We start from the raw sequence: 60421 nt of genomic DNA on the forward strand, positions 1-60421 counted from the left end.
TGCATGACTCATTACCCTTGATTGTATTGCCTTTTGGTCTCATTCAATTGTCTTCTCCTCCATGAAATCGTACCAGAATACAGTGGTTTTTGCTACCAAGGGTAGTTTTTTTATTAGTATGGGATGATTTTAAGATAGTATTTATTCATAATATTTTTAGTTATTGACAATGTATATACACCTTACAGACATAGTTATTCGAACCTGAGACCTCTAGTTAGAATAACAATCCCTTTTACTACTGATTTATCACATAGCGGTACTACCTAGGGTAGTAAGTTTACAAGTGCTCTTTTTACAGCTCTGCTTTTGGGGATTGGGGTTATGATCTTGAGCCTGATTTGATTCAATTTTCCACCACCAAGTCTCTAATAATGGAGGCTGTTGAGTGGTGATGCTTGGGGTGCTTTTTTTTCCCTTCACAGTGAGGTCTTCTAGTGTTGAAAACAGCAGCAGGCAGCACTCAATAATTGCAACAAAACAATTGATGCCGGCATGACTTCTTGAAGTGTCCTGCAGGTGTCAACACACACCGAACATCGCTGCTCCTGGATCAGAAGTATCAGAAGGGGGACATAATTGATTAAAAATATCATAGATTCTTTTCCATCATCATATTGATATTATCTTAACTTTCTGACCTTAGATCATAGAGTCAACTCATGTTGTCTTATTGTCTGCTGCACTTGACTCATGTAATTTAGCAATAACAGTGTTGAGATAAAGTGTAGATTGTTTGAGCCACCATTGTTTTGATTGTAGTTAACAGGGTCTTCTTCCCATGACAATAACATTACATTTGGGAGCTTAATTGGTGTTTCCAGCATCCTGGAACTGTCTAAAAGATCTGTAAGAGGGAAGAAAGCTGAAGCAACAAAACACAACCGGATCAACAACAACAAGAGGTCGAAAGTTTGGGTGTTTTCGTTATGCTTGAGGGATAACGTCGATGTTGAGAGTGACAACACGGTCGATGTACCGTCGTCGCTCGGTCACTTCCTCGCGGCGGAAAGAAGAGCTGCTAGTGGATGTAGGAGGAACCACAGTCCTAATCATGTCCAAAACCTTAGATCATCTGTGTGAACAAAATGGTACCAAGTATGGCCTTACAACAAAGTTTTTGGTCTCATATTTTCTGATTAAGTCCCTAATGTTTTAGCAAATGGAAGAATCTCTTTTCCTCTGTGATTCCTCGGTGGTTTCACTTGTTTTGTTTTCTTCACTTTTTCTATTGTTGTGTTGTTTGAATCTTTAGCAATTGTAGTTGATATTTGATAATGGTTCGTTTAAGAAGGCCAACAACATTCTCTGCTTAGGCCAAGCCTGCCCAGAATAAAAATGTGTTTTTTTTATTAATCTTGGATGATTAAAAAATAGTACTTATTCCAAAATCCTTTTTAGTTATTGATAATGTATGCACACTTTAAAAATATAGTTGTTCGAATTTAATACTTCTATAAAGATTTTATCACTAAAGAGAATATAAATATATGTTCAACATGATATTTCTTTTAATAGTTTGAAATGATTATAAGAAAGTATATGTTGAAAAATTTTGTTAAATATTGACAATGCACACATGTTATAAACGTGACTGTTTAACATAATAGGAGGATACTCTCTTTGACAATTGAAGGTAGGAACGAACGCAAGATATTATATTAAGGTGTGAACTTGAACTTATAAAAATTCATGAGGAACGAATTTGAACTTATAAAATTCTAAGATCGAAAATAAATTTTAAATAAAAAATACATATATAAAATTTAAAATATATAATAATTTTAAACTTTTAAGAGAAATTTCCACCTTTACCCGCTCCAGCATAATTCCATCCGTGATAGAAGTTCGAAGGGACTTAATGGTTTCATGTTCAAGCAAATATTATAAATTATAGTATTTACTACCTTTCAACATTTTTATATTTAAAATATGAAAGTCTAGAAATTTTCAAAAAAAATGACAAACATTACTTTTTATTAATAGAGAAAATAATTTCGGTGACCGAAAATACCTTATAATATACGATTTTAACCAATTGTTTTTGGATTTACGAAAATGACCAACAAATTCGTAACGCGAACTCCAATTTCGCAACACAGTTTCCATATTCGCAACGTGAATTTGTAATTCGTAACACAGAAGTCAAATTCGCAAAGCGAGTTTATTTTCGCAACGCGAATTTTATTTTCGAATTCGAAACACAATATTAATTTCGCAACACAAATGTAAACAGTATAATCGCAACTCATAACCTAAAACTCAAAATCACAACTCAGTCACATCTTCGTCTCTCACTCTCTACGGCGACATCCGTCCTCATCTCCGCCGAAATCCGTCTATCTCCATCTCTCAGAGCCACCATCACAACCATTCACGGCCACAAATGGAAAATCAACCACCGAGGGTTAGTTTTTTTAATTATTTTTATTTTGAATTTTTTGTATTATTATTAGATTTTTCATATTTAAATTGATGATAAATTTACTGGTAATTTCAATATATAGATTAACCATTTCACTTAGATTGCTTAGTAAATTCATTAGGTTGCTGCCAATACTGCTAAAATGTTTAGTCTTTAACCCTGTGAAGTTAGTATTTGTCTTTGTTTTGTCTTTTGGTTGAAATAATGCAATTCATTCGAGTTTCAATTTGCATAAGAATAGTTTTTGAAACTTAAATTCGCAACACGAAAATGAAATTCGCAACACGAAAATCGCAACGCGAAAATGAAAATCGCAACACGATTTTAGTTTCGCTTTGCGATTTTTATTTTCGCGTTGCGATTTTAAGTTTCAGAAACTACTCTTCTTCTGCAAATTGAAACTTGAATGATTTGCATTACTTCAACAAAAAAACTATGATAGAATAATGACTTGGGTGAATATCGTGCTAATTTGAAACGTATATGACGTTGTTTTCACTGTTTAATATCATGTCTGTTTATAGTGTATAATTTGTAGTTTTCGGTATATCTAACTTGATATGTTTATTGTTTTTGTTAGAAATTTTTTTCGGCTTCATTGACTCTAAGGAATAAATTAAGCCTAACCACTGCAATAGCGTCGACACTTACACATGTACAAAGAAAATTGTTTTAGGATACTTGCTTCGGGACATGGCTGAAAGTACAACATCCAGATGGAGATGCTATGTTGACCCATTTGTTTCTTCAGACCATGACTAACGATCTACCTGAGAGGATACAACGTGGTGATAAAGAGATATGGTTTCATTTTCCACCGGCGTATACTTGTTTTGGGCGGGAGGAGTTTTGCTTAATCAATGGTCTACGTTTCGGACACGATGAAGTAGGTCGGTACAGTAGTCATATCGGCCGCCCATCATGGTTATCTCGGGTTTTTCCTGAGCTGGAAAAGGCGAAGCCCAGTTTACACGTCGACGACTTGAAAAGATTACTTCTTAAAGATGGTTTTACTCGGATTGATGACTTTGATGTTATCCGAGTATGCCTTTTATTACTTTTGAATGCCGGCTTTTTAGGCAAATAGGCTAGACAACCTATTTCTGATGACCTAATATTATTGGTTGAGGACCTAAATGCATGGAACGTGTTTCCGTGGGGTTTATATCTATGGAAAGCTACCTGGAAAAAGTTGTCGTCTGCCTTTGAGGACTGTCGTAGTTTACGTGGCGATGGTTCCAAATACACTTTGGTAGGCTTTATTTGGGCCTTTAAGGTAATAATTTCTATATAATGTTTCCAAAATTATAATTAATTATTTAACAATTACTAATGTTTGTGTATTATATTGTTTGAAGATTTGGATATTTGAGGCTTTTCCCAGCATGCGGACATATGCAAGAAAAAATTCAAATGATATTCCTAGGGCTATTACCTGAAGGAGGATCCGACTGTTGGATTGGGAAGATTTACTACCATATACGACGATGAATGATGTAAGTTAACACAAACACTACCATATATAAACAAGTTATTACTAGTAGATGTTTAACTTTGTTTGAGCTTTTATATTGTTAGGAGACCAACTATCTATTACAGAGGCTGACACCCACAGAGGCTGAGCTTGACATTGATTGGTGGCAAGCTAGTAAGCGTTTTTTTGATGGGACGGATGATGAGCACCCCCACTTCGAGAGTCATCACCTGATCGAGCCGATTCTACTGCTCGACACCCAGAGCCATCACCTGATCGAGTCAATTATACACCTCCACAACAAGAGCCATCACCTATTCCATCACATCATCGAGCCTCTTCTCCACCATCACCTCATGATAGGCGACCGACAAAGATGCCACGACATTTATCTCCTTGTTCTCCACATCCACGGGATGAGTTAGTTGAGTTACGTGATGAGGTCAGTGCTTTGCGTGATGAAGTCAATACTTTACGTCACGAAAATGGTGCATGGCGTGATGAGGTACGGTCTTTACGTGGTGAGGTAGATGTTTTGCGTGATGACAATGGTGTTTTACGTGGTGAGGTATCTACTTTACGTGATGAGATAGCCGCTCAACGTGAGATTGTTTCATCGTTGTAGAATGAGGTTCATACTCTACGCAATGAGGTAAGTTTGTTTAATATTATACTAAAAATGCAAATAACCTTTTTTCGACATTATTTATTTATTTATTTATTTATTTATTTATTTATTTTTAGTGGCCCGATAAGGTAGATACTTTACGTCGGGTTTTTCTTGCACGATGGGGTTCATGCATCAGACTTTGTACACGTTCCATTACGTCTCCTTTCACCCCAATAGTGCTAAGACTCCATAAGAAGAAGCCCGATTCACCTGTCATCGTTCAAGAGGCCCCTCCTATCGTTCAAGAGGCCCCTCTCATCATTCAAGAGGCCCCTCCCACCGTTCAAGAGACCCCTGTCATCGTTCAAGAATCCCTCCCACCGTTCAAGAGTCAGATTCACATGGCATACTATGTCGACATATTGATAAACCCCCTCACGTGCCCGACATGATGGATGAGAGTTGGATTTCGTATGAGTTACCGGCCAGTACCATTCCTCAGGAGGAGAGGAAAACACTACCGAACACAATTCTGGATAATACCCTTTGGGCTAAGACCGCAGTTGATTTTTATCTACATGAGCGGAGCCAGGGGTGCTATGCTGACATATGCCTAATCGACGATATGCATTTGTTTCTTGAGCAGTCTTGGTGGGGTGTTTTATTAGGGGTTGAAGAGAATGACTATTTTGAATAGGGGGTAAGTCTTATATTCTTCTTATATTGATTTTGATTATTTGTTTTAAAATTTAGTAAATTCACTAATATATGTATTTTTTTATAAAACAACATATTGATGCATGGGTGTCACGTCTTCTGATTATAAGGAAATTGAAGAAAATAAAAAAGACACGATGGACTATTATGCCTTCGTCTTTTCACGCAACTCACTTGAAGGATCAGAGAGACTCTTCATATGTGTTGGGTAATGGAAAAGCCCGCTTTTATCCTGCGTGGTGAGAGGTCGATAAGGTTAGTATTTGATGTGCATATTTAAAGGTGTTCATAAATTTTATTTGATGTGCGCAATTGAATTATTATTTATGATTGCAGGTGTTTATCCCTATTATGGAACGTCGTCATTGGCTTCTCGTCGAGCTTCAGTTCCCATCCCTGAAGACAATAGTATATGACAGCATGTTGAATTACATATCATTGTCTAATTTAAAAGATATTATTTGTAAGGGATGGAGTGCTCATTTGGCTAAATACTTGGATGCGATTAATTATTGGACTAATTCTTGAAACAAAAAGCCAAAAAAGTTCAAAGTTACAATGATGAGAGACGAGACAGTGCCACAACAAATGGCTGGAGCCAGAGGGGATTGTGGTCCTCTTGTCTGCATGTGGTTGGAACATTTGATGACAGGAGGTAAACAGTTTCTACCTCCCACAGATAGAGATAGAGATGCAGTATGGTTGTAATTTCGTCATTTTATGGCTAGAGCGATATATTCCAGACGTTGCCTACCTGTATACGCGTGCTGAAAGTGTGCATAAACAACCATTTGTTATTGGTAAGTTTGAGCAAGTGTTGTTAACATATATACTCTTTGTTGGTTTGAAAATGTTTGGTTTAAGTACCTAGAATTCAATAATTTGTTGTTTGTTGGTTTTAGATATGTAGAAAGTGTTGTTTGAGCAAATGTTTGGTTTTTGCAGGTTAATCCTGAAGTGAGCTGTGTGAATGTATTTGCATGTAAGCTCCCTATTGTTAGGAGCATTTGGATGTACTGTATAGGGCTAATTGTATCAATGTGTTGTTGATTTGTTTTTTTTAGATGTGTAAATAAGAATTGTTTTTTCTTCTTTAATTGATTTGTAAAATTTGATTTGTTGTTTAAGTCCATCTCTATCTGCATTATGTTGAAGGCAAAAATACCTGTTGAAGGTACACTTTCGCAACGCGAAAGTCAAATTTGTATTGCGATTGTTGCGAAAGTAAAATTCGCAACGCGAAAATCAAATTCGTAACAATCGCAACGCGAATTTGACTTCCGTATTGCGAATTTGACTTTTGAGTTGCGAATTTGACTTTCGCAACAATCGCAACAAAAAATCGCAACATGAATTTGACTTTTGCGTTGCGAATTCAAGGAAACCACCTTAAAAAAGATAACAGACAACAATCTGATAAGTGATAACAAATGAACAGATCATAGCAATGTTCAAACTCAAGTTACTAATGCATGTCTAACTGAAAATGTATGCATTCACACATAAAATACACATAATACAACGTTTGCATTTAAAAATCACCTAAGTTAATAAGTCCCAAAAGGTGAAGCCGGTTGTGATTGGGATTTTTTTTATTGCGATTTTGATTTCCTTTTACTTGGTACCATATGAGCTTTGGATTTTGATGAGGATTCATATTTTGGTAGGGGAAAAGATGATTGTGATGGCACTGGTGATCCACAGATCAACCTTGTATGACCACTTTCCTTACACCAACTACATGTCGATATCCTCTTCTCTTCACCCTTAGACGGTATACAATCGTGATTTTTTGGTCAGCCAGGTAGCATGCTGTCTATGACTGGTGGCAAAACTGTTTGTAAGTCATCTGGTATGTCCCACTCAGAAGGATATGGAATAGGGTAGACAATCTCGGCATAAGTCTGTCGATATACTTCTGTAGTGTAGCAATCCATAGCGTATGCGCTTGAATCATCTTGGTTTAGATGAAGAGAAACTTTTATAACATGGCCACATGGATAACCAGATGTTTGTCATTTCATACAACTACACGTATTTGTATTTAGATCGACAAGCCCATTTAAGTTATTATCCAATACTTCAAAAAAGTGTTTGAACATGGTTCAACTCTCCATGACGTTGACTTCACAACATGTTTCGTTATCTTTTTTCAGTCTATGGTGTAACACGACGTTTCAATGTTCCTATAAATTTAAATAAATAATACTTAGTAAAATATATAAATATGATAAATTACGAATTTAAAGAAATAATACCTACATAGTTTCTTTTCTTGTAGTACCACTGTTGAATAGAGGCTCGAAAAAACTCCATTAACATAGTAATGGGTAATTTTCGGGAATGACAACTTAGAGCGTTGATTGATTCTGCACTATTAGACGTCATGAAACCATATCTTACTCCAAGTTGATGTACTCTTGACCATCTTTCAAACTCAACATCTTCTAGTGTTTGAGCACATTGAGGCAAAACACGTCTTAAACAATTTATATGCTTATTAAAATCCACTTCCCGATAAGCTTTTACAACCTTCCAGTATGTCCATTTGTGAGTTTTTATACCAGCAGACCTTGATTTTAGATTTCTGTACAAATAAACACCACAAAGTCCATGAAAAGCATCTGGGAAACACCTTCTAACAGCGTTGTCAATTGAGTTTTCCCTATCGGATAAGATTGACAGATTGTTAATATGACCTATGTAATCCCTAAGATGCCCCATAAACCATGTCCATGAATCAGAGGTTTCAGATTTGCCAACCCCGTAAGCTATTGGCAGTATCTCATTGTTAGCATCTCATTGTTAGCATCTCATTGTTAGCATCCATGGCTACTGCTAATAAGTTTACTACCTACTGCTAATAAGTTTAGTCCAAGGTATCGACCTTTCAAATGTGCTCCGTCAACTATAATACTGGGCGCATGCAAGTAATAAACGAACGAATCTACAAAATAATATACACAAGAAATATAATCATTTAAATGTGAAATGCATGTAACTAACAAAAATGAGTCAACAAAATTATATTGATTTACTAACCGCAGCACCAATGGCGATAAACAACAACTCAAAGCGTCCATCTCTATCTGTTTTGATATGAGTTACCGACCCAGGATTTTCAGCTTTAAATTGTGACAATAAGCCGACAGTTGGGCAAACGATGCTTCTGGGGACCCCCTCAACAATTCCAAGGAATAACATTTGGCTCTCCAAGCTTGAGAATATGAGATACTAATCTTGAACCGGGCATTCATGTCAGTCATAATTTCATGTCCCCGATATACCCTGCCATTCAAAAACATTAACTCAGCCAGAAAACCACCCAACACCTTTTTGTTTGCCTATCTATGGTGAGGAAAAACTTGGGTTCTTGAACATATATGTTTATCAATAAAAGTCCTAACTTGAAACATTTCGCAATGTTTTACCCTCTTTGTAATCATACGCCACATACAGTTTTTATCAATCATACACTTTGTTTCGAAACGATCTTTGCTTGATTTGTTAACTTTTAGTTTATAGCCATCTTCCACACATTTCGTATACAAAACTATCTTCAAGTCTTCCTTTGTATCAAAACAATCATATTTCTTGATACGAATAACTTTTGTGTAACAATCAACTGCTATCTTTACCAACTCTTCTTCTGGTATCTGAAGTAATTCTGGCATATTCCAGTTATACTCCCGTGTCATTTTCTTCTTTTTCTTTTCTTCGGGGATTTCTTCTTCTTTTTCTTCTTCAGGGTTATATGAATTACAGAATGAATGTTCAACATGTTCATTCACAGCCGTAACTTCCTCCTCATTATTATCAACAACATCTTCCTCGGCAGCGGTTATTTCATCATCAAAATTCGGGTATTGACCAATATCAAAATCATTACACGCATGGTCTGTTTCTTCTTCTGAAACATCATCAAAATCCGAGTATTGACCAAGATCAAAGTCCGGGTATTGACCAAGATCAAAGTCCGGGTATTGACCAAGATCAAATTTCGAATACTGACTAGTACTCACAATTTTTTCTGTTGGCTCATAATCGTCTAACTGATCAATAAGAAAACCAGAATTTAGTGTTGAAAGTTTATTGGGATTTGGATTAGGAAAAGGTTGTGGGTTTTGAGATTGTATTTGATATTGTGTTTGGTATTGGAAATGTGGTGAAACAAAATTTTATTGGTGATGAAATTGTGGTAGAACCATTAAATTTTGAGGTTTATAACAACGTTGTACATTGTGAGCACCATAAACTAGGGTTGAAGAACTTAGTTGATTACTACCCACTACTGACCCAACTTCACTACTTCTAGGTTCAACAACATACAATGTAACATCATCTTCTTGCGAAACACTAATGTAAGTAATGAATCGTTCAACATCTTCATTATCATTTAACAAATAAACTTTATATTTTCTTTGATAAGATAGCCTAAATCCACTTAGAGGCTCTAAATTCAATATCTTTGCAACACGTAACATTAGAGTATCATAAGTTAACTTTTTTAATGACAGTTTTAGTTGAAGATTTATGGGTAAAGGCATATATTATAAAACACCATGAACATTCTCCCATGACCCTCCAAAACACAAATATATCCAAACATGATCAACATTAGATGATTTCATTCTACAAATTGTAAATTAATTTACTAAACAAACAAGCTATAAACTACATATCATATCACTAACTTAGAGAAAAACATACCTTTATTAAGTTGATAGTTGATAATTTGGGAGAGAAATCTTTGAAAAATTATATAAAAATAAAATTATGTAAAAAAATTAGAGATGGGGAAGGATGTCGTTGGATATAGGAACGAATGTCGCCGGAGAGAGTGATAGATGGAGATGGAATGAGTTGCGATTTAGGGATTTAGGTTATGAGTTGTTGTTGCTGCGTAGTTATATACCCAAAACATTTGTGTTGCGAAAATAAAACCTGGTGCGAAAATAAAACCTGGTGCGAAATTAAAATTCGTGTTGCGAATTCGAAAATCGAGTTGCAAAAACAAAATTCGCGTTGCGAATTCAGAAATCGAGTTGCGAATTTGGAAATCGCGTTGCGAATTTGTTGGTCATTTTCGCAAATCCAAAAAAAATTGGTTAAAATTGTATATTATAAGGCATTTTCGGTCACTGAAGTTATTTTCTCTTATTAATATATGGAACACAAATTCCTCCAACCAATGACAAGCGAACGCGTCGCTTAAGTATGGAAATCCCTCTCTCTGTTTTTCTATTTATGGTGCGTTTGGTTCACGGAATGTAAGATTACTAGTGGGATTGTAAGATTACCAGATAATAGAATTACTGAGAATATTGTATTTTGTGTTTAGTTGGTTTAGCAGGAGTGTAAGATTACCGTGTTTGGTTAAAGGAATAAAAGATTATTGAAATGTATATTTAACCAAATTATCTTTATTATATATTTGTTTTTTTAACAAGTTGAAAAATATTTATATGTTTTCTTTAAAAACTTTAAATTCATAAATTTTATATAATTTTTTTTACAAAATTAAAAATATAAAAAAGATTAATGAAAAGGTAAAATTTTATTTTAACCCCTGAACTTCATATAAAATTTTAATTATAGATTTTTTTTGTAAATCTAAAATAGTTTAAGGATAAATTTGTAATTTAACCTTCATAGAATTTTTATTATTCAACGACAGAAAAATGATATTTTTGAAGAAAAAAAAATTAAGGGCATTTTAGTCCAAAACGCCGGTAATTCAACAATACCTAAGGAAAGGGAGATAATGACATTTCCGGTAATATACCGCAAAAAATTCACTATTAGTAATCTTACATTATCGGAAATGAGATTCTCGGCTAACCAAACTGGGGAATGTGGATTTCATTCCCATGAAAATCACACATTCTCCCATCCAAACGTCCCCTTAAGATAATTGTTTTTAAGACTTTATTAGTAGAATTTTATGGTACAACCACTTATTATAAGATTAATATAAAGTGCGACCTAAAATATTATAAAATAATATAATATTTTAGGTTGTATATAACTTAAAATGTTAATTTTTCTTACTTTTTTCGAATGTAAATATATTTTAGGTTGTAAATCGAAAATGTTATCATTTTCATAATATTTTAGGTTACAACCGAAAATATTAAAAATTATGATCTTTTAGATCACATATAATTAGATCACGTTTTCTTTTAACCTTATATTAAACTGTTGCACCCCATAACTCCACTATTTATTGTATAGAAAACTTTTAAATTAATTTTTTCAGTAAACTACTTAAATAGTCATTAGGGTCATAAGGTGATGTACTTTGGGTAAACTTTTAATTTCTTATTTTATTGGTCTGAATATTTTTAAATGATATTTTTTACGCGTGATTTCATGTTTTTCAGCCTCCGCTTGTTCTGTTTCCACCTTTTAATTCGTGAGTGTTTTTTTTTATTAGTATGAAATTTCTAATTTAATGTTATCAGTAAGATTGATTCAAATGATAAGTAGTTTGATATAGTTTAAGTAATATCTAATTTTTGAGTTTTTATATATTTAAAAAATCACTGCTAAGATATATTCCTAATAAAATCATATATATCACTCGTGTCGATCTACATTAATCAAGATAAAATTTTAGAATCGATGGCAAAAAAAAAATAAAATAAAATTACGTGACCGCTGCCATGTCCATGTAATTGCTTTATTAAACAGAAAAGTGTAAAAAAATCGACATGCTCATATGCAACAATATCTTTTCACAAGCTGTTGAATGAAATGGTAACAATTTCATTTCCCGTTAAAAAAAAATAAGAAACGCGTTTATGAATATAGAAAGATTTGAATAAGATACGATGTTATATCCTTAAATGATATTTAAACTTTAATACTATAAATACAAGTTAAATTTAAAAATTTATCTTATACCAAATTTTTATAATTTTAATTAGTTAAATATTAATATAATTATTAAAAAATAATATTTATGGGGAGAAAAATAAACACGATACTAATAAATAAGAAAAAGGGAGATGGTCAAGTTAAAAACATTATTTTATCAATTATACTTTATTTTTTAAATTTTTATACAAGAATTCATAAAGTTTTGGATTTGAACAATTACTTTTGCAGGATACGTGTGCATTATCAACTACTAAAAAAAATTCTAAACAAATGCTACCTTATAACTTACTTGCTTTGAACAAAGTTTCAAGGAGCAGCCATTGAAGAATGTTCAAAGCTTTTTTTCAACATTTCAGAAGAAAAATTAATTTATTTCCAAATACTATATTAACCAAATAGCCCAATACTACTTTTTCAATCTCAGGTAAACAAATATTACAACAATATGACCCCACCAATCCAACACCTGCAATTCCCTTGCTTATTTCCCCCTACAAATCTACAAATACCAAATGGACCCAACCTCCCCTTCAATATACCTTATGGGACTTCCTACTCCTGACCATAAGTTTTTCATTTTGCATTCCTCTTTTTCCATTGGGAAAAAGGGGAATAATCCCACATTCACAACATGAAACTCTTTTAACTAAGCAGAAAGCTGCCAAAGTGTCCAATTTAATTATCAAGGCTGCTTATCCATCCATTCATTTTCTGCACCAATCCTCCCCATCTTGTTAAATGAACCCACTGCAGATAAGCTCTTGAAACTGCTGCTTCCCTCGCTGAAATTCATCGACTTCCTCGGCTTTCTCAGCTTCGGGGAACTGACCTCGATCTCATGATCAGCGACGTAGCAATCTTTTATCTTAGCTACCACCAATCGGACGATGGTGCTCCGGCAAAAGGGGCATACTGGGGACGTTACGCTTGCGGTCGTGGGGTTCGGGTTGTTATGGCAGCAAAGTGCCAGTGTGCATTTTGCACACATCTGGTGACCGCAGTCTTGAACTTCAATTGTACAGATCTGCTCGAAGCATATGCAGCATACTTCGGAATCATTAACCTACATGGAAATAATTCCCCAGTGAATATATTAGTTCCATTGTTTCCAACTGCAAACTGTTGTTGTAAATAGTGAAAAGCATGGTCCACAACACTGCTAAATAGTAGGGTCAATGCAAAATTGGATATTATGGTGACTTTAGTATGCTAGAGTGAAAAAGAAAAAACTATGCTATGCATTTAAGATGTATAAAGGGAAAATCTATGCATTTAAACACAAGTTTAATGGGTGGACATCTAGAAAAGACAATGGTTTCCATTCGGTGAAGAATCGAACAAACACTTAGCTTAACTGAAAATAGAAATCGAACACATGGTGTTGTTTCCGTAGTTTTACCCCAGAAATAGTGTCCTCTAACCCGGATTCAGAATGCGAGGGTGAATGAGATGGAAGTGAATAACATATTTGTTTCAAGATGTTCTTTTCCCTTTCCCTGTTTGCTTCCATTAAGGCCTGTTCTAATAGTGATTTCGCCTCGCTGTTGAGCTCGCTTATGAACTTCAAAGGTGCTGGCCAGACAAGAGGTTCAGCTGATGAAGGATTTAGCAGGACGGCACATGCTCCATGTTTGTACTTTAGAGCAACTACATACGGTATTCTCCTGTCAGGATATAAACATAACATTAAGCCAAAAGATATATATATAAACATATATTACAGACGAAATAAGATATAATTAAACATGTATCATATAATTTCACATATGGTAAGAAAAAAATAAGAGGAAAAGCATCAAAGCCAAGGAACAGATTCCCACCACTTTACATCAGACCATGTAAGACAAAAGGATTGACTAGTATATAATGAGACTAAATCAGAAATCTCTCGAAATCATTAAACAAAAACATGAAGAACAAAAGATCTGCAATAAGAAAATAAATTAGAAATCCATATAAACAATAGTTGAATTAAACTAACCCAGATGCATCTCTTTGAAGATGATCGGCACCCCATGCTAATAACTTACGGATACAATTGAGGGAACCACCTTTAGCAGCCAAATGAAGAGGGGTGCTCCCTGGAAAACTGAAAAACAACAGATTTCCAATCATTAAATTCGTTTGTAAAAGACTAATGCACCATTGTCTAACAGGATATCGACGCATACAGGCCGTCTTTGACGGGCTGCTAAGAGCAAGGGAGTGGCTCCCCTAGCATCTCTTATATTCACAAATCGTGCATATCCCCTGACTTTGATATCCAATCCAAATATATATAAGATCAATTAAAAGAACTGAGATCAATCACCCAATTAATCAAGAATAGATTATGATAAACGAAGCCAACCATGAAACGGCAACATGGCTAGATTGAGCAGCAGAGAGGATGGCTTGAAGGCAGTCAAAGTGACCATAATAGGCTGCATAGTGCGAGCAAGTTCTTCCATGAAGGGAATCAAACATTAAGATCTGAAAAAAAAAGCATATATCAGATCATTCAAATCAAAATTATATTTTCAACATGAAAAGAAAATGGATTGAATTGCAACTCCTGGGAATTTCAAGAAGAAAATAGATTGAATTGCAGCTCCTGGGAATTTCAAAAAGAGCATACATTAGCTCCAGCTTCAATAAGCCTCTTCACACAGGAGATCTTCCCATGCATTGCAGCCAACATAAGTGGAGCCTGAAACCATTGAAAGGCAACAAATAAAATACTAAATAAAGATAATATATAAATAAAAAGAACTTAAAAGCTTCAAAAATGGGAATTACCTGCTTGTAACGATTCACCACATCTGGGTTCACGGATTTCTCCAAAAGCATATCCAAAATCTACCAACGAATGAAGAGCACACATTTTCAAATCAATGAATTGAAACCAAAAACATAATCCGAAGAAGCAATCTTCAGAAAGCTTTCAAAGGGGCTACCCAGTACCCACCTCGATCTGACCATTAGCAGCAGCTATATGAAGAGCAGAATGGCGTTCATAAACAGTTGAATGATATAAAAGACTTGGTTGTCTCTTTAACAAAGCTTCCACGGTTTCAATATCTCCTACTTTAACTGCACTGAACACTCCATTCTCTTGATTCGCCCACAGCTCAGTCCCTGACCCACCTTTCAAGAGAGAAAGAAAAACGCTTCAGAATTACTTCTGGCTTTCACCATCGGTCGTCGGCGAGGCCCTCCGGTGGCGGTTGGTGGTGGGCTGGCCTCTCGCTTAAATTTGGGAAAAGTTCACGTTTAAGTAGTAGTCTTCAAAAGATTTTGAAGGGGGAAAAATAATTAATTATTATTTATTTATTTGGTACTATTTATTTATTTTTCTTCTTCTTTTATTTATTGGAGTTTGTAGGTGCCCAAATATAGAAGTGGTAGGTGTCCGAATATAGAAGCGGGAGCTGCCCGTACCAGTTACAGGAACAAAGTTACGGGCAGTTGTCAGATACTATTTGTTTTTTAGGGAGATCTAAAAGGGAAGATCTCAACCGTTGATTACTTCGTTCAGTGAGAATTATCCGTACGATCGGGTAGTGTAAAATGAGAGGATAAATTGGGTTAATAATGGTAATAAAATGTCCAGCCAATGAAATTGCAGCGTGTTAAATGGAGTCAAGGTGGTTTTGACCCGGAGACGGCGTCGTTGTTATCATCTTTGCGTTTCTTTTTTTTCACTTTTCTTTTTACCTAATTACCTAATTTTCCTATTGAGAAATCAAATTGCTTATTTTTTTTTTAATTTTTAGGTAATGGACATGGGAAGGTTCATAGATTTAGGAAGATATAAATTATTATGATCACATATCTACCAACTTTCGAATAATTATTCTAATAATTTTATATATATAAATATATATATTTTGGTAAATTAATAATTATATATTTGATTTAACTTATGAATGAACACACACATATATAAATATATATTTGAGTAATAACAATTTAAGATCACGTTAAGAATTGTTAGGAATTTCAAAAGATGTTAATAGCTTAAAAGCTGTACTTACCAAATAACAGAAAGAAAATAATAAAGAGTGAAAGAATTAGAATCGAAAAGAGTATTCATTTTCAAAAATCATACAAAATTATAAATGAGACTTTCATCTCACACATCTTCTAAGTGATCAAAATTAAAACTTATCTTTCTCTTTTTTTATTATTTTGCTTATGAGATAATTACAAGATAATATATATTTATAATTTTTAGTCTATTGACAATACACTATGACGTAACTGTTCGAACTCATAAATTTAAAAAAAAATAACATTCTCTTTTACTACTATTGAGATCACTCGATAGATTCAAATTGCAAAATAGTTAAAACACGTAAGACAATACAAATTTGATGTCAACGACAACCCTCGTTATATCCCTAACTCGTAAATTTTCAATTTGAGAACTCTAAATCTAATTTTTCAAATATGTGTACAGTCAATTTTGTTTTCCTTTAAAAGGAAAAGGGACTTCATACACGCACATTTTACATAGTTTAAGCATTGTTTTCGGCAAATTAGTCCGAAGGGATTGTTTTATTTGTTTATTTTCCCCTTCTGAGCCACTTTTTCTGAACATTTCTTATGAAAGTGTTGTAAAGCTGTGTGAGAGTTATTTTTAGCTAAATTAACAATTAATTCTTCTAAATTCTCTATTCTCTTTTAACCAACATCTCGAACCGTGGGGTATTGTCAACTGAAGCAAAGTAGATATTATTTTACTATTTTATTTGTTAAGAGGATTACAGAAATTTTATTTTATGTAGAGGCTTCGAATATAATTTTATTAATATCTTAATTAAAACTTTAATTTCTTAAAAAAAATCAACTTGTCAACCTAACTTGAGAAATGATTTTATTTTATTATTATCGCTTGATGATTCAGAAATAATTGTATTAACAAAGGATGATATGTTCTCTATAAATAACATTATCTTTAAATATATGTGAATTTATTCAAATAAAAAAATATAGCATATATTATTATAAAATTGAAAAAAAAATGCTAAAATAGATCGACCTACACCTGTTACGGTTATTCATTAATTCTCTTTAATGTTGTAAAATGACGAGTTTAAATTTTATGAATTCAATGAGGTTTTATTTTATCAATTAAACAGATTCTGTAAAATCTTCTTTATTGTATTGAAATTGTAAATAGTATATGTTCAAAAGATTCTTAATTATTTAACGATAAAAATTTATATATAAAAAAAAATATTTTAGTAAAATATCAATGATCATGACCATCAATTCACCATACCGATTAATCATAATTAAAGTTAATTTAATAGTTTTCTTTCAAGATTTAATTCAATATTTAACATCATTATTAAAAAATATTTTTAAATAATAAAATATGTATTTCCAATATAATATTATAAATTAAATATATATATATATATATATATATATATATATATATAATTATTAATAAAAAAAACATAAAATTGTTATCCTAATTGAAGTTCCCTGGAAAGTGGGAACAAAGTAGGAATGGGTAGGGGGAATATATGTAATAGTTATACTCAATAAACTAAGTTGTGGAGCGTACAAAATGTCGGTGTTATCAATTTATAAAACATTTTAGGCTAAATTTTGCGTTTAGTATTTTGAATTATCAGATCGTTTTAGTACCTACACTTTTAATTTTTTTAAAATCATATGTAAAGTTTAGTTTTTGTTTCATTTTAGTACCCATGTTCAAAATTCAACGTTAAGTTTTGAATTTTTTTTGAAAGTTTAGGTATTAAAACGGACCAAAACTGATAGTTTAGGTACTAAACACATTAAGTTCTTAACAGTAGAGTGCTAAAATGAAATAAAAACTAAACATTAGTTATAATTTTAAAAAAATTAAAAGCTTAGATACTAAAACAGACCAAAACTAATAATTTAAATATTAAACGCGAGATTAGAAGGGAAGCACAGATTGAGATACAAAGGCAAATGCCAGGAGAGTAGGCAAAGCAAATATACTAATTTGGGATGGTTAAGTGAGTTAACCAGTGCAATCGTCCTTGAAATTTTTTAATTTTCATAGAATTAAATTTTTTTAATACTTTTATTGATAATATATTTTTATCTCTAAAATTTTATAAGTTTATTTCTATTAAAATTTAATATATTTTTACTCTAAAAATAAATTTTTTTATCCATTCTTATACTAATTCATCATTGTCATGGAGGATTTACCTTTTTTTAGGATGGACATAATATTTTATGTTAGTAGAAATAAACTTCTAAAATATTAAGAAGAGACGAGCTTATAAAATTTTAAAAGATGAAAATATATTATCAATAGAAAATATGAAAAAAATTAAAATATATGATAATTTGAAATTTTTAAGAATGATGGCCTCGGTTACTCTCTTGTGTCCATCCCCGGCCTCGTTCATTGCCATATCTACAACTTTTAAAAATTAACTTCACGAAAATATTAAATTATAGTTTATAATTTTAATATTTTAACTAAATATTTAAAATACTATTATCTTATAAAAATATAGTTAACGTACGCAAATAATTTTTTGAAATTTATATGTACTTATTAAATTAAAAAATATTAAATAATTCTCTTATATTTTAAGGACATTACTTATTTTGATATGTTAGATACGAATTTTATATAGTAGGTATACATTTATTTAAAATTTGATCAAATAATTATTTAACTCATTGAACTTTTAAAAATTATAAAATGATCAATGTAACGTTTTAATAATTTGAAAAAAAAATTAATGACCATTTTGTAATGGTTCAGTTCACAAAATTTTAGACCCTTGAATTTCTGACCTATTCAAACATATATAAACTACTTTACTTCGACTAGATTGTGGTTTGTTCAAGTTTTGGATTCGATTTATGTTCTACTTTTATAGTATTATTAGTGATGGTAATTATTTTAGATTAAATATTTATGTTGATTAACTAATAATATTATAAAAGTAGATTGTGACGAAATCCTGAATTTGAGTAAGATATAAAAACCAAAATCGTATTATTTGATTCAGATCAACAAGAAAACACGTCTTCTCAACTTTTGAAACACTAAACTCAAATTCTAATGTGGACTCAGTGATGGACAAATTTAGATAAACGTCTTCTGCATCAGCGACTTGACCGTCCACTTCCATAAACAGTAATATTGTATCATCAAAGTTCCATAAATATCTCGTTGATTATGCTATCAAAGCAACATTAACACTGGAAATAAATCCTCCTTAAAGCCGAGTCATCATCATCGACAGGGATGGATTGAAATATTCATATAATTTAAATTTTCTTTTATATTTTTTATTGATAATCTAATTTTACATTTAAAAAATTTTAAACAGCTTTCTAATATTTTCTTACATAAAATCCTATGTCCCTCTTGATTATTGAATCCATTTACTAAAGGAACATATTAACCTCATTGGTTAAAGGGAACGAAGTTCTCTCTAAAGGTCATGGGTTCAAACAGTTACGTCCATAGATGTGTGCATTATCAATGGCTAAGAAATATTACGAACAAATACTATCTTGTAATCTCCTTATATTATTGAAAAAACAGTGGGAATGATTGTTTAAGATTTGGCATACCACCTTAGAAAAGATTGGGATTATTCGTTATTATTGATAAGCTTAGAATAGAATGCATTGATGCAACTTGAAAACTTTATAAGCAAGTTGCAAAGATTGTTGGGGATCTTTAGGCTAAGATTCCACGTACCTGTTTTGTTAATGGCTAACGCTTTTCGATTTCGTTGGTGGAGACTATATACCAACATTATTAAATAGATACGTTGAATCTTTTACTAGAAATCTATGCATGGGATAAGAAGAAGATATGGCTTGCACGAAATTGGATAGGACATACTAAGGGGATCTTAGTAGTAGACATCAATAGGATTACAAGTGGTGGTGCTGGATCCTATGCTTAAGAAGTTTGTTTCGTAGCATCCTTTGGTTCACATATATTTTATTGCCTGAACAAATTTGTAGTCATTTAAGATCAAAAACAATTTTAAATTTGGAAACCCAATTTCTCATGTCGAATCATTTTTTTGATGTATGCTACATACACAGATGAATCATAAAGCTCGACTATTAGATATTATAGCCACCATTTCATAGTCACTATGGATATTTTGGGAAGGTCCAAGAAATTATGTTAGTACATCAAGACAAGGTTATTTAAACAAACATTTTTTTAACTTAAATATTATATTAGGAAGATGAAACTTTAGATATACTTGTTAGAAATTTACATAAGCAAGATGTTAGATACAAAACTAGTTTGTTCTTGCTCTGTTTCTTTGGATTCAGATTATGGAATTGTATTATCAATCTATCCCAACCATTCTAACAAACCACAATGGTCTTCGTGTCATAAAAACGATATAACCTAAGCTCAATCTTAACTCCATTCCGCATCCAAATCCCATCATTGCAAATACAATGGTATTTTAAGGGCACAAGAGAAGGACTATTAAATTTGCAATGATGGGTTATGGATGTGGAGTGGTGCTAGGACTAAATCATGGTTATATTGTTTCCATAACCGAAGACCATGGTGGTTTATTAGGATGGTGGAGAGAGATTGGCAAATACAATTTCACAAACTGAATTCAAAGAAACAGTGCAGGAACAAACTATTTCTACATCCACCTTCTTGCATAGGTAAGTTTCTATCAAGTAATATCAAATCTTTCATCTTCATAATCTAATATAGAAGTTATAACATTTTACTCAAAAAAAGGAACAAAAAGTTGAAGCATCTTGTGTTTTCTTGATCTCTCATAGTGGCATTGGAACTTCAATCAATGCTTCAATTTCCATATCATTTTATGTGATCAAAAGGGAAGCCAAGGACATAACAAAAGTTCCTTCAGTTGGATCTGTATCCCGCACATGTAATTCTCCAGTCCCTATTTTCATATAAGCGACTCAGTTAAGGTCATTACATATTGTGATTCTAATCTTAGCTATTAATGGAGGAAAGGGCTGACTAATTAGAGGAAGGATGTTCGACAGACCATAAAATCAGGTGGTCGTGTGCTAAAAAACTGGGGGCAAAGGACCACCAATAATCAGATTATCTCCTACTATGAAATTTTATATTTACTATTAACTTTCGAAATTATTTAAATGGGGATTACACTAACCTATATGAACCCCATCACCATATCTAGCCATGACAAGCAACGTCCAATGAGGCTATTGCCAAAGACAGCCACAAAGATTTGGGCCATGGTTGAGTCAGATTCGGTCAGTTCTGCCACAACAGGCTGAATATGATCAGCTCTTTGCCAAATTCGATTTTAAAAGACCATCATGGTTGTTGATGATAACCGGAAAGAGCCTAGCTATAGCAGACAAACCGTCACCCACTTCTCTCTAATGAAACAGGGAAAAATGACACAAGGGCAAACAGAAATTATAAAATCCTTATATCCCCTTTGTACTATTCTATATCATGGTGATTAACTGTAATAATTTTCTCTAAGCTAACACGATTTGTAAATTTATTTTTTTTCTCGATTGGTGGTTAAAAACTTAAAATTGCCAGTTCAACCTTTTTCCAATAAATGACCAAGAGTAGAGAATATCGCACCACAATGTACGAGACACATACCTGACATGCACCAAGTATGCCGCACACTGTAATTGACCTTCTAGAGGCATGTCCTGAGAAGCCAAAAATCAAAACTTTGTAGTTGCACCGTGTTTGAGAAGTAAAATTTGTTACCGAGCAGCTAAGCATGAGAGCGGCAAAACAACCAGGGAATGCAACAGGAGCAAGATGGGCAGTAAGACTTCCATCATTTCAATGTTAAGAACTCCTTGACATTTCGTACGATTCCTTTATTATATGGATTTTTAAACCTCATCCCATGACAGTTCTCTCCTGGATGCAGTCAATTGAATAAAAATTAGAGAGAGAGAGAACATCATAAAACATAGATACCCAGAAATAAGAATTGTTCTAATAAAAATATATCACCTGGTAAAGATGAAGCATTAAGTTGGAACTCTGGATACTTCTTCCAGTTTACCTGCATATAATTAAATGAACAGCATTTATCATTTTTCTCTTATTACGTATATTGCAGATTAAATAAACTATTTCTAACAATTAACACAAAAAATAATTTAGTGGTTAGCAAAACTCGACTTAACTCGAAAAATCGATTTTTTTTCAATTTCGGGTTATTTGAGTCAACTTGAATTATCAATTCGAATTTCAAGTTCGGGTCGAGTTGAAATTTTGAATTACTCGGAAAAAACGAAAATTTGACAGTATTTGACGGGCATACGATTAAGTCCCTGATTTCATTATTCATTCAATTTCTCATTCATTTTAAGTCTATTTTTCACCAATTTGAATCACATGCTCCTAAACCATCGTAGAATACATATGCACCTTCAATTCCTCTTTTGATAACAATTTTTTATTTTTCAATTTAGTCCCTCAAGTTTTCATAATTTCCTTATTTCTTCAATTCATGCTTTATTTTAAGTTTGTTTTTACCAAATTTGAACCACATGCTCATATTCCATAATAGAATACCTATGTAACTTCAATTCTTTTTTTTCACTAAAAATATACTCTCTTTTTTATCTAGTTCCTTAACTTTGCATTTTACTTAATTTTGTCTTTTGATTACAATAGTTTGCAAATTCTTTCTTCTCATCAATTCCTTGACTCCTTTATACTCTCATCAATATTTTACTCTCAAAATACTTTCTTTAAAATATAATATTATGAATATATTTTATAATTTTAGATTGTATTTGATATATTAAATAACATTATAATGTGAAAAGAATATAAAATATATAAACTTGAATAACTTGACTCGAATTTCTTAAACTCAACTAAAAAAATTCAAGTTAAGTTTGAGTTGTAAAATATGACTCATCAACTCGAATAACTCAAAATTTTTTTACTCGACTCGATCGAACGCTCACCTCTAACTTAAAGAAATAATAGTTTATCCTTGGTCTAGCAGGGAACTTACCCACTCTTCGGTTCTGATATTGAAACATATGCAATAGACATGCCATATCAGAAATATCCCTGCATAGATATAAAATTCTTAAGTAATATATTTTAGGGAAATAAATACCAACAGATATACCTAGAGGATCCAGAAACAAGAACAAAATTAGAAGTCAAATGGTAGAAACCTGCCACAGCACTTGTAGAACACAAAAAGCAATGTGCTTCTTGCCATTACCAAAATGGAACCAGTCTATACCCAAAGCATGCAGAAGAGGCGGAAACATCAACATGTAAGCACTGATAACTAAAGAAAATATATTAGATAAACTATTAAAGCAATGACTTACCTCCATTCTCATTTCTTTCAAAACTTGAAATTTTGAGGTAACTGCAAATAAACATGTGTTTAAAAGAAAGTAAATAATTTGAGTAAAGTAAGCAAAAGAAATTCCTAAACTTCAGAAAGCATTGCAACATAAGCTACAAATCCAAATAAATCAGTGTTCATTAAATCAAGACTAAAGCTAGTAGATTAAGAATTCAGGTATAGTCAAGCTTATACTCACACTGGGAGGAGCAGAATACATAGGAAATTTCAGTAGTGATAAATCCAACAAGAAGAACAATAAAGATTACATAATTTTTCTGGCCTGCATGATGACACAAAAAAATCAACCACCAAGGAGGATTATATTTTGATAAGAATAATCGCATTAACAAAAGATAATTTACATTAGAAGAACAGGTTAAGAAGGTATAGAGAAATCAAAGAAACTTTAAAAAAACGTACTGCCAAAAACAAATTGAATTTTAGTACCAATACAGTTTCCAAAAGCAGGGCAGTGGTGGTCAAAACCCTGTATGCATGTCTTGCAGCTCTTACAGTATCTTACTCTCATTTGCAAAAGAGAACTCTGGAAGAGAATAAACAATTATATCAACAAAATTGAAAGGAAACAATACGTGATAGAACCAATTAGAAACAATTTCGAATGAGCTTGACAGGAAACTTTCTGTCTTAAATTCACTGGTAGAACCCAATAGGAGAAGTTGCACATTTCAAACAAACTTTACTTGGTAAATACGTCTTGAAACTTTAAGAAATTAGAGAATCCTAATCAGTTACATTAAGCCTTTTTTTCACCAATGTGCATGCAGCATGTTACTACTATTATTTCTTCCAGAATCACTTCACATGAATAACAACAAAAGAAACTGGACAACCTCATCGCGGGTTTGAACACCAAAAACAGAATTTTCATCAAGTTCATCCAAACAGAAGGGCTCGTGTGCCACAAAACCAGGATCCTTTCGCATGATCCTGCCGTTGGAAATAACATAATTAGCAGGTTTTATCAATGATCAGCAAAAGTTAGTAGAACAAACTTTGTATGCCACTAAGCAAGTTATGACTGTTGCAAAAGGCTAAATGAGGCAGAGAAAAACAACCTACATAAACCAATGATGAGCATAATCATCTCTCCATTGAACACAACGTCCATAACATTTGAAATCGCTGCAAACATGGAGCAAATAATAGGTTGTTATAAGACAAAAGGATGTTAATTTCCCCATTCCCATTTTGACAATCAAATTACTGGAAAATATCAAAAAAAAAATTATTAATAACTACCAAACTTCATCCACGATTTCAAATTAATGAAAACAAATGCTAAGCAATTGAGATTACACTTATGCCGATAGATCTATAATTGTTCCCCAAAAATCTGTGATGCAACAAAAGATATCCTGCGATTATAATTAACTTGAAAAATAGAGGGCAGCAAAGGTACCTTTTCGAACAATAGTAAGATAAACACCCCAAACAAAAAATACACTGAAGAAGACAAAAGCTGGAGCAGATGCACGGAATCCAAGGACCCGTCTACACCACCCTCCAGATCCCAGAACTATAAGCAAAATTAAAGCTGCAAAGAAAAGAGAGGTGTATTATTGACCTTCAGTAAAATCTATAATTTTGAATAGATCGCCATATGTTTTCGGGAGAGAAAATACCCGAGAGTGTAAGTTGAATGAAAAGAGGAGAAGAGGAGAAGAAGAGAGGAACCAAAACGAGAGCAAACTGGGTAAGCGAAACGGAGATACATGATATTGTACAACGACCAATCGATTTCGACGAAGCTAACATCTTCCTTCGATCGTATAATTGCGGCAGCGTCTCCATCTCTGTGAAAGTTGAAACCCTAATCAAAGACCAAATTTCAGATCTGATATGAAAAAGAGACGAGGGAAGAGGACATTTATGGTGGTCATCATTTCTTCTCCCTGCAACCCTATAATCAAATGAGTGAATAGCCCATTAACCAATAAAGTGAAATTTTATGAGCCCACTAAAAGTTAGACGATTTATATTAATATTTTATATAAAAAAATCTTTTTAAAAAATAGGTTTAATTTAAGAAATTAATAATGAATTTATGGTAATACCTAACTAAATTGATAATTTTATGGATTGTTTCGCTTTCTTGATGGCTAAAACGTTAGCAGCCTTGAAAGCTGCACGATAATATCAAACCCTTTTCTGTTTCTTTTTTCTACTATTCATTTTCATGTCATAATAATTATTTTACCAAAATATGTTAATTTTCCTTTCAATTATAATGCAACAGCTTTTGCGCAATCACCCAGCATCATCCTCTGCTACTCATCCGGAATTTAAATTACGATTGTTGTTATATTTTTAATTATAGGGTAATTATAGTAATGATCACTGAATTTTTTTAAAGCTTTCATTTAGGTCCTTCAATTTTTAAAACTTGCAATACAGTCCTCTAACATTTAGTCCGTTTGTAATATGGTCCCGACGTAATCGGCCATTTGACGCCGTTACACTGCCGTTAGTGTAATACCCCAAATATTGAATTAGGAATTTTATTGAAAGGATTTAAAAATATGAGGATGTATTCGAGTAAATAATAAAAGATGAGAAGGATCAGTAATAGTTTTTAGACTAAAGTGTATCACTTGATAAAGTAAGAGGCATTTTGGTCTTCTAAAAAGATAAAGGAATTTAAAAATATATCATAGTTAGGACTTTAAATAGGGGGAAAAGAGGAAAGTGAAGCATTTATTTTCTTCTTCTTCTCCTTCACGTGAGTGGTGTTATCCTCATGGTATAAGGTAAACTTCTATTAGCTAGTTCTTTCTTTAAATTATGGGTTGTTTTGGTAACATTAAGTGATATGTAAACTTAATGAAGGATTAAAAAAGGTTAAAATTATGAAATGGAGGAAATATGAGAAATTTTAGAAAATGGGTTTTGAAGTGATATGTTAAAATATAAGTGTTTATTGAGGTTTATTGGTAGAATTGACTTGTCATAGAGGTAAATGAGAGATTAGATGTATTAGATGGGATTAAGAACATATTAGAAAAAAATGGTTTGATTCTTAGAATTGAATGTTCTTGAATGATTTTAGATGTTTTAAGAGGATAAATGAAGGAATGTTAGTATGGATAGTTAAGGAAGAGTTTAATACTATTGTATGGGGTAAATATAACGAGAATTGACCACTTTGGGATGAAAATCGAGTTGAAAACTGAAAATTCTGGGTAGGGTTATAAGTACTGCTAAGAACAATACTGATATTATAGGCTAAAATGGGATGCAATACCTGAGTAGTATCGATATTGTTTGAATCAGTATCGATACCGACAAGGTAGTATCGATACCATGGTAAGAGTATAGATACCAAGCAACATCGAATCAAAAATTGGTATCGATATCAGAAGGGGGTATCGATACCATAGTATAGTACTATCGATACCATAGTATAGTAATATCGATACCATGATAAGGGTATCGATAATATAGAGCCAGAAAGGTTAAAAATAGGTTGATATTGTTATAGAAAGTTAATGATATGTCCTTTTGAGTATTGTTTAATTATAATGGTTAGAAAATATACTAACTTTGAGTATGATACATGTTTTAATGGATGCTTGAGTCAGATCGAAACCAAGCTTCCGAGTTAAGTAAAACAAAGGGTAAAGGCAAAGTACATGAGTAATCCGCCTTACACTTTGGATGCTTAGTAAGGAAAGTCAGGTGAGTGCATTTAAATATGTATGTATATGTTACGATAGACCTACTTGTATGGCTTATTAATGTAAATTGGTGATTTCCAAAGGGCACTAAATGTGCAAAATACAAGAAATCATTATAAGTGTATGAATTTTAGATAGGACGTTTCGTACGCTAAAATTTAAGAAATCATACTAAGTGTATGAATTTCAGATAAGGCGTTTTGTACGCTAAAATTTTAAGAAATCATACTAAGTGTATGAATTTCAGATAAGGCGTTTCGCTAAAATTTTAAGAAATCATACTAAGTGTATGAATTTCATATGGGGCGTTTCGTACGCTAAAATGTTAAGAAATCATACTAAGTGTATAAATTTCAGATAGGGCGTTTCGTACGCTAAAATGTTAAGAAATCGTACTAAGTGTATAAATTTCAGATAGTGTGTTTCGTATGCTAAAATGTTAAGAAATCGTACTAAGTGTATGAATTTCATATAGGGCGTTTCGTACGCTAAAATGTTAAGAAATCATACTAAGTGTATGAATTTCAGATAGGGCGTTTCGTATGGTAAAATGTTAAGAAGTCATACTAAGTGTACAAATTTCAGATTGGGCATTACGTATGCTAAAATGTTAAGAAATCATACTAAGCGTATGAATTTCAGATAGGGTATTTCGTACGCTAAAATGTTAAGAAATCATACTAAGTGTATGAATTTCAGATAGGGTGTTTCGTACGCTAAAATGATAAGGAAATCATACTAAGTGTATGAATTTCCATATAGGACACTTCGTGTGCTAACATGATAAGAAACATATGGGTATACACATAAGAACTACATAATAAGGAAATGGATCTTTTATTAGTAATGAGTATGCAAACCACATAGATTTTAGAAATGGTTGATAAATAATGATATTAACACTAGAGATGTAGATTATGGAATACTTACTGAAATGAAACATTCCGTGAAAAATGAAATTGTCAGAAGTTTATAATAAAAGGGTGAATTGTTGTAATTGTATTGGATGAGTAATTCAAGTAAATTATAGAAAGAAAATTGAGGTATTATTGCACTGACAATATGAGTATAAACCATAGAATGTATAATGATGGAAAGTGTTAATTGATATGATGAATATTAATATAGTAGAGATTGCTCTAAAATAAAAGATCAAGAGGCCTAACTGTGCATATGACAGAAATGTGTCATTTATGCCAGTTAGATGAAAGATTAAGTGTCTTTGAGGCCTAGCTGGGCATTTGACAGAAAAGTGTCAATTATGCCAGTTAGATGAACGATTAAGTACCGTTGAGTAAAAGAATAATGGCCTAGCTGTGCATTTGACAGAAAACTGTCAATTATGCCAGTTAGACAAACGTTAAACACTGATGAATAAGAGAATAAAGGAATTTTAATGTATTGTGATATGAAGGGATGATATATTTATATATTGTACAACAATGCATAATTGTATGAAAGGATGCCATAAATGAAATGTATAATAGTGTATCAAAGGCATGAAAGGATGCCATAAATGAAAGGTATAATAGTGTATAAAAGACATGTAAGGATGACATAATTGAAATGCATATAGGTGCATTATAATCATGAATGGATACTATTAATAAAAATAAAGAATAATGACTAAAGAGATAAATGGAAAAGAAAAATATAAAGGAAGATATGTACGCTAGGCATACGAAAATGAATTAAGAAAATGGTGAATGGAATAAGGTTTGAATCAGGAGGAGTATGGGATACTTAAAGAATATACGATTTAGTACGCAATAAATAAATGTGACATATTTATGTATATTTAAAGGTTACGTTACGATGTTGTGTTTCACTAAGTAATTACTTAAAGTGTGATTTCACGCGTAGGTAAAGGCAAAGATTAGTGCATAAAGAGTGTAGCAGTATCAGCAATTTTCATCAATTAAAGATTGACTCATCAGTAATATTATGACAATCTTATTCAATTTAAGAACTTAGCTGGCATGTAATTAAACTATGATAAAGGTTAATCAAATTGAAACAAATTTTTAAGGGTTTTCAAATTATAAACATTATTCTAAAAGTGATGTGACATCTATATCTCGTGTACGGAAGGGTATACAGAAGATGGGTGTTATAGTTAGTACGTTTGCAATATGGTCACTGAACTTTTCAGGCGCTTGCATTTAGGTCCCCCAACTTTTAAAACTTGCAACAGAGTCCTCAATTTCATTATAAACCCCGAATTCTTTTTTCGATCTCAAATTTCCTTTTTCGTTTCTCTCTTCTCATTTTCATCGTAACTTTTCAGTCGGGGATGCATGAGAAATTCTAATCTTACTTTGAATTATGTGGAAGTATTGACTTGAATAAGGGTTCATTGAGAGAAGACCCGACCAAGGGACTATCGGGACCATCAACGATTTAAAGTGTAATGTTAGATACATATCATCTCAGGTGAAGCATAGATGTTCGATGAAATGCTTATGAGAAAAAATGGGGTTAGAAATGCAGAGTTGAAAAATACTACTAAGATAAATTAAGTATCATTGTTGAAACTCATCAACAAAGCTGTAATTATTTTGTATAAATGACATATAATAATTTCTTCGTTTAATCATTGTGGTTAAAGATTTTCCAACAGATTATCAAATATAATGAAATCTCAAACAGCGCACTCACCTCTCAGTCTCTTTCCCTCACATGAACTCTTGTTTGGTTTTTTTTCTTCAATTTTTCCTCCATGTAAAATTGTAAACCCAAGCAGTGCTATGTCTTTCAGCTTTTTATTTACAAAGAAAAAATGGAGGAAGAATTGATGGAACACAACACCGATTGCGTTTATTTATTAGCATCTCCCCTTACTTGCAAGAAGGTATTTATTTTTTTTTTGGGGTGTCTGAATTAAGCTTTTCCTCTTTCGCACTTTCCCATTTTCAGCTCGTATTGTGTGTTTTTTGTTGAAATTTTTATGTTTCTGGAACTACATGTCAATGATTTGGATACCAATGTTAGTTTAAAACCAAAACCATCTATTTTTCTTTCTTTCTTCTTAATCAAAACTTTTAGTACTCTTTATGAAAGAAATTTCCAAAACGTGTAAAAAAATTCAAATTCGTTCATAATATATCAGTCCCATAATCAACATGAACTTATTAAAAATAATACGAGCTCATAGGACGCTGAAAACCACAGGTCAGATCAATACAATTCCAGTAAACTAGTACCAGCAGTCTCTCAGATTGAACCTGGCGATTTCACTATGTCGATACTCACGATCAATTCCCTGATTTAAAGAAAAACCAAACAAGAAGATCAAAAAAAATTAGCTTATGACCCTCTTTCACTTCTATTTTGATGAGCTGAATATCTTTCATAAGGAGTACTAAAAGTTTTGATTAAGAAGAAAAAAAATTAGATGGTTTTAGTTCAAAACTAACACTGAATATCCAGATCATTGACATGCAGTTCTAGAAACATAAAAATTTCAACAAAAAATACACAATGCGAGTTGAAAATGAGAAAGTGCGAAAGAGGAAAAGCTTACTTCTGGATAGCCCAAAAGAGAAAATAAATACCTTCTTGCAAATGAGGAGAGAGGTTAAGAAATAAACGCAATCGGTGTTGTATTCCAACAATTCTTCCTCCATTTTTTTTGTAAATAAAAAGCTGAAAGACAGAGCACTGCTTGTGTTTACAATTTTACATGGCGGAAAATTGAAGAACAAAAACCAAACGAGAGTGCATGTGAGCGAAATAGACTGGGAGGTGAATGTGCTGTTTGAGATTTCATTATATTTGATCATCTGTTGGAAAATATTTAACCACAAAGATTAAACGAAGAAATTACTATATGCCATTTATATAAAATAATTCCAGCTTTGTTGGTGACTTTCAACAATGATACTTAGTTCATCTTAGTAGTATTTGTCAACTCTGCATTTCTAACCCCATTTTTTCTCACAAGCATTTCATTGAACATCTATGTTTCACCTGAGATGATCTGTATCTAATATTACACCTTGAATCGTTGATGGTCCCGATAGTCCCTTGGTCGGGTTTTCTCTCAATGGACCCTTATTCAAGTCAACACATCCACATAATTCAAAGTTATATTAGAATTTCCCATGCATCTCCGACTGAAAAGTTACGCTGGAAATGAGAAGAGAGAAGCGAAAAAGGAAATTTGAGATTGAAAATGAATTTGGGTTTTAGAATAAAATTGAGAAATGTGTTGCAAGTTTTAAAAGTTGGGGGGCCTAAATGCAAGCGCCTGAAAAGTTCAGTGACCATATTGCAAACGTACTAACGGCAGTGTAATGACGTCAAACGGCCGGTTACGTCAGGGACCATATTGCAAATGGACTAAATGTTAGAGGACTGCATTGCAAGTTTTAAAAGTTGGGGGACCTAAATGAAAGCTTTAGAAAAGTTCAGTGATCATTATTATACTTTACCCTTAGTTATATTATGTTTATTGTAATTGTAGATATAACAAATAAATTGTAGTTACTATAAGTATCACGATCGTAATTTTTTTTAAAGAAATAATTCTTTTTTAAAAAAATTCTTTAAAAAAAAGAGGTTAATTTTTATTATAAGAAAGTTAGAATAGTGCGACCATAGAGGAATAGCAACCTAAGCGGAATAGCAACCTACTATTATTGTAATTGACCTCAATTCGTAAAATTACAATCACGATCCCTCGTTATTAACATTCTTACCAGAGCGCAATTTAGTGAATGTATTTTAGCTCAACAATACCACACTCGTCCCTCCACAAAGATACATCAATAATAGTTTTTTATTAAGCTAAAGTGATAATAAAGTAGTATTTGTTTTAAATACTCTTAACCATTTGATAATGAATGCTTAATAACCTTACTGCAACTGTTGGTGTTCGAACTTGTGACCTCTACAAATAATAATGATTCATCTAATCATTGAGGTAATTTGGTACGTGCAATAATGGTGTTTTTTAATTAATCTAAAGTGGGTGCTTACAAGTGGTAGTATCTATTCTAAAATCCTTTAATCATTTGACAATAAATGCTCAAATACTAAAGATGAAAATTTAACCCGAATCTGACGAGTTCTGACCCTACCCAGCCTATTTTTTTAAAGTGTAGTATTTGATTTTTTAAAGATGGCAATAATGGGGTTGGATTTTTTTTTTAAATCAGGTAGGGTCTGATCGAATTTTTTAAGAGGTGAGGTCATTTGGGTCAGATTCTGGTGGAGGGTGAAAAAACTTCAACCATACCCGTGGATAATAATGTTATTTCCTTAAAATTTTTATTACTTTTTTAATTAATTCCTTATTTTACATCGGGTCGGGTCGGAGTCGATAGAGAGTATATATTTTTCGGTTCTGGTTGGGTTGGCGATATAAATTTTTTAGATTGGGTCAGGTTGACCAAAAACCCGACCAGTTGTCATCTCTATCAAATACCATACAATCATTAAGGGTGTTCAAAAAAATCTGGAAAAGTTAATTGGTATAACCGTTACATTTAATAGGTTAATTAATTGAATCGTTAATATTAAACAGTTTCAGTTAACTGAACCGCTAAAAATGATTGTTAATGTTAAGATTACAGTTCAAGTTTTGATAAACGGTTAACCATTAAGAAATTAAATTTATAATTATATATTTATAATTTTTTAGATTTTTACACAAATAACTTAATAATTTTTTACTATTTATAATTTATATATATATATAAAATAAAATTTGTATACAAATAATTTAATATATATATATATATATATATATATATTGAAGGTGTCAATTTTTTAAGCACGTTGGGAGTATTTTAATCTTTCTACGTGTAGTCGAATTTTGAATCTAAATTTTTATTTAATTTTAAACGTAGACTTCCAAAATAGATAAAAAGGACGTCATAGTATTAGTTAATTAAATTTAAATACTAAATAAATAAGGATTCGCTTTAAAAAAACTATCAAATTTATGTACGAAATATATAATATCCGTCGCACTCAAAATACCGTATTGGATAAAAACACATACGTCGCCATGAAAATGGTAAAATTCAAGTTCAGAATGATATATTAAATTATAAATAAAAGAAAAAATGTTTTACAGTAAAATCTCTGGCAAGATAAACAAGATGAGGGGATCTAAATTGGACGGCAGTGATTCGTTAATAAATCCTGATCGAATTTATGTTTCCCTCCTTGAAGGGACCCACTTATCAAATGAGAGCCCACCCAAAGGGACACGGACATTGACTTTTGTTATAATATCTTTAGTCATCAACTACATCTTGGTAGAACGGCTCGAATTTTGAGGAAGAACAGGTCTAACCAGTCTTTCTGCAATTATACTCCTCTCTAATGGAGACGATTTCTTCTATCGTTTTAGCTTTCGGGAACTTGTGCTCAACCTCCACTGAAATCAAAGCTCCCTTTCACTTTTAAGGAGACCTGCTTTCGAAATGGAAGAAGAGAAAGGAGCGCTGGTGCAGAGCTTGATCGATGCTGTGAACCAAATAGCTTCAATCGACGACTATAGTTGCGCCGTGAAAAAGGAGTATTGCAATCTCGCTAGGAGGCTGAAGATGCTGACTTCAATGTTCGAGGAGATTAGAGAAAGCACAGAGCAAATCCCTGAAGAAACGGTCAAGGCTTTGGTATCGTTGAAAGAAGCTCTGGCTTCGGCTAAGGAGTTGCTCAGATTCGGCAGTGAAGGCAGCAAGATTTACATGGTGCGTATTTTGTTTTACGATGTTTTTTCTCTTTCAATTTTGGAATTGTTTGGCTGCTGAGAAAGTGGGGGGAACTTAGCTTGTTAAGTGCGTGGACACGTCAGGATATTTCTTGCTATAACGTTATCTGAAATTAGCCGATAAATATTAAATGTTATACTAAAATTCAGTTCAATCTAGTGGAAGGTGAATAGAATCCGAAACTTTCGTATGGTTTTCAGTGTTGCATTTTCTTTTAATTAAAAAAAGAAATAGATGCGATCCTTTTATTTCTTTGATTAATTAATATTTAATACTAGAAAAAAAACATATCATTATATTCTTTTGCACCTTGAAGTACCTATTATGAGAATTTCTTTTGTAATTTTCGTTCCTTGTCTCTTGTTATGTTTTACAAGCTCAATTCTGCATCAGTTACTCTTCTTTCACATAAGATTTTGAAAATAACTGGTGTCATCATCCTAACTGTAATGGGAAGCCTTTGAAACTTAAGGTGATCGTTTAAAAACTGGACGAGATTTGACTCTTCCATTCTAAATATGGATATTTTTTTCTGCGTTCGTAGCAGATAGAGTTGTGGTTGTTATGTTTCTGCTCTTTGATTGGAGGTTCTTTTTGGTTGTAAAAACTAGAGCAGAGGAGTTGAGGTTAGAAATGAAGGGAAGGGGATGAGGTGGTTAGTAGTATCCTCTAGGAATAGTTCCCAAGTTCCTTGGCTTGATGATATTTATTCGAGCACTTTCTAGAGTGATTATACTTTATTCAGTTGCCATGGATGTGCATGATTTATGGCATGGATTCTTTGCTGCTGACTGATGAACTGTTTTTGTTCTTCTTGCAGGTTCTAGAAAGGGAGCAGATTATGCACAAATTCCATGAAGTGACAACTCTGTTGGAACAGGCTTTGAGTAGAATTTCATATGAGAATCTTGACATATTAGATGAAGTTAAGGAACAGGTAGAGATCTATCACTAGATATATGCTTGGAAGAATTACATGTTACCTTTCTTCTCTTGCTATATTGTATTAGCCCCTTTTTGTGTTACCCAAAGATGATTATTTGAATCACAGTCACCTTCAACATGGAATATAGTCCCATCAAGCAATCACAGTATAATATTTTCCTGTTCAGGTTGAGCTTGTTCTAGCTCAGTTCAGAAGAGCTAAAGGAAGGGTTGATGCACCTGATGTTGAGCTCTATGATGATTTGTTGTCACTGTACAACAAGAGCAATGATGCAACGGCAGATCCAGATATACTAAGGAGATTGGCTGAGAAGTTACAATTAGTGGGAATAGCTGAACTCACTCAAGAATCACTAGCTCTACATGAGATGGTTTATATGAGTGGTGGAGATCCCGGTGCCATATTTGAGAAAATGTCAAATTTACTAAAGAAAATCAAGGATTTCGTACAGACAGAAAATCCCAACTTGGATGCTCCTGCAAGAGAGAAGAATCTTCCTCCTAGTAGCGGCAGTGGGCAAACGATTGCTGATCGAAATCACAAGACCCCAGTTATACCAGATGATTTCCGTTGTCCAATATCCCTTGAGCTGATGAAAGATCCTGTCATTGTTTCAACAGGGCAGGTATATTTGTTTTAGATTTCTTTTGGTTTAAATTAACACTTCAGTCTTGAAAACCACCTGCCCCTCCTATAGTCAGATTGCTTTGAATGTTCAATTTTGCTTGATTATTGACCTCGTTTTATTGTATTATGTTGTTATGTAGTTATTCTATTTGGCCAAAAGTTCGTTCTAAAATGGTCCTAGTCATAAAGTGATTCTCTTTTTAAGTTTGCTTGGAGTAGCTACACTTGAGGTTGGCACACAAATTGGGTGCTAAATGAAAGATGTTAATAACAACCTTGCATTTTATTATACATTTTATGAAAAGCTACTCATGTTTCCAAAGGCTGAAGTCTTGTTTATGTTTATCTTCATACTATATTTTAACAGGTTTCATTTCTCTCTTCTGTAGACTTATGAACGATCTTGCATGGAGAAATGGCTGGAGCAAGGGCATGGAACATGTCCGAAGACACAACAGACTCTTAGTAACACTTCCCTTACTCCCAATTATGCATTGCGTAGTCTAATAGATCAATGGTGTGAGGCAAATGGCATCGAACCACCCAAAAGACCCAGTAGTTCCCGACCTAGTAAAACCAAATCTGCATTCTCACCAGCTGAACGAGATACAATTGAAATTCTCCTCCGTAAGCTCACTTCCAGCAATCCTGAAGACCAAAGAATGGCTGCAGGTGAAATCCGTCTTCTTGCTAAACGCAATGCAGATAACCGTGTGGCCATTGCTGAAGCTGGGGCTATACCTCTCCTTGTGTGCCTCCTTTCAACACCTGACTCACGCACCCAAGAACATGCGGTAACAGCACTTCTTAACCTTTCCATTTGTGGAGTTAACAGAGGAAGAATCGTATTCTCTGGAGCGGTTCCTGGTATAGTCCAGGTGCTTAAGAAGGGGAGCATGGAAGCTAGAGAGAATGCAGCAGCCACCCTCTTCAGCCTTTCGATTGTGGATGAAAATAAGGTGGCAATTGGTGCCTCGGGAGCAATCCCTCCGCTAGTGACACTGCTAAGTGAAGGCACACGAAGGGGCAAAAAGGATGCAGCTACAGCACTCTTCAACTTGTGCATTTACCAGGGGAACAAGCAAAAACATTAGAGCTGGAGTTACACCTACGCTAATGCGTTTACTGACAGAACCTGGAAGTGGAATGGTGGACGAGGCATTGGCCATACTTGCAATACTTGCTAGCCATCCTGAAGGGAAGTCTGCCATCGGAACAGCCAAGGTTACGCATGTGTTGGTAGATTTTATTGGAAATGGATCCCCAAGGAACAAAGAGAATGCGGCTGCAATTTTGGTGCATCTTTGTGCTGAAGACCAACATCTAGCAGAAGTAGAGGGACTAGGAGTGATGGGTCATTTGGTGGACTTGGCACAAAATGGGACGGAGAGGGGCAAGCGGAAGGCTGCTCAACTGCTTCAGTGGTTGAGCAGGTTTGTTGAACAGCAAAAGCAAGCTGAGGCTGAAGCACAACAGTCGCTGTCTCAGGCTCAGCAGATGGTATCACCCTCTGTGGCAAATGCTGTTGATAGCTGAGTATCATTTTACCTTAAATTATATTTTTGTCACCTTGTTTCTTTTTACGTATTAAAAGAGTCGGCTTTGGTACAGAAGTTATTCATCGTGTGGAAGAATATATTACTCATAGAACCATCGGAAGAAGAAAGCAAAATGATAAGTTTGCAGTTAACATTTATGATATGTACCAAAAGAAAGAGAAAAAAAAATCAATGTGAAGTTGTAGCATGGTAATATTGTACGAATGTAATCATCCTCAGTTTTTATACTGGAGAGATGTTTCTTGTATTGAAATCAACCTTTGTTCACCAATGATATGTACGATTAGGGATGCTAAACGGGCGGGTCAGGTGCGGATACCCCTCATCTATCCCCATATTCTCATCTATCCCCATACTCACATAATATTTTTAAATTCACCATCTGTCCACCACCAATGATGGGTAAGATTTTTAAAGTCCACACCCGCCCACTTGGGTACTTTTTTAAATCTATCATCACACCTAGAGGTGCACAAAAAATCTGAATATCTGATTTTACGTAAAAAAATATCCGAAATCGGATTTAGGAAAAATCGGTTTTTTTAAACAGGATCGGATATTTTAAAACCGGATAGTATAACCGGTTTGGGAAAAAATTAGACGACCGGATTTTTTACCGGATTAAAAACCGGTTTGAAAAAAATCGGATAAAAAACGGGTTTTTTATCTGGAAAAAAATCCGGTCTGGGGTTTAAAAATTTTGATGACCGGATTTTTTACTGGATTAAAAACCGATTTTTTTAAAAAATCGGATTTTTTCAAACCGAAACCGGTTACATCATCCGGCCCTCCAAACCGGTTATAATCCGAACCGGTTTTTTTATAAACCGGTTTTTTGGCTTGGTGAAAAAACCGGATCGGATTTAAATCCGGCTATGTGCATCTCTACTCACACCCACTACCTAACTGGAGACGTACCCCGGCTAGACCCGCCTGACATCATATATCTTATACAATATTAAGATTTATAAATTAGTCTCTAAAATTATACCTAAATTTATAAGAGAAAATAACATAAGTGACCAAAAATGCCTTATAATATACGATTTTAACCAACTTTTTTTGGATTTGCCAAAATGACCAACTAAATCGCAATGCGATCGATAATTCGTAACGCGATCTCTGGTATCGCAAATCAGTTTCTAAATTCGCAACGCGATTCTGACTATCGCATTGCGATTTCCCAAATTCGCGTTGCGATTTTCCTAATTCGCAATGCGAATACGTAAATCGCAATGCGATTACGTAAATCGCAATGCGAATTAGGAAAATCGCAATACAATTACGTAAATCGCAATGCGAATTAAGAAAATCGCAATGCAAATACGTAAATCGCAATGCGAATCTGACTATCGCAATGCGATTTACATAGAGCCATTCGTATTAACGCGTATTTTTTTTTCAAATTCCAAAAACGAATATATTAATATATCGGAAACTGAACCGTCCACAGTATATCCCGTAATCGCAACTCATAACCTAAAACCTAAAATCACAACTCAGTCCCATCTCCATCTCTCACTCTCTACGGCGAAATCCGTCCCCATCTCCGAAGATTTCCGTCCCCATCTCCAGCGAAATCCCTCACAACCATTCACGGTCAGAAATCCCTCACAATCATTCAGAAATGGAAAATCAACCTCCGAGGGTTAGTTTTTTTTAATTTTTTTTATTTTGAAAATTTTGCATTATTTTAGGTTTTTCATATTGGAATTGATGATAAGTTTACTGGTAATTTCAATAATTGATTAACTATTTCACTTAGATTTCTTATTAAATTCATTCGATTGCTGCCAATAATGCTAAATTGTTTAGTCTTTAACCCTGTGAAGTTAGTATTTGTCTTTGTTTTGTCTTTTGGTTGAAGTAATGCAAAAGAAGAATAGTTTCTAAACTTAAAATCGCAACATGAAAATGAAAATCGCAACACGAAAATGACAATCGCAACGCTAAATGAAAATCGCAACGATATAATCGCAACGCGAAACCAAAATCGCATTGCGATTTTCATTTCGCGTTGCGATTCTCTCGTTGCGATAGTCATTTCAGCGTTGCGATTTTCATTCTCTCGTTGCGATTTTCATTTCAACCAAAAGATAAAACAGTGTTGCAAATTTTAGTTTCAAGAATAAACTACTATATATGTTTATTGTTTTTGGTATATCTTCACAGTGTAGTTTTTGGTATATCTAACTTGGTATGTTTATGTTTTTGTAAAAAAAAATTTCGGCTTCATTGACATTAAGGAATAAAGTTAGCCTAGCCACTACAATTTCTTTGAAGCTTTCACCTGCACAAAGAAAATTGTTTGAGGAAACCTGTTTCGGGCCATGGCTGAGAGTACAACATCCGGGTGGAGATGCTAATTTGACCCATTTGTGGCTTCAGACCATGACTAGCGATCTACCCGACAGTATACAACGTGGTGAGGAAGAGATATGGTTTCATTTTCCACCGGCGTATACTTGTTTTGGGCGGAAGGAGTTCTGCTTAATCACTGGTCTATGATTAGGACACGATGATATAGGCCGGTACACTCGTCATATCACTCGCCCATCAAGGTTATCCAGGGTTTTTCCTGATGAGTCAATAAAAAAGCCGAACTTACACGTCGACGACCTGAAGAAATTGTTTAATAAGAAAGATGGTTTTACTCGGATGAATGACGTCGATGTTGTTCGAGTATGCCTTCTAGTACTTTTGTATGCCAGCTTTTTAGGCAGAGAGGCCAGACAACCTATTCCTCAGGAGCTAATATTATTGGTAGATGACCTAAATGCATGGAATCTATTTCCGTGGGGTTCGTATATATGGAAAGCTACATGGACTAAGTTGTCGTCTGCCTTTGATGACCGCAAAAGTTTGCGTGGCGATGGGTCGAAATACACTTTGTCAGGCTTTGTTTGGGCCTTTAAGGTAAGAATTTCTATATAATGTTTTCAAAATTATAATTAATTATTTAACAATTACTAATGTTTGTTATTATATTGTTTGTAGATTTGGATATTCGAGGGTTTCCCCAGCATGCAGACATATGCATTAAAAACTTCAAATGATATTCCTAGGGCTATTTCCTGGAAGAGGAAACGTCTGTTGGATTGGGAAGACTTAATACCATATGCGGCAATAAATAATGTAAGTTAACACAAATACTATCATATATAAACAAGTTATTAATAGTAGACGTTTAACTTTGTTTGAGTTTTTATATTTTTAGGAGGCCAACACTCCATTAATGAGACTGACACCCACGGAGGCTGAGCTTGCCACTGATTGGTGGCAAGCTAGTCAGCATTTTCTTGATGGCACGAATGATGAGCAGCCTCCACTTCCTCAACTTCGAGAGCCATCACCTCACCTAGAGCCATCACCTGATCGACCCGACTATACACCTCTACAACGAGAGCCATCACCTATCCCGTCACATCATCGAGACTCTTCTCCACCATCACCTCATGATAGGCGACCGACAAAGATGCCACGACTTCTATCTCCCTGTTCTCCACCTCCACCTCTACGGGATGAGTCAAGGGAGTTATGTGATGAGGTCAATGCCTTGCGTGAGGAGATCGGTACTCTACACGATAACGATGGTGCATAGCGTGTGGAGGTGTCTACTTTACGTGGTGAGGTTGCCGCTCTACGTGAGATGGTAGTATCGTTGCAGAATGAGGTTCATACTCTACGCAATGAGGTAAGTTTAAGATTTTCCATATTTAACTTGATGATAAATTTACTCGTAATTTCACTTAGATTAACCATTTCACTTAGATTGCTTAGTAAATTTATTCGGTTGATGCCAATACTGCTAAACTGTTTATTAACACTGTGAAGTTAGTATTTATCTTTTGTTGTCTTTTGGTTGAAGTAAATTTATTCGGTTGCTGCCAATTCTGCTAAATTGTGTATTCTTTAACACTGTGAAGTTAGTATTTGTCTTTGTTTTGTCTTTTGGTTGAAAGTAAATTTGTTCGGTTGCTGTCAATTCTGCTAAACTGTGTATTCTTTAACACTGTGAAGTTAGTATTTGTCTTTGTTTTGTCTTTTGGTTGAAAGTAAATTTGTTCGTTTGCTGCCAATTCTGCTAAACTGTGTATTCTTTAATACTCTGAAGTTAGTATTTGTCTTTGTTTTGTCTTTTGGTTGAAGTAATGCAATCCATTCAAGTTTCAATTTGCAGAAGAAGAAGAAATAGTTTATTCTTGAAACTATATTTTAGCAACACTGTTTTGTCTTTTCGTTGAAATGAAAATCACAACGAGAGAATGAAAATCGCAACGCGAAACCAAAAATCGCAACGCGAAACTATAATCGCGTTGCGATTTTCATTTCGCATTGCGATTCTCTCGTTGCGATTTTCATTTCGCGTTGCGATTCTCTCGTTGCGATTTTCGTTTCGCGTTGCGATAGTCATTTTTCACGTTGCGATTTTAAGTTCCAGAAACTATTCTTCTTCTGCAAATTGAAACTTGAATGAATTGCATTACTTCAACTAATAGACAAAGACAAATACTAAGTTGACAGTGTTGCAAGTTTGAAACATATTTGTCTTTGTTATCTGATGCATTTTGTGAACTATGATAGAATAATGACTTGGGTGAATTCAATGCAAGTTTGAAACATATTTGTCTTTGTTTTCACTGTTTAAATATCATGTCTGTTTATTTACTGATTTTTGTATTTAATTATTTAGCGGCTCAATAAGGTGGATGCTTTACGTCGGGTTTTTCTTGCACGACAGAGTTCACGCATCAGACGGCGTGCACGTGCTATTAAGTCTCCGTACACCCCAATAGTGCGAAAACACCGCAAGAAGAAGCCCGACTCGCCTATCATCCCTTAAGAGTCCACTCCTATCGTTGAAGAGGCCCCTATCATTCCTCGAGAGTCCCCTCTCACTGTTCAAGAGGCCACTGTCATCGTTGAAGAGGTCCCTCCCACCATTCAAGAGCCTGATTCACATGGCGTCATATGTAAGATTCTTAAGAAACCCTCTGACGTGCCAGACATGATGGATGATAGTTGGCTCTCGTATGAGTTACCGGCCAGTACCATTCCAGTATCTGAAGTGGAGAGAAGACAACTACCGGACACAATTCTGGATAACACCCTTTGGGCTAAGACCGCAGTTGATTTTTATCTACATGAGCGGAGCCAGGGGTGTTTCACTGACATATGCAAGCTCAACAATGATATCTATTTGTTGCTTGATCGGTTTTGGTGGGGCGTATTATTAGGGGTCGAAGACAATGGCTATTTCGATGGAGGGGTAAGTCTTATATTTTTCTTATATTTCAATTTGATTATTTTTTTTAAATTTATGTAAGTTACTAATATATGTCTTTTTTTGTAAAATAGCATATCGATGCGTGGGTGTCACGTCTTCTAATAATTAAGAAACTTAAGGAAAATAAAAGAAATACACGATATACAATTATGTCGACGTCTTTTAACGCCGTTCACTTGAAGAATCAACGAGATGAATCATTTGCGTTGGGCAATGAACAAGCTAAACTTTATCCTGCATGGTGGGAGGTCGATAAGGTTTATTTTATTTTAGATTGAGTTAAGGTATTCATAAATAAGTGCGCAAATGAATGAATTATTACTTATGATTGCAGGTGTTTATCCCTATTTTGGAACGTAAACATTGGCTTCTCGTCGGCTCCCATCCCTTAAGGCAATAGTATATGACAGCATGATAAATTACATATCATTGGCTGATTTAAGAGATATTATTAAGGGATGAAGCTCTCATTTGGCTAAATTCTTGGATGCGATAAATTATTGGACTCGTTCTGGAAACAAGAAGCCAAAGAAGCTCAATATTACAGTTAGCAGAGACAAGACCGCACCACAACAAACAAATGGACCCAGAGGGGATTGTGGTCCTCTCGTATGCTTGGCGTTGGAGCGTTTGATCACAGGAAGTATAAAATATCTACCTCCCACCGATAGAGATAGAGCTGCAGTAGGCTTGTGGTTTTGGCATTATATGGCTAGATCGATATATACGAGACGCTGCCTACCTGCATCCGCGTTATAAAAATGTCCATAAACAATTGGTAAGTTTATAGGATTTTGGTTTGAAAATGTTTGGTTAAGTACCTAGAATTCAATAATTTGCTGTTTGTAGGTTTTAGATGTGTAGAAAGTGTTGTTTGATCAAATGTTTGGTTTCTGCAGGTTAATCTCAGAAGTGAGCTGCGTGAAAATGATGTATGGCTGCAAAAGTTGATTCAATAGTAGATGAGGAAATAAATAAGAATTATTGCTTATTTTTTGATTGTTTAATTGATTTGTAAAAGATGATTTGTAAAAGTTGATTTGTTTAATTGATGTGAACATAATACTTATTTGTGCTTGTTTAATTGATTGAAATGTAATGGTTGATTTTGTTGATTTCAATCTGCATTATGTTGAAGGAAAAAATGACTATCGCAATGTGAAATGAAAATCGCAACGCGAAATGAAATTCGCAACGACAAAATCGCAACGCGAAACTAAAATCGCAACGCGAAACTAATTTCGCGTTGTGATTTTCATTTCGCTTTGCGATTCCCTCGTTGCGATTTTCATTTCGCATTGCGATTCTCTCGTTGCGATTTTCATTTCGCATTGCGATAGTCATTTCCGCGTTGCGATAGACATTAAGATGATTATGAACGTCATTTCCGTGTTGCGATAGTCAAATGAATGCCTAATAAGTGATAACAACTAAACAGATCATAGCAATTTTCAAACTCAAGTTACTAATACATGCCTAACTGAAAATGTTAAAAGTTCACACATAAAATCCACATAATACAACGTTTGCATTTAAAAATCACCTAAGTTAACAGTCCCAAAAGGTGAAGCCGGTTGTGATTGGGATTTTAAAGATGATTGCGATTTTGATTGCCTTTTGCTTGACACCATATGAGCTTTGGATTTTGATGAGGATCCATATTTTGGTAGAGGAAAAGATGTTGTGATGGCACTGATGATCCATGTAACCTTGTATGACCACTTTCCTTGCACCGACTACATGTCGATCTCTTCTTCTCTTCACCCTTAGACGGTATACGATCGTGACTTTTTGGTTGGCCAGGTAGCCTTCTGTCCATGGCTGGTGGCAAAACTGTTTTTAAGTCATCTGGTATGTCCCACTTAGAAGGATGTGGAATAGAGTAGACAATCTCGCCATAAGTCTGTCGATATACTTCTGTAGTGTAGCAATCCATAGCGTATGAGTTTGAATCATCTTGGTTTAGATGAAGAGAAACTTTTATAACATGGCCACACGGATAACCAGATGTTTGTCATTTCATACAACTACACGTCTTTGCATTTAGATCGACAAGCCCATTTAAGTTATTATCCAGTACTTCAAACAAAGTGTTTGAACATGGTTCAACTCTCCATGACGTTGACTTCACAACATGTTTCGTTATCTTTTTTTCTGTCCATGGTGTAACACGATGTTCCAATGTTCCTGTAAATTTAAATAAATAATACTTAGTAAAATATATGATAAGTTACGAATTTAAAGAAATAATACATGCATGGTTTCTTTTCTTGTAGTACCACTGTTGAATAGAGGCTCGAAAAAACTCCATTAACATAGTAATGGGTAATTTCCGGGAATGACGACTTAGAGCGTTGATTGATTCTGCACTATTAGACGTCATGAAACCATATCTTGCTCCAAGTTGATGTACTCTTGACCATCTTTCAAACCTGACATCTTCTAGTGTTTGAGCACACTGAGGCAAAACACGTCTTAAACATTTTATATGCTTATTAAAATCCACTTCCCAATAAGCTTTTACAGCCTTCCAGTATGTTCATTTGTGATTTTTTATACCAGCAGACCTTGATTTTAGATTTCTATACAAATGAACACCACAAAGTCCATGAAAAGCATCTGGGAAACACCTTCTAACAGCGTTTTCAATTGAGTTTGCCCTATCGGATATGATTGTCAGATTGCTAATAGGACCTATGCAATCCCTAAGATGCCCCATAAACCATGTCCATGAATCAGAGGTTTTAGATTTGCCAACCCCATAAGCTATTGGCAGTATCCCATTGTTAGCATTCATGGCTACTGCTAATAAGTTTACTCCAAGGTATCGACCTTTTAAATGTGCTCCGTCAACTATAATAACTGGGCGCATGCAATAATAAACGAACGAATCTACAAAATCATATACACAAATATAATCATTTAAATATGAAATGCATGTAACTAACAAAAATGAGTCAACAAAATTATATTGATTTACTAACCGCAGCACCAATGGTGATAAACAGCAACTCAAAGCGTTCATCTCTATCTGTTTTGATATGAGTTACCGACCCAGGATTTTTCAGATTTAAATTGTGACAATAAGCCGATAGTTGGGCAAACGATGCTTCTGGCGACCCCCTCAACAATTCCAAGGCATAACATTTGGCTCTCCAAGCTTGAGAATATGAGATATGAGTCATAATTTCATGTCCCCGATATACCCTACCATTCAAAAATATTACTCAGCTAGAAAACCACCCAACACCTTTTGTTTGCCTGTCTATGGTGAGGAAAAACTTGGGTTCTTGAACATGTATGTTTATCAATAAAGTCCTAACTTGAAATATTCGCAATCTTTTATCCTCTTGCAATCATACGCCACATATAGTTTGTCAATCATACACCTTGTTTCGAAACGATCTTCTTGATTAACTTTTAGTTGATAGCCATCCACACATTTCGTATACAAAGCATCTTCAAGTCTTCCTTTGTATCAAAACAATCATCTTTATTGATACGAATAATTTTGTGTAACAATCAACTGCTATCTTTACCAACTCTTCTTCCGGTATCTGAAGTAATTCTGGCATATTCCAGTTATCCCCGTGGCATTTTCTTCGGGGACTTTGGGACTTCTTCTTCTTCTTCTTCTTCATATGAATTACAAAATGGATGCAACATGTTCATTTACAGTCGTAACTTCCCCCATCATCAACAACATCCCTCGACAACGGCTGTTTCATCATCAAAATTTGGGTATTGACCAATATCAAAATCATTACACGCAGGGTCTGTTTCTTCTTCTGAAAAATCATCAAAATCCAAGTATTGACCAAGATCAAAGTCCGGGTATTGACCAAGATCAAATTTCGAATACTGACTAGTACTCACAAATTTTTTTGTTGCTCCATCATCGAACTGGTCAATACGAAAACCGAAATTTGGTGCTGAAAGTTGATTGGGATTTGGATTAGGGAAAGGTTGTGGGGTTTGAGATTGTGTATTGGATATGTGGTGAAACAATATTTGCTTGGTGAAATTGTGGTGGAACCATTAAATTTTGAGCACCATAAACTGGGGTTGAAAAACTTAGTTGATTATTACCCGCTACTGACCCAACTTCACTACTTCTATGTTCAACAACATACAATGTAACATCATCACTTGAAACACTAATGTAAGCGATGAATCGTTCAACATCTTCATTTTCGGTTAACAAATAAAATTTACCATTTCTCTGATAAGATAGCCTAAATCCACTTAGGGGCTCTAAATTCAATTTATTTGCAACACGAACATTGGAGTTTCATAAGTTAACTTTTTTAATGACAGTTTTTGAAGATTCATGGGTAAAGACATATATTGTAAAACACCATGAACATTCTCCCATGACCCTCCAAAACACAAATATATCCAAACATGATCAACATTAGATGATTTCATTATTGTAAATTAATTTACTAAACAAACGAGCTGCGAAACTAAAACATGTTGCCGGATGGGGAAGGATGTCGTTGGATATAGGAACGGATGTCGCCAGAGAGAGTGATACATGGAGATGGAATGAGTTGCGATTTAGGGATTTAGGTTATGAGTTGCTGCTTCTGCGTAGTTATATACCCAAAACATTTGTGTTGCGAAATTAAAACCTGTTACGAATTCAGAAATCGAGTTACGAATTTGAAATTCAGTATTGCGATAGTCAGAATCTCGTTGCGATTACGTAAATCGCAATGCGATTTTCCTAATTCGCATTGCGATTTACGTAATCGCATTGCGATTTACGTAATCGCATTGCGATTTACGTATTCGCATTGCGATTTAGGAAATTCGCAACGCGAATTTGGGAAATCGCAATGCGATAGTCAGAATCGCGTTGCGAATCTGGAAACTGATTTGCGATACCGGAGATCGCGTTGCGAATTATCGATCACATTGCGATTTAGTTGGTCATTTTGGCAAATCCAAAAAAAGTTGGTTAAAATCGTATATTATAAGGCATTTTTGGTCACTGAGGTTATTTTCTCAATTTATAATCGTCCAAAATTTAATGGGTATTTAGTGAGCGGGAGGATGTGGGGCGGGCAGATGCGGGGGCGGGCAGATACGGGGGCGGGCGGATGTGGGGCGGGTAAGGTCTCAAACCCATCACTCGCCCACTACCCGCGACGGATACCACTTTCTAAATCTACACCTGTTCACTACCCACTAAAGTTATACCCATTCTCGCTCCAATTGAAACGAGTACGGTGCGGAATCACGGAACTGTACCCGTTTGCTATCCCTATAGTACTCAAGTTCGGCTTCAATTCAATTCAATCCGGCTGTGCTCCCATGTTGCGGATGTCGTGCTTTTTGCGTTTTATGCCTTCTTGGTGTTCTTTATGCAGAGGCCTTTAGTAATTTTTCTTAGGTTCCCTGGCGACGTACCCTTCCTCCTTAGGATTTCTTCTTGTTTTCCTTAATAACAAATTATAGTTACAAATATATATTATTCTTAGCGGTAAAATATAATCAAATATTAAAAAAAATTATATATAATAATGATTGTTCGTTAATAAATTAACATTATAACAAGTGATCTATCTTCAAGAGTTGCGAGACATGAATAAATCATCAAAATAACCAAATAAAAGTCATTTGTATCTAAAGAGTCGAATCAAATCTCACCCTCAAAAATAAAATAAAAGATGTGTTATAAGAGTAGTCTAAGAACGTATTACAACTAAAATTATCATTGTTTTTATACAAAAACGAAAGAGTAATTAAAAGAACATTACTCGAACAATAAGGAAGGAGAGAAAGAGAAAAATAGTGATTAGTGACTAGTCAAAATTAGTACATTATTAATATTAAAATTAGCACCATCATCGATACTAAAAAGTATAGAAGAACATAAAATGAATGACACAAGAACTTTTGACATGATTTATTCCAAGATATTTATCTTCCCATAGTATTTTTTCACATAAATATTAATACTAAAAATTTATCATAACAATTTTATGTAATATTTTTCTAACAAATTTATATTTATTTTTTATGACAGCAAATAAAATGTTACTGTCTTAGGTGAAATGATTATAAAATATTATTTATTAATAATTTTTTTATTTATCGATAACGCACCCATATTTTATAAACATAATTGTTCGAACTTAAAATTTATAAAAAGAATAATATTATCTTTTACCACTAAAGTTTCTTAATAGATTAATTATAACATTAAACTTGCCTTACTACAATATAATTAATTATAGTAAATAATATATTAATTGATAAAGAACATTAAAGAATCCAATCATTGTCCAATTCCATATGATATGAAAATTTGAATATATTTTTTATTAAAGTAGTATTTGTTCTAGATACTCTTAACCATTTGACAATGAACGTAATGAACGTTTAATCACATTGTTACAGTTGTTGATACTCGAACTTGTGACCTGTAAGAACAACAACATTTCCTTTAATTACTAAGATAAAGAATCCGTTTGAGCTACACTTACAATCGTAAGGAATTGGAATGTTTCCAATTTTATGAAATTAGTCGGAGTTAAGTATGCCGCTAATTTTATTAGAAATATGAAATATTCAAAGTTATAATGATTGTTTATGACTTTAAACGTAAATTAACTATATAATTAGAAAATTTCATATAACCATTAACATAAAACTAGTCACTTAAGATCACACACGATCATATAAGGAAAAGTTAAAAACCTAACAAAAACTCGAAGAAAAGATAGATATGAATAGATATGATTGCATCGACAAATAAATCATAAAAGGGGATAAATATACTAAAAGATTACTAACAAACCACAAATAAGAATCAATCAAAGTGAAAAAATAATTCACGAACGCACATCACATATCCAAATCTAATTCGATGATCCAAAGTAGGAAAAATCAGCACGATAACAAATAAATGTCATCTTGATTAGTTATGGTGATATCAAATCTAATCTTAAGAAAAAAAATAAACTAAAATAATGTCCAAACACTGAAAATGTGCGTGGAACTGTGGGGTGCTGCTTGAATATCCATATGTGACTTAAATTTTAAACGAAATTAATTTGAGATTTGTGATAAATTATATTTAATTTCAAATCATTTTATATAAAATAATATTTAATATAATAGAATTAATAATTTAATTTGTTAAAAATATAAATAAATTGATACTAATTAAATGGGTAGGGATCCATTACAACAAGTGTGAAATTTTAATTTATATCATTTTAAGATCGATGATTGAGTAAAATTAGACGATTGAAATTATTTTATTATTTTTCTAATGAATGTTTTCTTATTTATTACTATTAATCTCAACGTCAATTTTGACTCATCCAATAATCTTAAAAAAATATAAAACTAAAACGATTTTTGTGAACGAACATTACCTCAAATTAAATTACCTAAAATACAAAGGTATGATAGTAAAATTAGTACATAATATTTGACAATGTAGTTATTTTGGTACTTTTTTAAATACTTTATCCTCAACGTTCTATTTTAAGATAAAATACCACCTAGTTAGATGAAAAACATTAATTAACTGACGATCAACGATTCAATGCCTCATGATGACTAGACAATACCATATGAATTGAAATACTGACATGACATATCTACATATGATGGCTAATGGCCTGATTGAAAAAAATAAATAGTTATGTGGCGTGATTGACAAAATTGAAAGATCAATGACAAAAGTAAAAAGACTAAGTTAAGTAGTCAACTGAGTAGTTTACCCTTGATAAAAATATTAAAACAATGAATATAATTAAAGTTAAAGACTATAAATTAGGAACATATTCTTCATCAACACAAACATGTCACAATATTTGACACGTGAAAAAATTAATGAGAATATTTTTTTATAGGATAATCTAAGCATTTAGTATCTAAATTATCAGTTTTGATCTGTTTTATTGCCTAAACTTTTAAATTTTTTCCAAATCATACTTAAAGTTCAGTTTTTATTTCATTTTAGTACCCATAAAAAATTTATGTCAAGTTTTGAAAAAGAGTGAAAGTTTAGGTATTAAAACGGATTAAAACTAATAGTTTAGGTAATAAACACGTTAAGTTTTTAACAGCGGGCACTAAATAAAACAAAAACTAAACGTTATGTATGATTTTGAATTTGTTTTTGAAAGTTTAAGTACTAAAACAGACAAAAACTGATAGTTTAAATACTAAATAGTTTATCCTTTTTTTTTTCTAATATCCATCATGTCTTGTGGATAATTCAAATTATTGGTACTCCTTATATTAACAGGAATCAACTCAACTAGAAAATTTATCAACACAATGTTCACCTAAATTTCCACCAGGTAGATGAATGTCCTCTAACTACAGCCAGATTCACAATCTCTGATTAAGAGGGATGCATAAATTCAACATTCATCTTCAAAGGAAATCCACATCACTTCCTTCCCCTATTAAGCCTCTGCAGGTGGTAATTGATGCTGCCCCAGGGCTTCCTATTCGTGCTAGACTATAAGAAAAGTAAACATAAAGGTTTATGTAAGTCATTGCATATTATATTTTAGAGACAAAGAATAAGCATTCCAGAGGCAACCATGAATTTCATAGTTATAAAAGTGAAACCAGAGTTACAAACCTGAGCATCCATACATGCATTCAAAAGATCCTTATGCCTAATACATTTTTCTTCATTCACCTTGTTAAGTGCCAAGCAATTTAGGAATGATACAATTTCTTTTTGTTAAGTAATCAGTAAATATGAGTATCGAGAAATATTATTGTTTGCACACTTTGTTCATAGCTCATACATCATTATATAACAAGAAATCAACCATAAATGCCTAACCACTCAGCTATAACAACTAATAACCTTAGTAACCGACTACAACTGCTTATACACATCGATATTATAATTGCTCATACACATCAGCAGCTTTACACATCAGCTACACTCAATATTCTCCCTACTTTTACCTTCTCCCCCAATAAATGATTGAACATGGACCTTTTCTCTAAACATTTCAAACAACGCTGTAGACAATGGCTTGGTCAGGCCATCTGCAACTTGGTGACTGGCAGGAACATAGTTGACCAAGACCTGTTGAACAACAACTTTATCCCTAATGAAATGAACATCAAGTTCAACATGCTTTGTCTTAGCATGATAAATCGGATTTGCAGTAATAGCCATTGCACTATTATTATCACACCATACTACCGGTGTTTTAGATTGAACAATTCCCATATATGAAAGTAAGGCACTTATCCATGTTGTTTCAACAGTGACATCAGCTACACTTCTATACTCAGCCTCCATAGTAGACCTAGAAACAAACTTCTATTTCTTAGAGCTTGACATGACCAAATTTTCTCTAACAAAAACACAGTTGCCTGTGATAGACTTCCAATCTTTTTATTTCCAGCCCAATTAGCATCAGCAAAGGCCACAACATACAGTCCTACCACAGACGGTGTTATAACCAGGCCATGATTAAGCGTGCCAACCAAATATCTCAAAATGCGTTTGATTTCCACCAAATGATCTCGTCTAGGTGCATGCATATATTATGCCACCTTGTTAACACTGAATGAAATATCAGGACGAGTGTGACAGACGCACAGAAGCGCTCCTACTATACTGTGATAGTCATATGAATCAGCCAACAAGTCTCCATCATCATCTTGTGTAAGCTTCGATGTAACCAGCATAGGTGTAGAAGCAGTTCCTACATTGTTCATCTTAGTCTTCATCAGCAGCTCCATGATAAATTTTTGCTGACTGAGGATCAATGTTTCACCAGCTCGAAGAATTTCGATACCAAGAAAGAAACTAAGCTCTCTAAGGTCTTTCAATGCAAACTCTGCTCCCAACAACTTCACAATTTCTTCAACCTGCATGTCTGACTCGCTTGTAATTATTATATCATCCACATAAACTATCATGTACGCTTAACTATTCTGAACACATCTAACAAACAAGGAAGTATCTACATTGGATTCTTTAAACCCAATATTAAGTAAGCATTGCTTTAACTTGTTATGCCAACTCCGAGGTGTTGTCTTAAGCCATACAAAGTTTTTTGAAGCTTGCACACTAACAAGGTACCATCAGGAGCCCCTTGTTCAAATCCAGGTGGTTGTTGCATATATACATCTTCTCTCAAGTCTCCATGTAAAAAAACATTGTTTACATCAATCTGAGGTAGCTGCCAACACTTTGTCACCGCTAAAGTCAAAACCACATTCACCGTGGTAAATTTAACTACTGTACTGATTGTCTCAGTAAAGTCGTGACCTGGAATCTAGGAATACCCTTTGGCTACAAGATGAGTCTTATATCGCTTGATAGACCCACCAGGGTTTTTCTTTAGCTTAAACAACCACTTACATCATACTACTGATCGTTCTTCAAGCAAAGGCACGAGAGACTAGGTATCATTCTTTTGCAGGGCTTCAAGTTTAACTTATACAACATTTCTCCAATGTGGTGACTAAAGAGCTTCATGCACATTAACAGGTCCCATAGTAGCATAGGAAACCGAATACACTTTAGGTTTGAAGATCCCACACTTGTTTTTGGTAAGCATAGGATGAAGATTCATCACGGGCACCACATCACCTTGTTCACTAGGCTCCAAATCATTTTGTCCACTAGAGTCTCCATTAACTTGTCCACCGAGCTCTTCATTATTTTGTCCATTGGGATCACTTGTGTTCATTTATGCCTTACAATTTTCCACAACAACATCACTATTAACAGTAGTATTACTTACCACATCCAAAGACGAGCTCGAGCATTCACCTGCATTGAGGGACTCAACTCCTGCTACTTCGGATACATTGTCACATGTCACAATGTTATTTGTAGCATGCAACTTCCCAACATCGACAACAATCTCAATAGCACCAGACTTTGAAGCAAAAGCATTAGATGTTATGCGAGACGTTGTACCACCTACAAACGGAAAAATGACTCATCAAACACAACATGCCGAGATATGTAAACTCTCCCATCAGTGGCTAAACACATATAGCCTTTATGTTGTGGGTTGTATCCTAAGAACGTTAATGGCTGAGACCTAAACTTTAACTTATGTCTTTGAAAAACTCGTAGATGTGGGAAACATTTACAGCCAAACACCCTCATGAACTTATAATCAACTTTCTTTCCCCATAGCTTCTATAGTGGAGATACCCCATCCAGTACATTTGTTGGAAGACGGTTAATGAGATAAACTACAGTAACAACAACATAATACCAATATTGTAAAGACATAGCAGCTTGAGCTAAGAGAACCAATGCAAGCTCCACAATGTGCCTGTGTTTCCTCTCAACCACTCCATTATGCTCATACGTATGTGGACAAGCAACTCGGTGAGATATACCATCCTTAGCTAAAATATATGAGAGACTCCGATACTCACCACCCCAGTCACTCTGCACAGCTTTGATGGCAACACCAAATTTAGTCAACACCATTTGCTGAAACAACTTGAAGACACTTACAACTTGTGATTGATCATTCAAAAATACACCCACGAGTGTCTAGAGTATGCATCAACAAAGGATAAGTAATATCGATATCCATTAGACACCACATTCGATGATCCCTAGATGTCAGTAAACACAAGTTGGAAAGGTGAACTGTACATTGTAGAATAATTAGGAAAAGACAACTTATGACTTTTGCCAACACAACAAGCTTCACAAAATTTATTCATTGCTTTAGAAACCTTTACATCAATTGTTTTACAAACATTTGCAATAGTACTATAGGTAGCATGACCCAATCTTCGATGCCAAAGTGTAAACTCATCGACTGCAATAACTGAATTAGTTGAAGCATTACCACAAACACCAAACCAACGTTCTCCTGAGAAGACATGCAACCCTCCTTTAACACGACCACACATCAACACTTCTTTTATGGTAACATCACGAACACAACACCCTTGATCATAAAACTCAAAGAACACACCATTGTCCTTAGCAAACTTGGACACCGAGATAAGGTGCTATGTTATGCTAGGCACATGCGGTAAGTTATTTAATAGTAAAGACCTAGATGGTGTCATTAAAGTTCCATCACCAATCATATTAACACGTAGAGACACACCATTACCAACAATTAGCTTACTTGGACCACCATGCTCTGGCCTATGAGTAATGTTACCAGAGTTGGGTGTCACATGATGAGTGGCTCTAGAATCCACCACCCATTGAGAAGAACTCTCTGTAGTCAGCTGGCTTCGAGTCCCATTCAAGCAATAATCGCAACCAGTACAACTAGCTTTGTCATAGGAAACATTGTAAGTATTGGTTGTATCTCCTGTATACTGATAACGACCAACATTAGTGGATACAATATGAAAATCTTCATCAAAGCGATGCCAACACCTGTCAACAAGATGCCCAGGTTTCTCATACAGTTGACATTGCACACGCGATCGACCACGACCTCGACCACCTTGCCCACCAGTCATTCCTCAAGAATACGAGGACTGACGTGATCGATGATTATATGAGTTAGAACTAGTTTTAACAGTATCCGATCCTCGAGCAATATGAGCACTTGCCAGCACTAATTCTTCTTGAGTAGCAAACCCAGCCAACTGAGTCTCAGCATCAATCAAGATTGTGCTTACCTTTTCTAAATAAATAGAATCACCACTGGTAGTTATAACTGCCATGAAGGGTTGGTACTCTCGAGGCAATCCTTTTAATATGCTTGCAATATGACAAATTGTGGGAACATCACTACCACATGATGCTAAGGCATCACATGTTTCTTTAACCCGAGACAGGTACACATGCATGTTATCTTCACCTTTCTTGAGAGACTGTAGTTTATAGTGAAGATTCATAACGGTTGTAGATGATCTCGTGGCAAAGATTTGTAGTACCGTATTCCAAACTGCAGATATAGTCTCTGCTCCAACAAACTGAGAGAGTAAATGCTGGCTTATAGTCGACAACAACCATGATGCTAACGCACTATCCTGAGCTATAAAGTCTTCATAACCTTCATTTGGAACTACTGTCCCATCCTCAGTTGTTAGACACTCCGGTGGAGGTTTCATCGCACCAGTGAGTGGTCGTTCAAGCCGGTGACTCCTCACTGTAAGAAGCACTTGATGTTTCCAAAGCAAGAAATTTGCTTCATCAAGCACAACATTAATCTTCTTATTTGTAAACATCCTGATTTGACTCGAAAGGGAAAGAGTATCACTAGCAGCCATGGAACTTGAATCTAACAACCTTAGCAATTATTCTTGCAACATAAGCAAACCCTCTAGGACTTATGGCGATAGATACCATGTTAAGTAATCAGTAAATAAAACTATCGAGAAATATTATTGCTTGCACACTTTGTTCATAGCTCATACATCATTATATAACAAGCAATCAACCATAACTGTCTAACCACTCAGCTATAACAACTAACAACCTTAGTAACCAACTACAACTGCTTACACACATCAGTATTATAACTGCTCATACACATCAGCTACACTCAACACTTTCATGCAAGGTTTTGCAAGAGAGCCGAATTTCTTTGGATTTATATAAAGCGCATTGGCTTTGCGGCCCATCCTTTATGATGTAGGCTACATTAAGAGAACAAAAGAAATACGAAGTTACACTCTCTAATTCAATTCTACGTCATGTAAAAACTGGTTAAAAGGGAAGTGGCAAAAGAAGCTATAACACTGCTAAAACATACAATCGTTAAACATATCAAGTTTGCCAGGTCTAATTAGTAACAATCCACATCACTTTTAGCGCATATATATATATATATAATTTAAGATAATTATAAAATAATATTTATTTATAATTCTTTATAAGTGATACCGCACACACCTTGAGGACATATTTAAGATGGAAAATATAATGAAATTGTGAAAGTGAAGGCAAACTTTGGGCGGAATCGCGTGATGACAATGACGTTTCTTGTTGTTTAGGTAAAACCTCACAACTCTCTCAGCCTATCACTTTTTTTTTTTGGAATTGTTCCACCATTTTTAATGTCTATTAAATGCCTCCTTTCTAAACACAAAACAAACAAAGCCATTGATTTTTCTAAAACAAATACTATTTTTTCTACCACTCTGTTGCTGACAAAAACAGGCTAATTTTTCTACGAAAAGGAGGAAACTTTCAACTGTTTTGAATCCGAACAAAGGGGGTCAGCTGTAAACAATTTCCCACATTATTACCACTTCAAAACATGTCTTACCACCGTAATTACCTTTATAAATATAAAAGTAAAAAACCCAAATGATGAATTGTATACACGTGAAGGAATGCTAGTTCAAAGTGAGGCTAAAAGGGACATGGAGTGGAGGATGGGGAAAAACCAGATTGTCTCCTCCGTTTCTTACTTTGCATAACAAGATGTTCAGGATTGTTCATGGACCATGATTATCTACCATTTTTGCCCTTTCTGAAAACGTTTTAAACTAATACTACAATGGTAGATGAAAAGAATAAATTAAAGGGGAAAAAAAGAAAGAAACTCTGCTAGCAGAAAACAAGACAAGATTCAGGAATCTAACGCATAGTGTCTGTCTTGTCCAGTGTTCTGAATGTTGTCGTAGAAGAAGGAAACGGCAGTATCTGAGAAGGACTCGAAGGGTACTGCGGCAAACATTGGACAGGTTCCAAGTTCTTATCAACAATGAATTTCAAGAAAGACCCTTGTATATTCTCACCTTGAAGAGGACCTCCATTTTCATGCACCTTTTTCTCAGCTTCAACCATCAATCTTCTCAAAAGTTTCTCTTCTGCATCTCTTAAGAACTTGAGCTTTGGAGGAGGCGGAGATCTAGTCTTGTTTAGCTCGGCGTCTGTTGATGATTCGAAGAGAGGGTTGAATCCTTGGCGGTGATAAGAATCTAAAGGGTTCATAGGTGGAGGAGAAGCCATTGGAGTGTACATAGTCAAAATACGATCACTCAAGCTCCTTGTTCTTGACTGACCATCTTCTGAGTCAAGATCTTCCTTTGTTTCCTCTTGGATTGTGAAGAGGAATCTGGGTGGACCGGCCAGATTGTGAAGTCTCATGAGCTCTGATTCAATACCCTCTTCGCCATAGCCCTTTAGCACAAAATCCTTGCTTGAACCGAGTTCCAAATTTGACTCAACAACGCCATTGATGGCTTGGTCTTTGACTAAATCTCGAATGTTGTTGTTGTTGTTGATATTGGTGGATGCATGCAAAGAATCAGATTTCTTCCAGCAGAAGAAATGAACCAGCTCCTTTTCATATTTGGTGTAATTTTCTTCAACTTGTGAGCTACTTCCAATTAATCTCTTCTTCCACCAAAGCAAATAGTAAAGCTCAGCAACAAGAGCTAATAAAAGACAACCAAAAACCAAGCTTAAACCAATCCCTAACCCACTGAAAGATGTCATCTTTCGCTTGAAATTCACATCTCCCGGGTATATAAAATCTTGGGTTTTGCTTGAAATTCAGTACCAAATGTGAAAGAAAAGGACCTTCAAATCAAAAATCCCGTTTCTCTAAAGTAAACAACGATGAAATGAAAGAACCCATGGATAAGCTTCACTTTTACCGCAATTCAGAAGCTAAGATTCCTTGTGGTGAAGAATGAAGGGGAGGCAATGTATAAATTTGCCTAAAACACAAGCCACAAGGAATCTATGGAAAAAGCTTTACTCCAGAAGAAGACTCACCTTATAAGTCCAAAATTCCAAAGCTACAAAGGAACACCACACAAGTTGTGTAGGCTTACTGCCAATGGAAACAAAAAAACTTGGATTCGAATAAGAAAATGAAAGCGAAGTCATATCTTTGTGGAAATTGAACACCCAAGGCAGATTAAATTGTCAAAACAACGAATTTTGAATAATGAGCAAAGAAAAGTAAAATATATGATTGGGGAATGGGCAAATCTGTGTTGTGGTAGGATCTATAAAAATTCGACTCGATTCAAAAAAATTTAAAGTTTAAATCGAATTGTAAAATATAATTCGAATAACTTAAAATATAACTCGAGTTGTAAAAATTTAAAAGTTTGAGAGTTTTAGATATCATTAAATCAAATTTTTATTGTTAGAATGACTTGAATAAGTTAAGTTAAAAATCTAGATTTCGTATTTTTTCTATTTTTCAAATTTTCAAAACAATTTTAATTAAAATATTGAAAACATCTTTTTTATGTTTTCATATTTTCACTTATTTTTATTTTCTAGAAATTATTTTTTAATTTTATCACCAAACATATTTTCTTCAATATTTTATATTTTCTAAGAAAATAAAAATAGCACATATTTTCTTGAACAAAATGGACCCTAATATTTTTAAGGGTAAAGTATACAGATGTTTCTCAAATATAGGATATTTTTTTGAGTCTTTGTCGAATCTCCGACTATTAAAAGTTAAAAAAAATATCATTTGACTATATGGTGTTGTTTTGTTGAGTCAATGATTATAAAAAGTTATAAAATGGTTATCCCATTGTTCATATATTCCAAACGCGTCTTTTTTTGTTAAAAAAAGACAACAATCTGAGTTGAATGTTAACATGATGAGTGAGATATGATAAAATTTGATCCCATAATCTCAAATGATTATCATATCTCAATCAACATGTTAATGTTTCACTCAGACAACCATCAAATTTTTTAATAGAAAAAAATGAGTTTGGACTATATAAATAGTTGTGTGACCATTTTGTAACTTTTAATAGTCGAGATACTCAACAAAAGCAACACTCTATAGTCGAAAGATCATTTTATAATTTTTAATAGTCTGGATACTCAACAAAACAACATCCTATATTCGAAGGACGTTTGTATATTTTTTACTATTTTAATGAATTATACTTGGACTGATATTACCTATAGAGTGAGTAGACTAAATAGATCTATTCATAACCCTAGTAGTGAACATTGCAATGTACTAACACACTTACTTAAGTATCTTAAAAGTATAACTGATTGAAAATTATAATTTGTTGGTTATCTTGTAGTCTTTGAAGGATATTGTGATACAAAATAGATAAATGATAATGGTGAAGTAAGCTCTAAAAGTAAGTATGTCTTTACTTTAAGAGTAACTATTTTGTGAAAGTATAGAAAGTAAACACATATTGCTCGTTATGATATAAAGTCAAAGTTTAGTGTTCTCAATCTAGCTGGGTATTTGAATGGCTCATAAAATTGATGAATTTTTTAATGAGAAAATCAATCCCTCTAATTTTCTTATTATGTGATTCATAAAGAGTAATTTGTGTAACCTACAACTAAGTGTTCAATAATAAGAAAAGACACATCCATTAAAGATATGAGTCTCTGAGACACTTGTATACTCAAACTTGAGCTTATATCACATCCATTTTACATTATTAATTTAAATGTGGTATTATTGTACAGACCAAACAACCTTGATAGTAAATGAATTATTGTTGTTTCTTGATGTCTCAGGTTCGAGCACCATGGATATCAGTAGTGCGAGCATTCAATGTCAAATAATTGAGAATTGTCTTTGAACATATATTGCCATATATTTGCCGAAATTAATAATAATAAAAAGTTTGATATTATTCTATTAATCTAAATTTAATTTGAAATTTAATTTAAATATACAATTTAATAAAATTTATTTACATAATTTATTTACTCAAACTTGAGCTCATGTCACATACAACTTTTGTGGGTAATGCAATAATTTAATGTAAAAATATTTTTAAAAAATTATAAATAAAATGATTAAATTTATTAGTTGTTCATCTTGTATATTCAAATACATAAGCTTGACTCACTCAATACAATATAGTTTGAGAATAATCAAATAAAATTTAATTTTTTTTATTAAACTCAAATAATTTATGAGTACATAAATTTGATTTACACTACTTATAATTAGAGCTATCCATGGTTTGGTTGGACTCCAAAAAAAATATCATGCTTAAATCCAAAATCGACCTAATGTAACCCAAAATCTATATTCACCATTAATAAATTTCGAACATCTTATATCTAAAACTAAATAAAATTATTTATTATTTAATTTAAAAATGAGCCGGGCCAACATAAAATAAAAACTATCTTATCCGAACCTGACCGAAGTCCAGTACGGATGGATGGTACCACCCGTG

At 33.8% G+C, this 60421-nt stretch overlaps 3 protein-coding genes and 2 pseudogenes across 6 annotated transcripts; 1 reads left to right on the forward strand and 4 right to left on the reverse strand.

The window, feature by feature from the left end:
- Positions 1 to 12426: 12426 nt before the first annotated feature.
- LOC120119066 lies at positions 12427 to 15391 on the reverse strand (annotated as a pseudogene).
- Positions 15392 to 20793: 5402 nt separating this feature from the next.
- LOC120119076 (palmitoyltransferase ZDHHC6-like) lies at positions 20794 to 25372 on the reverse strand. 2 transcript variants are annotated; one of them, XM_039138976.1, is made up of 12 exons: positions 25118 to 25372; positions 24895 to 25029; positions 24551 to 24617; positions 24326 to 24422; positions 23919 to 24015; positions 23668 to 23751; positions 23449 to 23489; positions 23286 to 23351; positions 23118 to 23176; positions 22100 to 22151; positions 21731 to 22000; positions 20794 to 21023 (listed from the first exon to the last, which is right to left on the reverse strand). In XM_039138976.1, the coding sequence occupies exons 1-9, from the start codon at positions 25284 to 25286 to the stop codon at positions 23165 to 23167; spliced, it is 768 nt and encodes a 255-aa protein (XP_038994907.1). In that variant the 5' UTR covers positions 25287 to 25372; the 3' UTR covers positions 20794 to 21023; positions 21731 to 22000; positions 22100 to 22151; positions 23118 to 23164. The 2 variants fall into 2 exon arrangements, with proteins under 2 accessions (XP_038994907.1, XP_038994902.1); XM_039138971.1 differs by having other exon boundaries at positions 21731 to 22003.
- Positions 25373 to 33461: 8089 nt separating this feature from the next.
- Positions 33462 to 37291, forward strand: LOC120119091 (annotated as a pseudogene).
- A 13401-nt stretch (positions 37292 to 50692) lies between these two features.
- LOC120118881 lies at positions 50693 to 55939 on the reverse strand. Its single transcript, XM_039138811.1, has 3 exons — positions 55817 to 55939; positions 50931 to 51029; positions 50693 to 50804 (listed from the first exon to the last, which is right to left on the reverse strand). The coding sequence occupies exons 1-3, from the start codon at positions 55886 to 55888 to the stop codon at positions 50733 to 50735; spliced, it is 243 nt and encodes an 80-aa protein (XP_038994742.1). The 5' UTR covers positions 55889 to 55939; the 3' UTR covers positions 50693 to 50732.
- Positions 55940 to 56627: 688 nt separating this feature from the next.
- On the reverse strand, positions 56628 to 58187 carry LOC120119101. Of its 3 annotated transcripts, XM_039138995.1 has the most exons (3): positions 58147 to 58183; positions 57996 to 58115; positions 56628 to 57611 (listed from the first exon to the last, which is right to left on the reverse strand). In XM_039138995.1, exons 2-3 carry the CDS (start codon positions 58107 to 58109, stop codon positions 56850 to 56852), a joined length of 876 nt encoding a protein of 291 aa, XP_038994926.1. In that variant the 5' UTR covers positions 58110 to 58115; positions 58147 to 58183; the 3' UTR covers positions 56628 to 56849. The 3 variants fall into 3 exon arrangements, with proteins under 3 accessions (XP_038994926.1, XP_038994918.1, XP_038994933.1); XM_039138987.1 differs by having other exon boundaries at positions 56629 to 57611; positions 57996 to 58187; XM_039139002.1 differs by lacking the exon at positions 58147 to 58183 and having other exon boundaries at positions 56634 to 57751; positions 57996 to 58110.
- Between the last annotated feature and the right edge of the window lie 2234 nt (positions 58188 to 60421).

This window comes from Hibiscus syriacus, unplaced genomic scaffold (genome assembly GCF_006381635.1).
Source record: "Hibiscus syriacus cultivar Baekdansim isolate YM2019G1 unplaced genomic scaffold, ASM638163v2 tig00000991_pilon, whole genome shotgun sequence".
Classification (NCBI taxonomy): domain Eukaryota; kingdom Viridiplantae; phylum Streptophyta; class Magnoliopsida; order Malvales; family Malvaceae; genus Hibiscus; species Hibiscus syriacus.

What these genes read in the sequence shown, in the direction of transcription:
- LOC120119101 (XM_039138995.1), bottom strand. Translation starts at nt 58,109, where the DNA reads ATGACTTCGCTTTCATTTTCTTATTCGAATCCAAGTTTTTTTGTTTCC. An exon ending in TGGAATTTTGGACTTATAAG is followed by an intron (nt 57,612 to 57,995) that starts GTGAGTCTTCTT and finishes TGGTGGAAGAAG; the next exon opens with AGATTAATTGGAAGTAGCTC.
- LOC120118881 (XM_039138811.1), bottom strand. Translation starts at nt 55,888, where the DNA reads ATGGGCCGCAAAGCCAATGCGCTTTATATAAATCCAAAGAAATTCGGC. An exon ending in TTGCAAAACCTTGCATGAAA is followed by an intron (nt 51,030 to 55,816) that starts GTGTTGAGTGTA and finishes ACTTAACAAAAA; the next exon opens with GAAATTGTATCATTCCTAAA. An exon ending in ATGCATGTATGGATGCTCAG is followed by an intron (nt 50,805 to 50,930) that starts GTTTGTAACTCT and finishes CTTTTCTTATAG; the next exon opens with TCTAGCACGAATAGGAAGCC.
- LOC120119076 (XM_039138976.1), bottom strand. Translation starts at nt 25,286, where the DNA reads ATGGAGACGCTGCCGCAATTATACGATCGAAGGAAGATGTTAGCTTCG. An exon ending in CATTCAACTTACACTCTCGG is followed by an intron (nt 25,030 to 25,117) that starts GTATTTTCTCTC and finishes TTTTCTTTGCAG; the next exon opens with CTTTAATTTTGCTTATAGTT. An exon ending in CTCATCATTGGTTTATGTAG is followed by an intron (nt 24,423 to 24,550) that starts GTTGTTTTTCTC and finishes TTCCAACGGCAG; the next exon opens with GATCATGCGAAAGGATCCTG.